This window comes from Fundulus heteroclitus, unplaced genomic scaffold (assembly GCF_011125445.2).
Source record: "Fundulus heteroclitus isolate FHET01 unplaced genomic scaffold, MU-UCD_Fhet_4.1 scaffold_48, whole genome shotgun sequence".
In the NCBI taxonomy this organism is placed as follows: Eukaryota; Metazoa; Chordata; class Actinopteri; order Cyprinodontiformes; family Fundulidae; genus Fundulus; species Fundulus heteroclitus.
Window position 1 is genome coordinate 1100295 of NW_023396901.1, and position 72089 is coordinate 1172383.

A 72089-nucleotide genomic window follows, 5' to 3' on the forward strand; every position below is an offset into this window, starting at 1 on the left:
TCAGGAACCTGAGGGCGATCAAATACATCAAGAAACAAAAGAAAATCTAAACGCCAGGAACCAGAGGGCATCCTAACACGCCAGGGACACAAGAACTCCAAACACCAGGAGACAGGGGGCGCTCCAACACGCCGGGGACACAAGAGTTCTAAATACCAAGGAACGGAGAGCGTCCTAACACGCTGGGGAACCGAGAAATCTAAAACACCAGAGAAACAGGAACTAAGGGCGTCCTAACACGCCAGGAAACCTAGAAAACTAAAACGCCAGGAGACAAAGGGCGTCCTAACACGCCAGGGACACACGAAATCTAAATATTTGGGAACGGAGAGTGCACTGGGCAGCAACAGGCTGACGCACCAGAGGGCTCAGCCGGCGACATATGAGCGCCGGAGGGCTCTGGCGGCGGCCTGCGTGCGCTGGGCAGCGACAGTCTGGCGCACCAGAGGGCTCAGCCGGCGAAATATGAGCGCCGGAGGGCTCTGGCGGCGGCCTGCGTGCGCTGGGCAGCGACTGGCCGGGCGCGCCAGAGGGCTCAGCCGGCGACATTGGAACGCCGGAGGGCTCTGGCGGCGCCTAATCACAGAGAAAAACAAGAACTAAGAGGACTAGGTGAAAAAAAACAGAGACACCAGGGGAAGTCAAAGCAAAATAAAAACTACTGAAGGCTAGAGGGGACTAGACAAACCTAAACAGGGCTAAAAAACATGGCTAAACTACAGGGACAAGGAATAACAGGGGAACTAGGAGGCAAACAAAAACTAAGGAAACTCAAACCAACCAAAGCAAAGAGCATGAAACAGCTCAGAACCAGGGATCTGAAGCCTTAATGAACGCAAGGACCAAGGAGCGCTGAGATTAAAAAGTGCCGGGCCAAGGAATCAAACCAAGAACTGGAAAACAAAAGGCAAAACTAGAAAACCCAAACAGAAACTAAAAAAATAAATAAGTAGAGCAAAACTAGAAACTAGGGCTGGGGTAACCCAAGGAAAGACTAAAGCTAAAACTAGAAAATCAAAACAAGGAAACTAGGACAGGTACAGGTAAACTAATGTAAAACTAGATAACTTAAAGCTAGAATATGTACACAAAAGCAATAACTGGAAGACTAAGGTAAAAAAAACTAGAATTCTAAAGCAAAACCCAGAAGACTAAAGGCAAACCTAGAACAGAGTTGGAAAAAACAAAGCAAAATAGAAACTCAAGTACTCTAAGGAAAACAATAAAAACCCTAAATAACTCTAAAACTGAGGAATTCTACATTACTCAAAACTAAGGCAGAGCTCGAACAAAAAAAAACAAACAAGCACAGGCCTTAAGGGCGCAGGCAAAAACGGCTACTAAGCAAAAAAAAGAAAAGTCTTCGTGGAGGTCGTCCTGGACGAGGCAGGCGGCGGAGCAGCATCGCCCGACTAAACCCTCGAGGAGGACGGCCCCGACGAGGCAAAGTCGAGCGGCTCGGAGCCCGCAGTCTGCAGCTCCGGCCGAACAGGAAGGTCAGAGGTGGGCGCCGTGGTGGACGGCCCCGACGAGGCAAAGTCGAGCGGCTTGGAGCCCACAGTCTGCGGTTCCGGCCAAACAGGAAGGTCAGAGGTGGGCACCGTGGTGGACGGCCCCGACGAGGCAAAGTCGAGTAGCTAGGAGTCCGCAGTCTGCGGCGCCGGCCAAACAGAAAAGTCTGAGGCGGTGCCAGGCTACAGGTCTCGGCAGAAACCAAGGCTAGAGGCGGATCCTCCTGGACCCCCTCACGAGGCTTGGACGGAGGCAGGTCCTCCTGGACCTCCTCGTGGGACTTGGACGGAGGCAGGTCCTCCTGGACCTCCTCGTGGGACTTGGACGGAGGCAGGTCCTCCTGGACCTCCTCGTGGGACTTGGACGGAGGCAGGTCCTCCTGGACCTCCTCGTGGGACTTGGACGGAGGCAGGTCCTCCTGGACCTCCTCGTGGGACTTGGACGGAGGCAGGTCCTCCTGGACCGCCTCGTGAGACTTGCACGGAGGCAGGTCCTCCTGGACCGCCTCGTGAGACTTGCACGGAGGCAGGTCCTCCTGGACCGCCTCGTGAGACTTGCACGGAGGCAGGTCCTCCTGGACCGCCTCGTGAGACACGGGCTGAGGCAGAGCAGCACATACGGAGGCCTCGGGCTGAGGCAGAGCAGCACATACGGAGGCCTCGGGCTGAGGCAGAGCAGCACATACGGAGGCCTCGGGCTGAGGCAGAGCAGCACATACGGAGGCCTCGGGCTGAGGCAGAGCAGCACCCACGGAGGCCTCGGGCTGAGGCAGAGCAGCACCCACGGAGGCCTCGGGCTGAGGCAGAGCAGCACCCACGGAGGCCTCGGGCTGAGGCAGAGCAGCACCCACGGAGGCCTCGGGCTGAGGCAGAGCAGCACCCACGGAGGCCTCGGGCTGATCAGGGACGTGCACACCCACGCTGGCTAGGGCCGTGGCGTGTGCAGCAGTCATCTCTGAGATCGCTGGCGAGGCTGAACTCCCTGATGAGGCCAGTGGCGGAGGAGCTGCAGTCGGCCAGCAGGGGAGGAGATTGTCCCGGTCACCATAAAAGAAATCCCACAGCTGTGTCTCCTCGATGTGCGGAGCCCTGACCGGCGGGACTGCCGACCACCGTTCCTTTGCTTGGGCCCGCACCCGAGGGACCAACTGCGTATCCAGGAGATGGTGACCGAGATGTCTGGGAACCGGGAAGCCTCCTACCTGTCCCACCGAAGCGACAACGCCAGTCTGACACACCAGGAAGGAGGAGGTGATGTTGGCCTCAGTCGTCGGAGCTGGCACAGTGGGATCCGGCCGGGCTTCAGGCAGAACGGCGGCTGCACTGTTGCTCTGGCGAACCCGGCGTCTACGCCGGGAGGAGCGGGGCAGCGAGGGAGGGGCTGAGGTCGGAGCTGTGGCGGGAGCAGCGGAAAGGCTGGTGGCAAGGGGAGAGCCGATTGGCGGAGGTGTTCCCGACCAGAAGTCCCAATCTATCTCCCGGGAAAGGTACGCCAGTTCCGGAAACGCAGAACACTGTCGTGCCAAGGTCAGAATATGTTCCCCCAAACTAGCTCGAACCATGGCCGCTGCCTCTGCTTGCAGGTGCGGCGAGTCCAAACCAGCGACCACAGCCTGGCTGCGCTTCAGTTCCTGAAAGCAGAGCTTCACAGAATCAACCAGGGAGGGAGGTACCAGACCGGCTCCAACATGCGGACTCTGTGTGTGTTTCGGGTTCATTTTGGCCGGTCCGTACTGTCAGGATTTGTCTTCTGAACCCGGGTTGAGCACACACACACAGAGAGCACGTTTAGACAGTTTATTGAAGGTAACGAGTGCTGGAAGGGGAAACCAAAGTCTGTTATTGGACTGGAGGAGGTGGTACTGGAGTCAGTGCGGCTAGTCAGGTTAGCGGACCACTGGAGACACCATGGCACGGAGCAGAGCTTCTCCAGAGCATCTTGTCAGGTTAGAAGTTCACACGAGACACCTGGACAAAAAGCAAAGCTTCTCCAGGAACAAGCAAGAAAGAAAATACAAAGACTTACTGAGGGACTGGCATGGAGAGGGTGCAGAATGATGACGGACCGGCAAAGGAGTGACAGCAGAGTGAGGCTTAAGTAGGGAAGCTGGCAGGTGAAGTGAGTCTGGCTAATTAGTGGCTGGCAGGTGTGACTAACTGCAGTAGAAGGCTGAGTGGGAGTGGTAGGAGGAAACTGAACTAACCAAAACAAACACCAGAACCTAACTAAATCCAGACAGGAGTAAATAAAAACCCAAATCAAAACTGAACCCTGACACACCTTCTGTCTTGGTTTTCATCACCATCACCATGTACTTAATGGTTGGCGGATGCAATTATTTGTGTCTTTGCCCAGCCTTTTAGTCACAGTTCTAGTATTAAACTTTTTAATGGTTGCTTTGAGTGTATATGGGAGCAAGTTTATAGCCAAGCATCTATTTTCTTAGCCTCGTGAGACCATCCTGATCTCGCGAGCTTTCAAGGTTTCACTCGCAGATCAGTCTGGATACTCTCCGTTAAAGAAAATTTGGAGCCGTTCACCAAACGAATGTCCAATCAGCGTTGGCTTTGAGGCGGGTTGAGGTGTGACGCAACCGGAAGCACGACAGTTCAGTCTAAAGAACATGGCGGCTTCAGCCGATGAAACTAGCGTTAGCGTGGCTATCGAGCAAGTTTTATCGGAATTACAGAGTATTTCTTTGCTGAGTTAACGAGCCTTTACCTGCAGCAGCAAGAGTAGCTTGGCTTGTGGTTGTGTTTTCGTCGTCGCTCTGTTACGAGCGACGACGAATCTGATTGGTTCATTTGGCCCGTCTATCACCAACATAGGCCAATCAGCTAACCAGTATTTTCGCCCCTTCCCAAAATTACTTCAACGGAAGGTTTCCAGATGGATATGCGGAGCAAATCCATCTGGCGGAGTCAGGTAACTATTTTCTTGCACCCTTTACTGACTTTAGAATGTTAACAAATGTCTGCCTCCCTTTTGTTTTGCAAATTTTCTCTTGTCTTTCCTACTTTGAAGAACAGGTACAACATTTTGCCTCAGTGTAAAGGCATTTTACTGTGACAGACGGGGGGACCTGTCCAGGGTGTACTCCGACTCTCGCCCATTGACAGCTGAGATAGGCACCAGCACCCGTGGCGGCACCACAAGGGCTTGTTAGAAAAATGTAATGCCATTTTATACAGCTGGAAACTGCAAGCTCTGGAAAAGTAATTAAAAGTTCCTCGACAATATGAATAATGTCAAAATTATTTAATTAAAAAAACTGAAAAACCCCTAAAACCTGCATTTGTTTTTATATCTATATTAAAAAAACTAGCTTGTTCTTTATCATTTTAAGCAAAGAGCTATTGTGACAGGTCCAATCACCCCCGTTTTTAAGTAAATGACTAAAACTACATTAACATTAACTCTGGCTTTTTTTTTTTTTTTTTGTTGCATCCAATTTCTTCCACTGCACTAAATCCCTATATTCAAATTAAAGATCATATTTTTCATAATTTTTCCATGGGCAATTGGACAGATCCGATGAAGGATTGATTCACTTTTAATGCATTTTTATCTTCATATCTCTACAAGGAGTGCTAATAAATGTGGAGGGTACTATCTATCTTGTTTAATCAGATATGTCGGGGGAAAAAAAATCCTAATTTTCACATGCGGTACATGGTACAAAAGTAAAACACTAGTACTTTAAAAGGTTTTCTTCGCACAGAACCGTTTTAACATGCTGGTATCAAAGCGCTCTCCTCACACAGTAAAGCGCGGCCGATAAGATTGACCCAGTGAGCTTCCGTAGTTCTCAAATGTGGATAGCTGTCAGGTTACCATGCAACCTGATAGAGCATAGGCTGGATCAATTGTCTTTCCGCGAGTAATGCATGCTGTTAGACACGCTAACTTATCTGTATTAATCTCCCTGCTATGTTTAGTCAAGTTTCTGGCCCACACTAAGCCCTCTTTGCGAATAAATTAGCTTACTTTCTGGAGGCTAGTGTGCGGCAGGTAGCGGGGCAGTTAGCTAACCGACAACAGCGTCGTTAAAAAAAAAAGAAAAAGAAAGCTAAACGCTCCTGACTTGTTAGCTTAAAAGTAAAGTGGCGCTGCTGACAGTCAGTTTCTGCGTTATAGAAACAGCGAACCTTCAGAATGAATGTGGCAAAAACCGGTTACCGAGTGTTTTCCGCCAACTCCTCCGCTGCTTGCACAGAGTTGGCTAAGAAGATCACAGAGTGAGTACACTCCAGAGCACTACTAGTTAATGTTTAGCTGCACTCGCGTATGTCCAAACTTTTCAGTGTGCTAGGGTGTAACTGCTGAATGAATGTCACAAACATGTGGTTGTGTACTAGGAGGCGCAGCACGGTCGGGGCATTTGTCCTGGACTATATGTGCAGATATTGACGTATAAACGATGTTAGAAATGCCTCATAATCCCGAGATTACGCCGCTTGTTTAAAAAGGTGCATGCTTGTTTTACAGGAGGTTGGGGGTTGAACTGGGAAAGTCTGTAGTCTTTCAAGAATCTAACAGAGGTAAGACAAAATATGTGTATATATATTATATATGTATTAAAAAAAAACAACTTCCTGTGTCAGGTAAGCGATTACCGATTTTATATCTGTGCAAATTATGCCCCCTCCCTCGTTGCTCCAAACTTCACCACCCTCTTAAGTTTGCTGCAAAGCCAACAAAGGGAATAAAAGGATGCTCATATACAAAATAGGAAAATTTTTACTCGATTGCTCATAAATCATGTGCTTAAAACACTGCACACGTTTATGGGGTGTTTTCCTTTGAGTCTCAGCAGCCAGGATGTGGTCATTGCTTCTCTTTTGAAATGCAAATATGAGCATATGCAAAGGTCTAGGAACCTATTTTGATTTGACATGTTTACTAAATAGACAGATTGATTTATTTTTTTATATATATGTCTTTTCATCACTTCCTAACAACAAGCACTCCTATTGGTTATAAGTACCAAAGTTGAATGGAGTTTAAAGCTGCTCCTGTGTGTATGTTGGTATGAATAAATAATAAACGTGCCCTTTGGAAGCAGATTTTGCTGACCTTGTGTCATTTGCCTTGTTCAACAACCAAAACATTGTGCCTATCTGAAATCTGTAAAAATAGCTATGGTTCCCATATACATGGCAAATGCAAAGCCCTAACTTTAAACATTTTAGTTGTAAGCCTTTAACCTTTTTAAGGCCCAATAAGTTTAGTCCAAACATAGGCTTTTACATACTTAAAAATAGGCTGAAAAGGATCAGTTTCTTTTCAAACATATATGTTACATATGATTGATCAGTTGACAAGCTCATTTACAAATTTATCAGGAGAAAGCAAAATATACGTTTCAAGATAAACATGTAATTGAACATGTAAATGTTTAGACTACAGTTGTCGCGTCTTAACTGGTTAAATCTGCTAAATATGCTTTTAACCTCTCAATGTATGTGTATTTAACCTCACATTTAATGCACCCAATTCATATAGTTTTAGTTAATTGGCCATCAATTGAAATCTGGAGTGCCGAAGCAGGGAACCATCTAGAACTGGGGTCACCAACATAGAGCCCACAAGCCTGTTAAAAAACTGGCAGTGAGCCGCATCTAAAATGTTATTTTATTTAGTTGCTCTTCCTTTTTAATCATGCTTGTACTTAGATTTCAAATGATAAATGCATTAAAAACATGTTTATATTGCATAAAGTTAAGGTGAGCTCTGACTCCTCCCCTTCAAATGACACGGTAGCAATGAAGCAGCTCTCAACTTCTAAAAGGTTGGCGACCCCTGATCTAGAACATCTACAAATCTCATGATGAAAATGAACAAAAATACTTACGTTTCAATTGTTATATGGGATTGTTTAGTCATATTTGTCAAAAACAAATATGTCGTAAAGTAGACACCCCCACCCCATCTTATTCAATTCCCTCAAAGGTTATATGTTTTCTAAAGTTATCAGTGGGGCATTATCACTCTGCAATGAACAATTCAAGTATTTTAGGACATTTTGCACACCCTTAGCCAAAATATCAGTGTTTTGTTGTGACTACGCTGCTCCCATATTGTAGATTACAGCTCAGAATGTGTTGCAGGCTTTTAAAGTTGATTAAAGCTTCTTAAAAATTGTTGTACATTAGAAAAGTCCCCTTTTCATTTCTTATAATGAATAAATCCTTTCATTTACATTATGTAAATATTCAAACATGAAATACTAATTATTTATATATAGTATTTTTTTTGTTTTCCTCAATTCTTGAAACTTTTAGCCTCTAATCGTATAAAATGTGTATGCTATGAAGTCCAGAATTTCATGACGTAAGAACTGTCTAGACTTTATCAGCAAATTATGATTTGTTTTTTTCTTTTGAGTAGAGACAAGAGTGGATGTGAAAGAATCTGTTCGTGGGCAGAACATCTTCATTATCCAAACCATACCTAGGTGAGTCCATCTTCATTGCAGCTGGACCTTTTGTCCCAATTCGAGACTTTAACTCCATCTCTGTTTTGTTTTTGCCACAACCAGAGATGTCAACACAGCCATCATGGAGCTCCTCATCATGGCTTATGCTCTTAAGACTTCCTGTGCGAAGAACATTATTGGAGTAATTCCTTACTTCCCCTACAGCAAGCAGTGCAAAATGAGAAAGAGAGGCTCCATAGTGTGCAAACTGTTGGCTTCAATGTTGGCTAAAGCTGGTAAAGGCAACAAAACAAAACTGAACAGCAGAATTTCTCAAAAGTCTCTGGATTCAGATTTTGATTTCTTTGCCCTGAAGGACTGACGCACATCATCACCATGGACTTGCACCAGAAGGAGATCCAGGGCTTTTTCAGCTTTCCAGTGGATAATCTGCGTGCCTCGCCATTCCTGATTCAGTACATACAAGAGGAGGTGATTGTCCTGCTGTGTTGTGTTTGCGTCGTTATCTAATAACTGAAGCAATCAGAGTTTGAAATAATAATAACACAAACTTTTATTCTGGTAGATTCCTGATTACAGAAATGCCATAATCGTGGCAAAGTCCCCCGCTGCAGCTAAAAGGTAACGGATGTCAGGCAACATAACTTGATTTTTACATTGAATCCACAGTAAAAGGCTACAATATTTTACCGTTTATTTTGAAGTGTTCACAGTTTGTTTTTCCTCTGTCTTTTCAGGGCTCAGTCCTACGCAGAACGTCTACGTTTGGGTCTGGCTGTGATCCACGGCGAGGCGCAATGTGCAGAGTCGGACATGGCCGACGGGAGACACTCCCCACCATGTGTGCGCAACACCACAGGCCACACTGGACTGGAGCTGCCTTGTAAGACTCCTCTCCCTCTTTCTTCAGCACTGTCCTTTTGGGGGAGTCTTGGTCTTCTTCTGGCTTTTTGTTGTTGTTGTTGGTCCAAGCATTTACCAATTTGTCACAGGTTACTGTTTCCTGCAGTTACATTCCTTTTAAGCTGTTAGGATTATTGGTACACTCATCAGTTTTCCAAAGTTTAATGTCTAAACACAGGTTTTGACTAGGTTGGTTGAGAAGACTGTATTTCCAATATCAGAAATAATCACAGACAGATTGAACAATACTTGAATTCAATTCAGTTTATTTATATAGGACCGATTCACAGCACACATCATCTCCAGGCGCTTTACAAAGTCAGGTCCATCAACTCGTACAGACAGATTGGTTTAAAAGTTGTCTATATAAGGGCATGTAGCCATCATTAATACGCCCTTGTTTACCTTTCCGTGACACATTGAAATGTCTGCATTAAGAACCATAGCTCCTCCCAACAGTCTAATACAACTTCTACATGTGCTAACCTCTTTTGAGCTGATGATTGTGCTGTTTCTCACTCATACCATCACTCATGCTCAAAGAAATTGATTTTTACGTCATTGCATGATTTACTACACAGATACACTACTTCTACTCACAATGCATCCATAATAAGCTACAGTATCAGACTTAGAACTGGGACGCCCCCCCTCACACCAAAATAACATTGTAAAATGATGGTCTCTGTAGGGTCTCAGAGTGGTCTTTTTCGGTGAGCTAAGAATGCCGCGTGCTTCCTGTTACATGTGGTGCGGTGTGATAAATGGTGTGTTTTTTTTTTTTTTGTTTTGTTTCTTTTTGGAGGTTGGTTGGTAGCTGTAGTTATAGCTACGCACTGGGCTCCTCATGCTTTTAAGCTGAGAAGAGGGACACCCACATCTCCAAATTGTGCATATAGCTGACCTGCTGTTGGTCTGAGGGAAGCTATGAGTTTTTTGGTTTGTAGTTTAAACATAAAACGTATTCGTAACACTTTCAAAGCCTTTCATTTTATTTAGTGGTGAGGAGGAGGCGTAAAAGGGTTAAGATGCCCGTAGGGGTTTAAAATCCAGTTCTAAAATAGTTACAGTGTCACTCATAAAGGTTTAGCGTAAGCAGAAATAACCAAACATGCATCATTGCAAGCAACTGAAAACTGGATGAAAACCTGGTGCTGTTCTCTGTTCCTTCGAGGAGGAAACTGCTGCCGGAGAAGCAGAAACCCTCCGTGTGTGTTGAGAGAGAACAGAGCGGTACAGAACAAGCCTGTGCAGGTGTGAGGTCTCCGGTGCGATCCATCAGCGTTCTAACGGTCGTTAAGGTCCTGGAGAACGCTGGGTGGTCATAATCAGGTGTGAAGGGGATCTAAAAAAAACAAAACATGTCTCCGTTGTTTTCCCGCCACATACTGGATGATCAAGCGTTAGGGAGCTAACTAGTGTCTCGAGCTGTTGTCAGAAAACTGAAATCACATGAGTGTGTCTTTGGCAAATGACTCTGACAGAATAACCTTTACACTTCTTTATTCTTTCATGCTAAACCTATAGAAATGGATTTTATGACCCCTATTTTCACTAAAGAAAAGAAGACTCTGTTTTACACTTGGATTCAGTCAGTCTGCTTTATAAATGTTACTTTTCAATTGCTTTCAACCTAATTTTTATTTTTTTATGTTTTAAATTTTTTTTTTTACATCTTGGCATAAAATGTGTTTGGTGTGTTTCTACTTGTGCATTTGTGTTAATGTGGTGTTTATCTGTCGACAATAGCAGGCAAACAACAAGCTCCGTTCCCTGGCATAGAGCTTCCAAGTACGACTTAAAGTTAATTTCCATCTGACCATGAAATGATTCCTCCTCAAATTCTTCCTCAATTTGATTGATTTATTTGTTTTTTTTTTTGCATGCGTAGAAAAAGAAAAGGGGTTTTGCGATTGCCTCTTGAGAAACAGCCAGTCTGGACTCACGAGGGGGAGTTGGTGGATTCTAAACGCTCCGACTAATTGAGCTGACGACGTAGTTTTTTTTGTTGTTGTCGTCGTTTGTTGTCCGATTGGCTGTGTGATCTCCGCTTTGCTCCCAGCAGCAGTTTGCTTGACGCGTTCGGCTCGAGGTGAGCCCCATGTCACGTTTACTGCGCCTTCCCGCGATTCCAGACAGCTACTTCTGCAAGATGGCCAAAACCCTCTTTGTTTTGTTGTGCTCTGATTTTAGTTTGGAATCCCTCCAATCAAACCAGAACTGCGTCAGTTTTTAATTATTTTTTTAATTTTCTTTTATGTTTTGGTTTCCCCCGTTGGACTCATCTTGCCAATCAACACATGCTGCCATTTGAAATCTCACTCTTAACCCGATTAACCTTTTTGTCATGACTGCATGTGAGGAAACGACGAAGCATGCGTTACGGAGCTGTTATGAGAGCGTCAGTAGGAATGTGACGGTCGACAGATTCCAGCGCTGAATCTGGACCCGTCAGCCGATGACGTACATTGGCAGCTTCTGTCCATCGTCCCTTAAAACAGTTAAAGTTTACCCAGACTTTTTGCAGGTTGTTACATGAGGCAGCAAAGCTGTATATATATATATATATATATTTTTTAGAGAACTGTATAACAATCACAATGTGGATTCTGCTGTTCTCGGTGTACAAAAGTAATTCCAGGTTTTCTGATTTAATGAGGGGATCATGAAAGCCACCGTTCTGCAAGGCATGCTTTTCCTTCCTTCTGCTTTTCAAAACTGTTCCTTCACAATCAGCTTGGCTTGCTGATTGTTTACCAGCTGATTGTTTCCTAAAAACCCTCTGATTGTCTGCATTTACATGCACACCGGTATTCAGAAATGATCTTATGCATTTATTTTTAGTTTTGTCTAAAAGTTTTTTTTTTGTTGGAAGCGTAGTAAATTGCTAGCTATTAAACGGCACGTCCTCAAACGCAAACCTTGCATAATTTCTAACGCTTTATTCTGCCGTTAGAACTGGGTGTCTCATATTTTAGGACGTCTGTGAGGTATATATGTACAGTTTAGTTCAGGAAGTTTACATACGCTCATCAGTGTGGACGTCACAATTGTTTAGACAACACAAGTAATAAAAAATAATAAGTTGGTGCGAAGGTTTGAATATATTTTATATTTTTTACAAAGCACATAGGGTCTAGATCAGGGGTCTGCAACCTGTTGCTCTGGAGCCGCAAGTGGCTCTCTGGACCTTCCACAGTGGCTCTTAATAACTTACCAAAATAAAAATTATATTTTTATTATGGTATTTAAATGTAGTAATGATAATAAATACAGGTTTTAGCAACTTTTTCTTGGACTAATTGCTTTTAATTTTCACAACAGAATGATGCTAAAAGTGCCAGTAATATTTAATTTTAAATCAATATTTTTTTTATTATGTTGCAAACTATGATTTTTTTTTTTACATCATTATCCACAAATATCAACATCCCATCCATCCTATTTTTTCAAACCTCAAAATAGACTTAGAATAGCGTTTCTTTAACGATGACAACATATTTCCTACAGTAGATCTTTATCACAAATTATAACTTATCTTTTTTTTTTCCAAAACCCACGCAAATTTTGCGGCTCTGAACGAGTTTAATTCAAGTGGACTGTAGGCAAAACGGCTCTTAAGACTGTAAACGTTGCAGACCCCTGGTCTAGATTATAGTTGTATCACCAAAAAATATGTCTGATTAGATTTGGATAAGTGTCTCACTTTAACAAGTTGGATAATAGGCACATGCTTTTTTTTTTTTTTTTTAGCTGTTTAGAGCTTTTGGCATAATTCTGACTGGACATTTGACCAATTTTCTCCAACGTTTTTCTAGTGAACTTTGTTTTAATTAGTAGGCTTCTTGGCACTGCCATTTTGTTTTTCCATCAAAGTCAACAAACTTTCAGTGGAGCTGAAGTTGGAGCCTTTCCAGATGGACCTTTTTTTTTATCCAGTCTCCCGCTGTCCGTGTGGGAGACGCAGGTTACACCCTAAACAGGCTGCCATTCCATCAAAAACAGATCAGACACCAACACACACACACACCTAAGTGCAAGTTAAAATATCTAATAACCCCACAACCTACAGGGTTTTGGGCTGAGGGAGGAAGCGGCCATACTTGGTTATAAAACAAACAAAAAACACAGAGCAAACTCACCACAGAAAGGCCTTGGCTTTGGGAATTTGAACCCAAGACCTCCCTGCTGCGGCAGCCCACGGTTCCCTAAGGGAAGAGCTAAATGCACATTATATGGGAATGTACAAAATAAAGAATATTACCATTATTTCCGATGAGAAGAGTTATTAAACGTCCTGTCAGAACTACGCCAGAAGCTTGCTAATGGCTGCAACTTGTTTAGGAACGTTTAACCAGTGATGTATGAGTGTATGTAAACTGCACCTGTGTATATTAAAGCACCGTAAAGCTTTGTATTCAGCAGACAGACGTACATGAGGCCACAATGTAGTCAGAAGCTAAACCTTTGCATGAGTGTATTGTTACTAAAACAATGTTGAACCTCTCTGCTATGGAGGCTGATAAATCCAGACCAGCAGGAGCATCAATACGGAGGGTTTAAATGTATTAAAACAATAATGTGGCTCATCGGTGGTGTGCATGGAGATGCAGGCTGATCGCTGGCAGCGCTCAGATTTCACCGAGTGGTCCCAGAACATTGGCAAGTGTGTGTGAGAATCTGTCATCGGTGCTTGCCACTGTCGGTGCGTGTTAAACTGTCCGTCTGCAGAGTGCTACCAGACCCTGGGCCTGAAGGTTGTGCGTGTGTGTCTATACAGGCAGTGTTTTTTTTTTTTTTTTTTGATTGGGTATCCTGGGCTGAAACTCCTTTTTGTCATTTGACCCTTGCATGGCATGCTTTGCATCAGGCATTAGGTTTAGTCTTTCAGCTTCATCTCCTCAGAGGTAGGAGGGGTAGAATGGAGGGGAGGGGGTCCATGAACCACTGGCTTTGATCGATCGGTCGTCATTGAAGTCAATCAATGTAACTATTTAGAAAACAAAAAAAGGAAACATGATTTGGTGAGCTAGATTGCTCAAAAACCCTTTTCTCAACCCATTTTACCCAATCTACTTAGATTTAGTCTTTGATTCTGAGAGAAAATCAGTGACTCTCAACCATGGCGGGAGATGAGGTTGCCTGATTTGCTTTTCGTTTCAGTGATGATGGCCAAGGAGAAACCCCCGATTACTGTAGTTGGAGATGTTGGTGGAAGAATTGCCATAATAGTGGTAAGATCTACTGTATAGCTGTCATTGCTCCATGATGCTTCATGTTTTTTTATTTATTTTTTTATTTAGATGAATTAACAGTTACCACCTGGTGGGAATGCACCGATTGGGTCTTTTAAGTGCTTTTTAAGGCGCTTTGTTGTCATCTATATTTTTTTGTGCCAATACGCCACATGATATGATGCACACCCAATAATGATGGTACATAAAAGGAAGCTTTTCAATATTTAAAACCAATTTTGAACACTACATGCTGTAGAAAAACAGTATTGTAGGCCGAATGAATCGGTAATAGAGAGACTGTGTTGGCTGCTGCAGCTTCCTTTCTCTCTGTGATTAAAAATCTTGTAGAATGGGTTTTGATCCGGACTGCGGTGCGCCATTGGGGACACCTCTGATATTCAGGGAGTTGGGGTTGGCGAAGGCATGAGGGGGGATTTGTAGAAGAGCTGCATGTCGAAATGTTTTTCACCTTGTTCACCTAGGTTATCATTTGGAATATTCTGTCGTCTTTCCTTTCAGGATGATATTATAGACGATGTTGGAGACTTTGTTGCTGCTGCAGAGATCCTGAAAGAGAGGGGGGCCTATAAAATCTACATCATGGCCACCCATGGTTTGCTTTCCGCAGACGCCCCTCGTCTCATAGAGGAATCAGCCATCGACGTGGTGAGAATGCTAGGACCTTTTCAGCAGTGGGCATCTTGAGTTTTAGATGTTTTCCTTTTATTGAAATGTTCTCTTTTGAACATGGTCAAATAAGCCTAAACTGAAAACTGCATTTATAAAAGAACGCTTAAGCTTTTGTTCGTTAGTCCTCGTTTGCTCTTTAGGAGAACAGGAAAGAAATTCATACTTCCTTTTAAGGCAAACTGGATCTGAACGGTGCCACGGGGTGCAGTGTGGTCAGAACAAAGAGTCATTGTTTTCAGCGACTTCATTTTAATAAGGCATCGGTTTCTGTTCCTAAAAGCTTGTCAGGTGTTCAGAAAACAATGGGAACATTTCTTGTTAACCTGACATTTCCCCATCGTCTGTATTTACTGTGCCTCTAAAGTAAAGCATTCAGACCGCTTGGAGTTTTCTCCACATTCTTTCATTTCACAGCTACAAACAGCGGTTTATTTCACGGGCTTTTATCTGATGAAACCGTCACAGAGTTGCACAGGACTGTGAACGGGTAGAAAAATTAATTGATGTGTTTTAAAAAATATTTTACAAATAAATATGTGGTACAATCACTAAAGTTTCAGTCAACTCACAACACGCCACTTGGGTACCTAGAGACCCTTTTTCCGATGCAGTAAATTAGATTTTTATCAATTTATTTTAAAGTTGGTATGTAATCAACCTGTTGAGTTGCTGTAAAGAACAAAAAAAAAGCCTAAAATCTCTTCCTGCGTCTTCAGGTGGTCGTGACGAACACGGTGCCCCACGAGGTGCAGAAGCTCCAGTGTCCAAAAATCAAGACCGTGGACGTCAGCATGATATTAGCCGAGGCGATCCGCCGCATCCACAACGGGGAGTCCATGGCCTACTTGTTCCGCAATATTACCGTGGACGACTAAAGGAGCGCCAGCGACCGACGCCTCTGCACCTTCGCTAACAAAACGCTGTTCCATGTGCCGTTTCTGAATGACATGCAAAACGTGTATCCTGATTAATTTAAAGAACTTCTCAAAATCGACCAAACAATTTTGTCCTCTTTGTAAAAGTGATTAGAATGTGTATTTTTTTTTTCTTCTCCTGGTTCCGTTCATAAAATTGTTTGATGGCACACCGAGAGAACCCGCTTGACCTTCTTCCCAACATAAATCAGAGGCACAGCACCTCTGACGGCTCATTTAATGTCATCGATTAAAAGCAGAGGGTTATATTTAGACGGTTGGCTGCCGTCGCTAGCAGCTGTTTTAAAAAAAAAAAAAACACTTTTGCGTATGATTAGATTTCATGGGAGAAGTGATTACAAGATGCGGACATCCCACAGGTAGTGAAACCGAAGACAGGACGGCACCGTCTGTTTCAACAGATGAGCTGGGGGGAGACGCACTTAACCTGTTTCGGCCCCACGAGCCTCGCGCTCGGTGGGAGTCCGGTCCGTGCCAAATATGGAAAGCCGTACGGTGGTGAAAGTAAATGCATGCGAGAGACGGATGCTGCTGCTGGTTCCAGCGTGGCGCTTCACCGCGCCGTAGTTTATCGGTGTGAGCCCTACCACAGATCAGTGTTTGCACGCATATACGTCAGTGTATTGGAAAAAACCAAAGGGGGTGGTGTTTACCTTGAGCAAAAGAATACATAGTTTCACAGAAGTCAAAAAATATTTATATTTATAATTGTAAGGGTTACAGTCAATTTTTAAATTTTTTTTTTGCCTCCAACTTTTTTTTTCTCACACACTACAAGAAGTTCATATAGAGGGAGCATAAGCTGTGAAGAATAAGTGAACAACTGCCTGCTTCTTCTGAATTTAACGAAGCATGTTGCTTTTAAGGACAAAAAGCCAAATAAGACACTACAAATCTGCTTTTTTTTTTTTTTAAATGACTGCTTTATTCAGCTTTTTTTCTCAAATAGTTAGGAATGTTTGATAACGCTGGCACACACAAAAAAAAAATCGCAGCAATCCACAGCCCAATGCTGGTAAATTGTATTTGCACGATCTGCTTAACTAAATTGCTATGCTAGATTTAATTTCTTATAATTGTCGCCTGTTTCACCCAGCGTTAGTGAAATCCGGTACTAGGAGGCTGGTCAGTATTTTTCTGTGCCGAGGTTTGCGCTGAACTGGCAGAAATGTGAAAATGATCCGTCGTATTTCTATTTTCTTATAATCATCTTTACCCTATTACCCTAGTCGTTTTTATTTCTGTATTTTTACAGAATTCTATGTGTTAGGGATGAACCACATTCATTACAGATAAAAAAGTGAATTGAGGTAACAAAGTGGGTATTATAGGCGTCCTAGTGATGCTGGAGGGTTTATTTTGCTTTTGCTTATTTTCTGCTCAGGGAAAAATACTTTAGATGCCAATGCACATTTATTTGCTCCTGAGTCTTTCAGGGTGAGAACCTGCTACACATGTTTAAAAAATTATAAAAAGTAATTTAGTGAAAATGTCTTCCATGCAGCGATTGATGCCTACATCTTCTAACCAGCAGTTGCTTTGGTTAAAAAGAAGAAAAAAAAAGGCTAGATTATTATTTTTCCTATGAAATATTAACAGCGACATTTGAGTGTTGACAAGCTGCTGTTGTGTTAGCATGAACCTAAGAAGTGTGCATCAGAATGATGTTCCCATTTAAGCTCTACTTGCACCTGTCTTTAATGCATTTAGTAATGTCTCGTCTGTATTCACGCTGCCAGAGTCCCTCTCCTTAGCCTTCTGTGTCTGTAACTATATGGAAATAAAATAGTTGCCTCTTTTTTTTCAGCCTCCTTTCATATAATTATTTTTTGTTTTTTGTTTTTTGTCAGGTCAGAAATTTAAATGCACTCATAATGCACTTTACTTTCCTGTTAACTTGTACCTTTTAAAGATTTATGCGAACCATTATTTCCCATGGTGGACTTCCATACAACTTAATACTTCGTAATAATAAAAAAGTGAGAAAATGTTGTGGATTTTCTCTAGTACACACGTTGTCAGATGTATTACAACGTGCACACTTGGCTAATATTTGGTTAGATATCCCTTAGGAACTAATAATAGTTGATCCTGACTGGTTGGTTTCCTGGTATGGACCTGTTTTTTTTTTTTTTTGTTTTTTTTAATTGACATGCTTCACACATTTGGCCGTTGCAGAAACGTAATACTGAGCGGCTTTATTTGGGAACCAGTTTTTATGTTTGTTTGAGATGATTGTTTTAGTGACCCAAGCAGCCGTCATCCAGTGAAACAGGATTATCTCCGGGACGTTCGAGATCAAATTGTCACCCAGGGAAAAAGGCCCTGCTCCAAATTTGACATTTTTAAGCTTGACTTGCTGGCCATGTGGACAAACCAAGCATCTGATGGAGGAAGGTTCGATGGTCAGACAAGACAAAGGATGAACTGTTTGATCTCAGACTAGGGGAGTCAGGGTGAAGCTCTTAAGCCTGAAACCCTCTTCCGCACTGCAAAAAGAGAACTAAAAATAAGTAAAACTTTCTTGAAATGAATGTAATTGCCCTTGATTTGAGCAGGTAAATGAGATTATTTGCCAATGGAATGGGTATTTCTACCCCTAAAATAAGATAATTAGATATACTGCACTTGAAATAAGATGATGGAGATGATTTTTTCCTATTTTCAGTGCAAAAATCTCATTCCATTGGCAAATAATTGAATTTACCTGCTCAAATCAAGGGCAAATACACTCATTTCAAGAAGGTTTTACTTATTTTTAGTTTTATTTTCGCAGTGCGATAGCCAACATGGAAGTGGTGGCATCATGCTGAGGGCCTTTTCACTGCCAGCCATACTTTAGTGTTGCGTGTCTTCTCAAATCAGCAGCTGGCTGGTCGATGCTTTGACACAGCCACAAAGCTCCAACAGGACAATGATCCTAAACGGAACAAAACCGGTCATTTGAAGCAGATGAAGCAGGCTCCTATGTAGCTTCTGCTATTACCCAGACATGAACCTTACTGAAAACTTAAAAAGCCAGGTCCAGGGCAGAACAAACAAATTACCAGCCTGGATTATACTGCTTTAATGACTTAAAAAAGATATAAGATACATTTCATCTACTATATCATAATTGTGTAGTTTTCTTTTTAAAGGAATCTACTGGTATATTTTTGTTTAAATATATTTATTTGACAGCTTGATGGATACTTTTTTTCTAAAAAAAAAAGGACAGCGAAGAGAAGATCTATGAATTTGAACTGATTGAAATGACTGAAATGACAATCGCAGTTTTCGACTGAATGCTGAGCCACGCCTATCTCCCTCCTGCTATGTGGGTCTCAGTCGACCTTCTCACACTGCTGACGTCTGAGGAAGATCAGTGGGCAAAATGCTACTTTCAAAGAAAAGGCAACTTAGAAAAGATAATGAAGAAAAAATAATATTGAATGAGTCCCACACTCACCTTAAATACCTGAAGACCTTTAAACCAAAAAGCTTTTGATGCAGAAAAGGTCAGAGATCCCATACTTGCTCTAAACTTCTCAGGTAACCATGCAGCTCTGAGGAGCTTGGACCAAGTGCAGGAGCAGACCTCTCACCGATGTCCGTCTAAAAGAGGTCGCCTGGCTCTGCCGTCGTGACCTTCGTTCAGACCTGAAATTGCACCCCGGCTCCACAAAGAAGGCTCTGCCTCCGCGTCTCCAGTCATGTAGCGAAAAGAGAGGAGCAGCCGTGAGTTTAAAGAGCGCAAAGAGGAAGCAAAGGTTTGATTGTTGCAGGCCGCTTCCTCGTTTCGTTCTGGCGAAACAATTCACCTGCTGCTGCGAGCTTTTAGAAAGAGGAAGCGTGCCGGGCCTTTTGGCCCGAGCGGAAACGTTACCCCTGCCTGTGCAGAACTTGTTGAGACCATAAAGGTGTCAGCGAAAAAGAGAAACAGCAGTCAGAACCTCGTCGGGAGCGGGAATCCCATGGGTAGGTCGAGGAGGGCACATTGACACTGTAAGTGGACGGAAATATCCAAGCACAGGCCCAAAACTTTCTGGTAGTTTTTTATGTCAGGCGGCCACATGAGAAGTTGAAACTTACTTAATCCTATCAAAGTGAAAAAATCATAACTATTAATGCAGAATACTGGAGCAGATTTGTTGGCCATACACAACCTCAGATGATAGCATTTGCGAAAGCTGAGCCCAAACACAAAATGTCCATCCTTTCTGCTTCCACTACAGTCAGGCTACAATTAAATACAATCTTGGGCACACTTTGCTTTGTTTGTCTGAAGCATTCAAATGTGCATTTAGGAGAAGCAGCTTGCCGTTTTTGAAAGTGGTCTAAGGTAGTTTGGAGCCCTTTGTCGGGGGGGTTGAAAAAGGATTATTTACGAGAAAAACACTTTAACGTTAGTTGGAGTGTGAAGAAGGGAATGGGTAGACAGCATTAGCAGATGTTCTGCTGGATTTTATTCACAGATATCATAATTTCTGACAAATTTGTTGTAAAATAAATTTATGCAAACTTGTCTGTCACAATTTTCCACCTTAAAAGCCCCATGTTGCCAAAAATCTTACTGGTTTTAAGCAGTTAGGTTAAACCAAACAATACATTACATACAAAGACCCAGGAATGCAGCTCAAATGCTCCTTTAAAGACAATAAATAATCCTATACAAAAAAAGAAAACTCTTAAACTATAGATACAGGAAGTGCTCCGCTGGCCCCTCCCATCCACCTGCCCTGGATGAAGGATCAGAAGATAGAGACAAACAATGGTGAGTTTATATCAGAATCATCAACCGAAGCTATTTTCCCCAAAATTGGTCTTTAACAGAAGAAAATTCAAATGGTGTTTAGTCCAAACACATATGCTTGGATCCAAGAATATAATCCAGCAATAAATTATGAATGTGTCAAGGGACCGGTGGTGAATAAATACAAACTTAACTGCTCACATGGAGGTGTCGCGAGAATAAAAGTATCTCTTTCATTAATATTCACACCACTTCTTACACTTCCTTTAGGTCTGAACCTGGACTGGCTGAGTCTAGCATCTGTGTAGGTTGTGGTATCCATCTTTTCATCAACTCTAACCAGCTCCCCTGTCTCTGCTGTAGGAAAACATCCCCTCAGCATGATGCTCCCACTACTGTGTCACTATGGAGGCAGGGTGACCAGGTTTGCTCTTATCTGTGGTTTTCATCCGACCACTCTTAAAGATTTATGTTATTATGGCTAATAGTTGCCCTGTTGGCAGAATCTTCCACCTGAGCTATGGATCTCTGCAAAGAAAGGCGGCTTAATGACATTGGACCATCCAATCAGGTGGCTCCTGAACGCAATAGGTCTCTCTGGATTTTATTTAGAGGTGTTAGACTGGCTCTTAGCAGCTGGATTAAGCAGGAAGCTTGAGACTGAGATAAGATGCCAACTAGGTTCATTCATTCGTTCATTCATTGAACAGAAACACAAAAGAGCAAAAATCCCTATTCAGTAAGTCAAATGAGGTCCCAGCAGCAGCTCACAAGGATCTTAACAGGCAGCATTTTTTTTTTTTAGTCTATCACACCTACCATGAAACACAGCAATGCAATAACAAGCATCTACAAAATGAATAAAACTTCCAAATCCTAAAAAAACAAAACAAATTATATAATTTTATTATCTTCCAGAAGCTTCAACATGGTCTCAGGCCCCAGGGGAACCTTTTAGGCTGAACACGCCGCAGAGGAGGAGATAGCAGTGAGTTGTCTGCACAACAAATACTACAATACATTCTAAAACATCGATCTTTCAGAACTCATTTCAAAGATTGTTAGTTTGAGCGTTGCTTGTTCTTCATCTAATTGTTTTTGTTCACAGGACATGTCTTCGTCTTTGCCAGCTGAGAAGAAGCTGTCAAAGAGCACAACCACTAATGGTAACAATGAAATACATCAATCTTTTTTCTCATTGTGTCATTATTTTATTTAATATAAGATATAAACATTTTAAATATGTTTCATTGCAAGTAATCAGGACATTCATTACAAGAGGCATCACAGTAAGGGGATTGAATGCAAATGCATGAGACATATATTTACATTTTATTTTTGTAAAAACAAAACTTTTTCTGTTTTTCTTTTACTCGTTGTTTACTACTTTGTGTCAAATGCATGGAAATCTGTGGATGTAAAATATGAAAAAGCTTCCAGGAGTAAGGATGATTTTGAAAGGAACTGTATGTTTTGTCCCATTACCATGATGACAACCTTATCATGGCACTTAGACACCCTGTCTGCAAAAAGGAGCGCTACCGCAGGTCATTCATTCCTGCTGCTATCATACTTTACAATGCTGCACTATAACTGTAATAACTAATGTGCAATAACTGCTGTGCAATTCTATTTATTACACTGTGCAATAACCTGTGCAATACTATTGTTAAATAATCCTGTTAAATAAGCGACTACAGCTATCTCACTACCTCACTGTTGCTCTTACCTGGTACCACTTTAATGTACAACGTCATTCCATATGTATATAAGTAACCTGAGTGTACATAAGTCATCCTAATTATCTGCTTTATTTCCCTTGTACCTTTATTTTATTTTATTTATTTTTTTTGTTTTTTAGATACACTGTATATATGTGGACACACTGTATATACCTTATACCTTATGTACCTTTTCCTCCTTTTGGCATCTTCTTTTGTTTATTAAGCCAATGTGTGACAAGTGAATTTATCTACTGTGAGATTAATAAAGCCTATCTTATCTTATCTTATCTTATCTTATCTTATCTTAAAAAGTCCAATGGTTATGTTCTATCCTCCTCAGCTGTTCGGTAGGGTGGGAACCTTTTTTTTTCCATTAAAACATAAAAACGGACATTAATGGGGAGCTGTTTTAATTTGTGGATCAGATGATTTATTATTTAACAGGTCTGCATGCAGATTAGTTTGCCTCAGCAACTAATGATGTGGTTCACCACCAGAGGGCAGTAAAGCGCCAAACAGAGGTCACAAAACGGTCCCCCCCACTAAAACTAAAAACTGCTTAACTTCTGGAAACGAATCTGCATGGTACCGTCGTTGCTTCTGGGGACTTTGCACTATAAGACGCACATGAAACCAGCAAAGACGAGTTGTTTTTTCTTTCCAGTTTTATTTTAACTCTCATCTGGTTAGAACAGATCTGCTCTCAAGAAGGAGGAACAAGGTGTAAACACATCATTACAACACACAACTGTTTGTACAGACTACAAAATAATTCAAGCTCTTACATTCACAAGTAGGTTTATGTCAATAATTTATTAATTATTTTTAGTTAATTCTGCAAGATTAATAAATAAATACCTAAAGATGTTTAATGAAAGTAATTTTCAAATGTGATGTTAAAACATTGCAAATTCTTCTCTATGGCTGCAAAAGCCTCCTCTTTTCAAATGACATAGTTCAACGAACACTTTTTCTTTTCACATGAAGTCTGCATTAGAAACGATAAGACAGGCTGCAGTTAAGCTTTGACAACTTATCTGAATGTCCTTAATATAAAGCGACTATAGAAAACCTTAGACTGAATGCTGAAACTATGAAAAAATGTGCACAGATCTTCCTTTGCTTCCAAGCAATTTTGTCAGACAAAATAAAACCTGTTTCTTAAGATCTGTGAGGATTTGCAAACAAATAGGGGTTGTTAAACAGACTATGCGTGTGTTTCCAACCGACATATCATTCAAATATAAAGTGCACAGCTTATTTTCTTCATATGTTGACTTCAAATACAAAACGATCACATTCAGAGATATAAAAACACTATTTCTTCTGACTGACCACATTTCCCCCCCCCACCAAATGATCACAGTTACTGACTGAAACATCAATAGTTTTAGCACAAACCAAACATGACACACAGTGTTTTGACATTCACAGCAGGTACATTCGAGTTCATCGAGTTCAACCACGTTCATCCTGTCCACAGCTTCATCTTTGTTTTCATCTGGTTATGTTTGTCTTAGCAGGAGTATGTTGGAGCTGCGAGTAAAAGGAAATATTTGAATATCTCGCCAAACATCGTCTGTTAGTTTGCTTTTGTCTCGTCAGCATGAATCTTCTGGTCTGGTCTGCACAGTCTTCTCTCTCTGGGTCCAGCTCTAAGAAAGGAGGCAGCTGTTGGTCTTGCACATGGGGGGGCGCTTGTTTTCCTTGGGGAAGGTCTCCCTTCTCTTGTAGAGCACCGGACTCAGTTGGGTGGGCAGGTTGGCCCGGTGCAGCAGCTCCCTGAAGGCCTCCATCACGTTAACGTTGTCCTTGGCCGAGGACTCCATGAAGATGTGGTTCCAGTCCACTTCCACCGTGGACAGCACGTCCTCGCTGGACACCCGCCGCTCTTTTTGCCGGTCTATCTTGTTGCCGATCACCACGATCGGGGTGTACTTGTCCTCCTTGACCTCCAGGATCTCCTCTCGCAGCCTCTTGACCGCATCCAGGGAGTCTGGATCATCCACGGCGTAAACCAGCGCAAAGGCATCGCTGTTCTGGATGGAGAGTTTGCGCATGGCAGGGAAGGAGTAGCTCCCGCTGGTGTCCATAATGCTGATAGTTACTTTCATCCCCCCCACCTCATACTCCTTCCTGTGGAGCTCCTCCACTGTGCGCCGGTGCTTCGTCTCAAACGTGTCCTTGAGGAACCGCTGGATGAGGGCTGTCTTCCCAACTCCACCTGCACCTAGAAACACCAGACGGACTTCAGTCTTGTCTTTTGCCTCAAAAGACATAACGATATTCTTCTTCTTTTTTTTCTTGCAAAGACTAAAGTTCCTGTTGCAGTCGATACGGTTCGCTGGTAAAGACTTTTAAATGGGCTGAAAGAGGTGAAAGGTGTTGATGGTAAAAGCCTGCGTGTGAATGTGCGCTCCTCTGTCTGCACTCTGTATTTACTTACTCTCATCACCTGCCAACTGGACTCCCAGCCAATCAGGACGAGGAAAAAAGGTTGAATTCTCAGCGGCCAATCAGAAAACAATTGAAGAAGGGACAAGGAAAAAAAAAAAGGAACATGCCCAAGGTGTTCTTTGTGTGCGATGCAGAACATAATATCTGAGTGTTTCTGTCGACAGACGCAACACAGCCGAAAAGGGGACTCAATTAAGAGGGAATCTCTTTTCCTGCAGAGGAAATAACTTTTTTTTTGTATTATTTGTAAAACTATCTCAGATGCGCACACTTAGCCTTTAAAAAAGTAACCACACCCCTTGAACTATTATGTAAGAATCATATGCGGTAGACAATAATGAGGTGCTGCAGATCTGTTCAGTGGAAGGAAAATAATAGAGGTGCTGTGTGCAGTTGTTTCCTGCTCCCTTTTCTCGCATGCCACTGGATAAAATGCAGTTTGAGTTATAGCACCCCTTGCAACATGGTGTTGGCAACATCATATCGTGGGTTTGAATTATTATTATTAGTATTTTATTTGTTGTTTTAAATGTAGTGGACCAACACAAACTAGCATATGATTTTGAAGTTGAAGTAAATGTTGCATGATTTCTCAAATGTTCTACAGTTTGTGCACGGCCACCCTGAGTCAATAGTTTGCAGACCTAACTTTCCCTGGAATTATAAAATCTTTAGTGTCTTGACACTTCCACAGAAGGACTCTGACTATTGTCAGCAAAATAGCTCAGGCTCATTCAGACTGGATGAAAACCTCTACCCCACGCTCAACTGTTTTTACAACCAATTTTCAGGATTTCTTTAAGCACTGCCAAGTGTTTTGGAAAGAGCCTGCTGCATGCTGCAGGAAAGCAGAGTCATACTACCATGGTCTGACTGGACTCCAAAGATAAAAGCTTACAAAGCTGAAGAACAAAAGAATGAAAGGAAACCTGGCTAAAAGAACCAGGCGAATCCAGAAGTGGTTATACATCCATACACATGGAGAAAAGCACACGTGTGTGTACATGCATATACCTACACACACATAGGTATGCATGCTCCCATATACAGCATATTTGGTAACCTCATGATATACAACTGAAAAACTCAGGGTTCAAACCATCTTGATTCTTGAACAGGTTTCTTTTTTCCAGGGTAGCCCTGTTTTGAGTTTCATTCGTCTTCCCACCAGCTCAGAATAGCTTCCCTGTGTACCTACGGAAGAAAAGTATCATTCCTCCACCACCATCATTCACAGGCAGCCACTGACTGTACTGCATTTTATTCAGAGGAGTCAGAGTAAAAGGGGGTCTGAACATAAATACAGGGCATACTTTTAAATTTGCTTCCATTGAAAAATGATGCGCTACATTGCGTTTTGTCTGAAATAAAATCCCAATAAAGCTCATTGACCCGAACATTGAATCAAATGTGATAAAGTCTAAGGGGTACTTTTGCACGCCACTGTGGTTGCTCCTGAAAATGGGAAGGCCTCGTGTTTTTTTAATTTTTTTATTTATTTCCATTCACTGCTCTGTGTAATTAGAAAAAGAAAGAGAAAATTATGACTGCTCTTTCTGCTGTGTTGTCCAACTCGTACCCTGCTCAGACACCCAAGGACCAATTAGCTGGTCTCCAAGGGTTTCTATGAATCCCCGACATAAGTAAATGGACATATATAGCGCTTTCCCAGTCATGCTGACCACCCAAAGCGCTGTACACTATAGCCACATTCACCCAGTCGCTCTCACTAACGCGCACACATTTATACACCGAGACGCAGCTCGGTAGGCAACTTGGGGTTAAGTGCCTTGCCCAAGGCCACATTAACATGTGGCAAGGGGAAGCTGGAATTTAACCCACAACCTTCTGGTTGCCAGACAACTACTCAACCCATCAAGACACAGTCACCCTAAGCTCCTCAGGAGTTATCTTTCATGTAAAAATCCGTTATAGTAATGAATAATAAAATGACAAAGCAAAATAACAGTTTATGCTAACATATGTGCAATGCTAAAAAAAAAAAAGAATAATAGTGTTAGCAGTGATAAAAATGAAGACCTTCCTATTGGCATTTTTGTTTTAGATTATAGATAGTTTCTTAGATAAATTATTGCCCCCAAGGGGCAATAAAGTGCTTCAATTGAAAATACATTTTCTCAAGTCGGTGCCTTTTATCGTAGTCTATCACCAACGGCTGATCTGGGTTTGTTAATATGTTAAGGTGTGTAAAAATCAAACTTTTGGTTGAAATCACTCATATAGCTTAGGATGTGTTCATGCTTCTGATAAATGGCTGCTCAATCATTTCTAAATGATTTTCTAACTCTGTCATTCCTCAATGGCGGTGTGAACATTTTAACCACAATCTTCAAGCTTTCAGCACCTACAAGTCATTTCGGATGAAACCTGTCTGAAACCAAAGCTCAAGACCCCCCCCCCCCTCGCTCCCAGCAATTCAACTCCGTCTCGCTAGTTCCACACCTCACTGAACGCTGGAGCAAGTTAGTTCCCGTCTGGTTGCTTACATAACTCATTTATCTTACAGCTGACATGTCAGGACGGTCTGCTGAATGATAAAACAGATTGAAAGGTTGAGGAGACACAGTTCTGGGCAGAGGTTTACATACCCTCATCACCTGTGAGAATGTCATAATAGTTTGGGACTTTTAACCGTTCTTTTGCAATGAGTGCACTGATAATACACACATTCTCAATGTTTGTTTTTTTAAATGAGAACTGCGTGACAGTTTTTGGTTTGTGGCCCAAACGGTTGAGACGGGAGTGGGAAGAGAACAGTTTCTTCCCATCCGCTACCAGCCTTATCAACAAGGCCCAAAGCCCCCAGAGATGCTACACCAACGTAGCATCTCCAGACCTTCTGCGTTACATTAACGCACAGTCTACTGTGTATATAGCTCTAGACTCTGTTTAAATATCTATTTTGTCTGCACCATCAACACAAAGTCAAATTCCTTGTAAGTGCAAACCTACTTGGCAATAAACTTGTTTCTGATTCTAAAGATGGATTCCTGTGTGTTTGTGAACCTATAAATACCGTGAGAATTCACCTTGCAGGCAAGGTTAGCTCGTCCTGGTTCAGCAGCTCTATGTCATTCTTCCTCCTGTCTGCAGAGGACTTGGCTGCGGAGGTCAGAATGCTTGCGTACACATGTAGAATCTGGGACTTTACCAGTAGTCGTTTGTGGAAAAGTGACCCGCTGCAAAAACAGTGCTTCAAAATTTATAGCAGTTGGGAGGCCACTAAAAGCATACAAAGCAGCTGCTTCAGCCTAATGCTGCACTCATGTAATTTCTCTCTCTCTCTCTCTATATATATATATGTATTTGAAATTAAATCTGAAAGATTTTATGTGTATTTACAGTATATGCATCCCTCCTGCGAAAGAAAAGCACAGCAACAGCACATTTTGACAACGCTAATAGTTAGAGTGGCTTAGGTTACCCTGAGCTACCTCTATAGTTATGCTGCTATAGGCTTAGACTGCTGGAGGACATCAGGTTCTACTTTTCTCACTCTGCTGAGGTCTCCTACTGTTCTCCAATTTGCATTGTTTGTTGTTATTTCAACTTTTAACGTTATGCTCTCGCTGTCTTTTTTTCTTTTCCTAGTAGGTACACCTGGTCTGGCATTCTGTTAGCTGTGACATCATCCAGGGGAGCAGATCATCTGCCATCACCATATAACATAGAAAGGATTCCTGGATCATTGTCTGTCTTGTTGTGTCTCTGCTCTGTCTTCTGTAACCCCAGTCAGTCAAGGCAGATGACCGTTCATACTGAGCCTGGTTCTGCTGGAGGTTTTCCTCCCTGTTAAAGGAGAGTTTTCCTCCCCACTGTCTCTTCATGCATGCTCTGTATGAGGGATTGCTGCAAAGCCATGAACAATGCAGACGACTGTCCCTGTGGCTCTACGCTCTTTCAGGAGGAGTGAATGCTGCTAAGTTATTTTCTATTAGATTTGAAATTTTAACATATAATCTGCATATGGTCCCACAGTCGTGTTAGTCTGTGATGGCTGGTAGTGCTAAAGAGGAAGACAATATGGACCTGGAACATGTTGTCTTTCACCTAATAACACTGGCTCCAATCTCTGAATCTGGTGCTCAATTAAAAAGAAAAGAAACCCTCAGCCAAAATGTACTAACTGATGGTAGAAAGCAGTGTTTGATGAAGTATTTACTTAACAGTTGTAAAGTTTATAACAAAACTACAATGGATTCCAGAGAAAGGGGTGTTTGCTTGGTGAGCAACGACTGGTTATGTGTATGTTCATTCCATAAGGTATTTTTAATTGTAGCCGCCCAGCCCATTAAGTCAAGTCAAGCAGTCACGCTGTGTGAAATGTGATAGTGGCTTGTAACTTCATACACGAACCTGCTTGCCAAAGCAAATATTTTTAAGGTAAAGCTAACAAGGGGTTGAAAGTTACCTGGAGAGAGATGTTATATTTTTTATGGATGTAATATTGGATGATATGCTTCATTGTGCTGTACATACTTTTGGCAGAACTAAAGCTTCTTCTGAAGTCTATGTGGCTTTTCTTGGTAACAAAGCATATGTAATACCACTTTGTTCTTAAATGCCCAAACAGTTTTTATGTCAGTTCAAGTGTCCTAACTTTAGAGAGATGAAGAAATACAATGCTAATCCCTGAAACAGCTCCAATGACATCTATTTCTGCGAACTTTTCACTCATCTGACAAGCCAAGAAACACCATGACACGAAAATGATGACCTTAGCAAGAATGTTTTCTGGCTACATATTTACGGATCATTGCCTATAGAGACTGAAGCAGAATCCTTTTAATGAAATAAAATATTTTCCATACCTACTGTGCTACTTGTTGATACAAATCGCACTGCAAAAGTGAGTTAAAAGTTAGTAAAATCTTCTTGAACTGAGAGGTAAACAAGATTATCTGCCAAAGGAATCACTATTTTGACACCTAAAAACGATAATTAGATCTACTGCACTAGAAATACGATGATGGAGATGAGTTGTTCCTATTTTCAGTGCAAAAATCGTATTCAATTGGCAGATGCCTGCTCAAATCAAGGACAAATACACTCATTTCAAGAAATGTTATTTACTTTTAGTACCCTTTTTGCATGGAACTTCTTAGCACTGTTTCAAGATTTTGGCCGCAAGTAAAACCTTAGACATTTTAGCATCACTGTCGCAAACAAGATGGGCAATACGACAACAAATTCCCTTTTTTACCCCCTTGAGCAGTTTTTGAAGTTCACGATGAACACACACACTTTCGCACAAGTCCACAAACACCCACCCCTTGAATTCCTACCTTTTCTCTTAATCCACCCTCTTTATTCAGCGGCTTTGCAGTTTCGAACAGAGCAGCTAAAATGTGTGTCGTGTATTTGAACTCCTCTCTTCAGAATCTGGCAACGGCTCAAACTGAGATCGCTGTCTGGGTCTGGAACATCATGTTCTGGGAAACGACAGGTGGAGTGATGGAGGGTGGAAGAAACAGCATGTCCAGTGACAACTGATCTCATTACATCTCAATGCAGAATGTACCTGTCTTTCTGCATTTAGGGAAAAAATTTGTTTGATGCTAATTATAGTTTATTTTTGTTTTTTTCTAAGAAGACATTATTATTAGTTGCCAAGCTGAGACAATTTCCTTGAGTCTAAAATATTCTTGGCGCGCATAAAAGAGTTTTCTTTTACACTACACCATTGTTCCTCTCAAAGCAGCTGGTTCAAAAGGTCAGCTCTGTTCTATTTACATTCTGGATAAACATCTACACCAGGAACACCAATGAAAATTACTTGGGTAAGTTAAATCTAACTCATCTAATTGCTTAATAATGTATTTAAAAAAAAAAAAAAAACCTTTTAAGCATTCTGTGGCATAAGCATCGGAACTAAAAACACCATATGCACCATAGAAATGGATTGCTGCTACAGAAGTTACACTTAAGAGTCACAGATATAACCCATTGATAACTTAAATATTCTAAATACTTTGCTATGCAAACATCTATCTGCATTAGTTAAGATCTACTCACCCTTGATGTTTGAAGTGGCTCCAGCAAGACAGTCCAAGCTATTTTCCTATTATTTAGCTGCCTTAGAGAAAGAGGTCACACTTCAAATTGTGCATGGACTGAATATTGGGAGACTGTGGAAAGTTGGGAGTTCTCCAAACTGTAGTTCATGGGAGTGCCAATTTGCCAAGACATTGAAATTAACTAAAAGGGTTAATAGGAGAAACAACAACATACAAAACGATACATTTTGTGGTACACTGGGTCTCTACTCATAAAACCCTTGCTGCTGGTTAGCTAATCAAAAGTCCTCCTCCATGGTAACAATGAAAGTGATGGGGATGGTGTAGTAAACTCAAACCTCTTTCACATTATATTTGTTGCATCATGAGCAAGGAAAGAAATATGGTGAGTAATAACAGGGTCATGTCTACCATCACAATTAAGTACTTGTTTCTATACTTGTGGAAATCCAGTGGCAGACTTTAGGGTTGTCTTAATCCAATGTGGAGGATGCCATAAACCATGCAGATAGTTCATAAAAGCACATTATTTATAATAATATAAATGTGAACTTCAGTAATATGACAACAGAATCATTTCCCTTAAAGCCATCACAATTTCAGGACAGAAAACCATCAAAGTGGAGAAACGAACACGTTCCAACAACAAATATGTTTTTTTTTTTTTTTTGTTTTTTTTCCAAAATAACATACATTTGGTTAGAAGAGCAAAGGTATTTGTCCAACATTAAGTATGTCATATTTTTTTTTGAAAGGTGAAAAACACAGGGGCAACTTATAACTGAATATCAAGAAATTGTGACTCTGGGTCAATCATATGTAAACACACTGTACGGATGTGTTTCTTTACAAATTGCTCATGATATTTACAGTATTTATTCCACAGCTACTTCAACCAATTTTCTCAATGGAAATGTTTCCACAACTGTGAGATAGCCTGGCCAAAATGGCTAAAGAAAGGCAGTAGACAGATGATGTCCAGTGTAGCAAGTGGTTTATTTACAACACAAATGGTGAAAAAAATATTTACAAAAATTCAAAAAATAACTCAGAGGTTAACGTGGCTCAAGAGATCATAACTGAACGTAAAACAACCAAAATTAACATCAAGTGCACTCAGCTACACTGACCTGGTTCTCTGCTCCCTCCTGAACATTTCAAATTTGCCTAAATACTCTGATTTCCAGGCAGATAAAATGGCCCCCAATGGACTCCTCCATAAACAGGCACCCCCAAAACAGGTTCTGCTTGAACTCACCATTGTTTCCTTCAATGCGCCTCATCAACATCTCTTTGAGTACGGACACAACAATGTAAAATTAAATCCACACAGAATGACCCTACCCAATGCCTCCCTCTTCACCTGGTCCCTTCCTGTGACCTCAGCTCCAACAGGAAGCTATAATTACAGGAAGTGAGGTGACACTTCCTCCTGAAACACAGATAAGTAAGGTAAGTTCACCAAAACAAAATGCGCAAGTTAAATAATCAAACAATAAATACAAAGTGGAACTGAATTGATTTAAACCAAGATGTTATAGTAAATAATCTGTAGAAATGCAACACATAAACAAACCCGGGATAGTATACGATTGCAGACTATAGACTAAATAGAATTTGGCTAAATCAAGCAAACAAGAATGTTACCTAAAAATCTATAAAGTGAGGCAAATGGTGTTCTCACCCACTTTGTCACAACAACGCTTAACTCAGAGGTGCAAATGAGTTTTTTTCTGCCCTGTGGTCTGAAGTATGACTTGGTAGCTCTGCTGATTTACTATCCCCATGGTAACGCCCCTAACTGTGAAGCAAAACATAAGTTATTTCATATCAACACGTGGTACTCATGGAGTGAAGCATGCAAAACCCAGATTATTTACCTGAGTGCTTACAGTGTGCTTGTGTTTCAATTGTTAAATTTCTTTCATTTAAATTCCTGTATGATAAACTTTTTTTTAAGATTCTATTTTTGTTATTAACACATCTTGAAATGAGATCAAATGAACTTTTGCTGCTCCTATGATGCAACACGTGGCTGCTGGTCCCACTGTGGTGTTAGTCTAGGATGGATGTTGTGATAATGAGAACAAGATGTGCTTAGTTCATGCTGTCTTTCATCCTGATCACACAGAGTTGACACTCTGTGCTTGGCTGTCCAATAAGACTTTCTTTTTCTCCAAGATTATTTATGAAACAAAACAGCCGGGCTGTGTTCCAAGTTAACCTTCTCTTGTTTTCAAGTGTATCCGATGAGACAGAACAGTATAAACCATATAGTCGGTAGTTTTAGTGCTAATAATAACAACAGGATCCCAGAGAAACCTGTGTGTTTGCTCAGCAGAGTGTGTTGTTTTATGCCAACCCAGGGCATTTAACAAGTAGTCATACTGTATCATATTTAAACGATTACCATGTAGAAAAAATGTCCCTGTTCAAATTAATAACCATTATTTCACTAATAAAGCCCTAAAGCCTGAACCAGGAACTGGAAATTTTGCCCTTGTGAGATAAAAAAAAAAAAAAAATTGATTCATATATTTTATGAAGGTCCTTTCACCGTGCTATAGACTGGCGACCTGTCCAGGGTGTAACCCGCCTCTCACCCATTGACAGCTGGATTTAGGCACCAGCAACCCTCATGACCCCACAAGGGATAGACGTGTTCAAAAATGGATGGATGGCTATATGAAGAGGACATGTCTGACCGATCTGGAGACTGAATTTTCTGAAACCATGCGTAAAACATATCAACAAGAGGAATCGATAGATGTGTTGTAAGGAAGAGATTGACAAAGGAAGTTTTTATGTTTATTCTAGCCTGTCAGTCTTAGTGATACACACCATGTGATGCCCACATGGCTGTGTGTGTGTGTGAATGCCTTAACTTCTCTGATTGGAGTGTTGACTGTAAGGTGTGTCCTTCTCTCTCTCTCTCTCTTTTAAAAAGGCCTTCTTTTATTTCATTGCGTTGTGCTCCAAGTTCCATATGTAACCAAATCCGTGGTACCACAGTGGATCACGGTGTAATAAGAGTGTAGACTGGCAGTAAGATGTAGGGCTAGTAGCAGAGTGCAGGAAAGAGACTTGATTTGTAAGAGCAAAGGGGTCAAGCAGCAATAGGTCAAACACAGAAACTAAAGATGAGTTTATTGTGACACTGCATAAAATAAAATTGCCATGGTCCATGGTGTTCCTTTTAACACCAAAAAAATAATAAAATGTGTGCACACAAAAGAAATAAAAGTTGGGGCCGGCGTTAAACAGAAAGGTGTTGCAGGTGCAGCTGATTTCTAATGTTTTTCTAACGTTTGTCTAAGTAGAATATGCATGTATGTGTCTATCTCCTTCTCGTTGCTTATTTCCTTTCTTTCAGCTCACCATCTGACTCAAAGCTGAGCGTGTCAGCTTCAGCGCCTTTACGTCTCCCAAGAAGGACAGCAAGGGGCTTTGCCAATGTAACGTACTTCCCACTCTCAAAGAATCTACGCTGACAATGCAGCCATTTCCCTCCTAGCCCCCTTCACTGCGTCATGAATAGGTCTGTCTGTTCAACTCACCGTGAAGGAGATGAATTTTATAGAGCGAGTCAGGTGCTTCATATACCGTGGAAAGATCCTCCAGAAACACCTCATTCGCCGAGTACCACCACCTGTAGCTGTGTCTGGATGACTGCCGCTTCCAGCGGTACTTCCGTCTTTCCTGGGCCCAGTATGAGGCGCTGCTGTCCCACGTCGGGGGGCAGTTCTCCCTCCGGGACACGAACTACAGGTGTCTTCGTTGAGTAAATCATCATTGCTCAATAGAAATATAGCCTGATTGGACTGTCTAAATATGCAACACATAAAAATCTTTTGCGCTTAAATAAATGGATGAGGAGAACGCAAGATTTTTGTTCTATCCGCAGTTTTGCTTGGCTCTATTTGCCCAATTTGTGCCATTCTTACTGCTCTACACGTGTCCTTTGCATCACAGACCGTTAATCCATTCCTGAAAGTGCCTTCACATAGGCAAGGCAAGGCAAGGCAAATTTATTTATATAGCACAATTCAGTACAAAGACAATGCAAAGTGCTTTACATGATTAAAACATAGCAAAATAAAACAGAATAAGAGCAAGTAGGAATAAAATATAGATAGAAAATAGAACAAAAAAGTGGTGATTCAGTTAACTAGGACAGTTGAAGGCAATTTTAAACAAATGTGTTTTTAATCTTGATTTAAAAGAACTCAGGCTTTCCGCACTTTTACAGTTTTCTGGAAGTTTGTTCCAGATAATTGGAGCATAGGAACTAAAAGCTGCTTCTCCATGTTTGGTTCTGGTTCTAGGTATGCAGAGCAGGCTGGAGTCAGAAGACCTGAGTGGTCTGGATGGTTTATACGCTGATAACAAGTCTGTGATGTATTTAGGAGCTAAGCCATTTAAGGATTTATAGACTAACAGAAGTATTTTAAAGTCTATTCTCTGAGATACAGGGAGCCAGTGTAAGGACTTTAGAACTGGGGTGATGTGCTCTACTTTCTTAGTCTTAGTGAGGACGCGGGCAGCAGCGTTCTGGATCAGCTGCAGCTGTCTGATCCACTTTTTAGGCAGACCTGTGAAAACACCGTTGCAGTAATCAATTCGACTAAAAATAAACGCATGGATTAGTTTTTCTAGATCCTGCTGAGACATCAGTCCTTTAATCCTAGAAATGTTCCTCAGGTGATAGAAAGCCGACCTTGTAACTGTCTTTAGATGCTTTTGAAGGTTCAGGTCTGAGTCCATCACTACACCCAGGTTTCGGGCCTGATTTGTGGTTTTTAGCTGAAGCGACTGAAGCTGTGTGCTAACTTTTGATCTTTCCTCTATTGGTCCAAATATTATTACTTTAGTTTTGTTTTTATTCAATTGGAGAAAATTTTGGCACATCCACGTATTGATTTCTTCTAGGCATTTACTGAGTGCCTGAATTGGTTCATAGTTACCTGGTGACATGGTGATGTAGAGCTGTGTGTCGTCTGCATAGTTATGGTAGCTGATGTTGTTATTTTTTATTATCTGGGCTAGAGGGAGCATGTAGATATTGAATAGGAGGGGACCCAGAATGGACCCTTGGGGAACCCCAAATGGGATTTTTGTCATCTCTGATGTAAAGTTACCTACTGATACAAAAAAAAAAAAAAAAAAAAAAAAAAAAAAAAAAAAAAAAAGGGATGGGGATGGGGATAGCATGTAAATCACTCGCTCCGAAGAGCTTGTTCGCGTTCGGTGAGATGCGTGGCTCAGCTCCTCTCAGTCCCCATTACACATTATCAAACATCTTTTCATATAATAATCCTCTTACCTCTTCTGCTCAGTGTCGTTCTGGAACCGGCATGTGAACTTAGAAGAAACATTTGCTTAGTCTGTTGAATCATTTAATCATTTACCTCCTCCCCTGTTATCTGTAGTTGTTGCCTGTGCAAGGTTTTCCCCAACAAACGCCATGACACACCGCAACACAATGGCTGTGTCTCATTCCGCCTACTTCTACACTTCGAACACTTAGTTTTAAGTAGGTAGTGTAGATTACACAAAAAGTCAGTGCACTGAAACTACCCGGATGACCCCCTAAAAACGGGCACAAAATGCAGTGTGTAATGATGGACCCTACTCGCACTAAACGGACGCCATCTTGACTACAAAGCGGAAAGGGAGGGACTAGGGACGCCGGGAAGATGTTCCCATTTTAAAAATAATGGCGGACAATTCAGCCGAGACAGCCGGAGCTGTGACACCGCAATCATATAAATGTAAGTAATGGTGGTAATACGAGGCATTGTACTCGATAGGTGTTTGTAAAATACACGAACATACCTCATGTTCAGCCAATATTTGGAGGATCCTGCGTTGACATCGGAGGCGATGTAATTTCAACATGCTGTGAATGTAAACGATTGTTGTTTTTATAAAAAATAAAAAAAAACGGCGGCATATATTTTTTGGCGGTCTGAAAAATTTGCGGTCATGTGTGTTGCGTTCGTCACGTCATCCCACCATTTCCGGTAAGTGTTTTAACATAAGTGTTCCTTTTGGAACACTACTAACGGTCGAAAGTGGGCCCTACGGCAGTAAGTGGTCAGTGCACATCAGCAGTGCACTGACGGAAGTAGGCGGAATGAGACACAGCCAATAGCTTCCCTGATGCAGCACTTTATTTGTTAATGAATATTTGCAAACTATCGTGAATATAAATTTCTTCAGAGGCATAATTACAAGATAAGGCACTGGGTGTTTTATATTTAGAGAATATACTCACATTCAGAGTCAATTTTAATTATTGTGACAGTGTTTAGTAGAACTAGAAGTGAGATTTTCCTGCCACAAAAAAAAAAAAAAATTATTCTTTGAACAATGAATCTACAAAAATTCACTCTTTGATCTGAATTTAAATTAACTCTATTTTATTAAGACAATAGAGGGCAAGATAAAGTTAGTGAACTCAACTTTGTGGCATAAAGATGAGTGAGCATAAAAAAAAAAGAAAAAAAAAAAAGAAACAGTTTACATAAGAAATGCTCGGTTACCAAAATATTGTCCCTTTTCTATAAACCACGCTCAAAGATATTTGTATTTGGAGGTCACTGTTATGAAACCAAGTGAACTGTATGAACCCAGGCATTTAAAACTTTGGACAGTATTTCAAAGAAGCCTCTTGGGTCCAAATTGAAATGTTGCTTTAAGTAGCAGGCAGTGACCGACCTTCCTCTCTGCACTTGAAGCGATGTGCAATTGCCTTTGAAATGGTCTGTTTATGAAAAAGCATATGCTGAGTGACTCAGCTAATGCCGGTACCAGCTCTGGTTACTGCCCTTGACTCCTCTGTGGATGCTGACTGAATGCTGAAATAAAGCAGCCATTCCTGAGCTTCAGGCTTCTCTGATTCATTGACAGACTCAGACCTCCAGTTCTGTGGCAAATAACGATTCTCCATTTTATTGAGAACCTTCTAAAATATTTAACATTTGATTTAATATCTTGTTTCTCTTCAAAAAATAAAGGAACCAGTTTTTTTTTTTTTATAGATATATATACGTATAAATTTACCACAACTGACATGTTTTTAAAGAATGTTGTGGCTTTTTATGCTCAAAGGTGAAATGAAAATAAAATTATTTTATAGTTTACCAATTTTGACACAATAATTTGTCTTGGTATGAATAATTTAGCCGGTTACCTAGGGCACCACCATAAATAAACTACTGAATTTAAGAAGGTAATAATCATTCCTTGTGCTTGATCTTGAACATAAAAGATAGAAAGTGGTCTCAAACTCAAATCCTCCTTATCGATGTGTCACTTGCCCTCCACACCTGAATCAATTGGCTAAACTACCTCACTAGTATGCAGTCAAGCTCTGCAGAGCTCTGCTAATGAGCTCATATTGGAGTCAGGTGTGCTGAAGCAGAGACACATCTAAAAGTTGCAGGACACCGGCCCTTGAGTACTGGCCTTTGAAAAACAGCCTTTTTTTGTTTCCAACAAACCAATTTGTGGGCCTACGTAAGAGCTTAGAGCTTTGGGATAATGCATAATGTTTATGAGGTTTGAATACATATAATACTCCTGCGATGCTATCAGTTGTATCCAAATGTATTTTCATTTCTGCAGTTTTTTTATTCAGAAATGTCTGTGTCCTGCTGTCATTCCTGGCCAGGTCTCTCTAGAAATAGATTTTTAACCTCAATGAGATCTACCTGGATAAATAAAAGGTTACATACAAACACACAGTTGGATCTATAAAGTGATTGAGATGGTCTGTATTATTTATCTACAGCAACATACATTCCAATGAAACGTGTCCCCTGCATTAACCCCATTGCTTAGGAAGCAGTGGCTGCCACTGTGTGATGCCTGGGGAGCATTCTGGGGTGAAGGGTCTTTCTCAGGGACCCGGGGCGGTAGTCTACGGGATGGTGGTGTCTTGCCTCACAAGTAGACTAAGGTGTTCTTCCAGTGGGATCAGGTGAGAAAAAGGACCAGGTGTGAATGGAGTTGCCTCTTTTGGTCTAGGAAGGTCTGCGGGTGCCGCCAGTAGAATATTAAGGTGGTTCAACAGTAACGGTCTGGTTTCAGAAAACCTTCTACAAGGATTTCTAGTCTATGAATTCACATGACAATTACTTCATACCTGGCATTGTATTGATATTAAACTATTTCACAATCATTACATAACAAAGATTCATTTAATTTAAAAGAAACAACCACAATCCCTATAAAAGTCTTACATTATAATTTCTATTAATTAAAGCCACACAGAGTCCAACTCTTGATTTGAATCTTCTAGATCAGGGGTCACCAACCTTTTTGAGATTGAGCGCTTCTTCATGGGTGTTGTGTCTTACAAAGGGATACCTTTGAACTAGAAGAGTCAGAGTTCACCTTAACTTTATGTTAAATAACATACTTTTTTCATGCTTTGTTTTATATATATTGTCATTTTTAAATCTATAAAAATGCAAGTGTTACAAAGAGGAAGAGTAACAGAATAAAATAACGTTTTAGATGCAGCTCACTGGTGGATTATGCTGTTTTTTAGAACAGGCTCATGGGTGCCACATGTGGTCCTTGGGGGCTACATGGTGGGTACCATGTTGGTGACCCCTGTTCTAGATTTATCGAGTACATATAACTTTTCTGCATTCTAACTGTGTCATGATCCTGGAGTGTGAATGTGTGACGTTTTTCCTGAACACAGGATTTCTACTGCCACCTGCCTGACCACTCCCCAATAGTCTGCACCATCTCTGTTAGGATCACAAACCTTCAACATCTCAACTAATTAAAATTCTTCCAGAACACGACCCTTGCTCCAGTGTCTCGTTTCACTATCCAACAGGATCTCCTTCCCTCAACTCCCACCGCCATCTCCCAAACAGTAAGCCGTTCTCTTCGCGTCCTTGTTTATGTGATTTCCTGTTCTGATCCACCGCTCCATCGAACTGTTTCTCTCTTCCGTTAGCCACCTGAGTTGTATAGTCTTATTATCTACCTTTTGCAAACCTTTCATTGGATACATTCTGAGTTTTCAGTTCAACTCTGCATGCGGGTCAGGAAACTTCATTATAACGCAACATACAGTCGCATCTTGGGCCTGGTCAAACACTCAAATTCTTGTGGTTTTACAATCAGAAGAAAAAGAGACACCACCACCTGCATGAATAGGAGATAGCTTTGGTCAGAGCTGGTGCAATACTGGAGACTTTTTGTAAATAATCAGAGGGAGTAAGAAAAGATGAAAGTTACATAAGGGTTTCTACATTCACTCTATAAGTTAACAAAATTTTTCTTTCAATTAGAGACCGAGCACAGAGACTAAGAGATGGCGTTGAGATCTAAAATGTTCAGACTGATGTAACTCTGGTACTGGGCCAAATATCTTATATATCTTAAGCTGTTTTACTGAAAACTGTGGCCACGCATTTAAAGTGACCTCAGTTATCCACTCACCCATTAACAGTGTAGGCTTCAAGCTATCTTTCTGTTCAAGGTTGAATAATGTATCCCACTGGAAACATCAATAAATCGTTGCATAAGTATCAAAAAGCATGTTTTTTTTTTCTGTGTGTCTCAGAGAATATTCTTTCTGACAAGATCAACTTCCTCAAATCTGTTGTTTTGGGGGCCCGATATTTGCAATGTGCCCCACATAACTCTCAAGGTAGACTCTTTGTTTAAATTTCTCGCACTTAAGGCACAAAATAACCTTGGTGAACCTTAAATCAGTGCAGTTGAAAAAAACAAGGAGGCTGCTGATCCTTTTTCCCAGCCTTACATGTATATGTTGTAGTTTCAGGTATTTATTGCACTAGTAGCATTGATATATTCCATTAGTGAATAGTTCAGTGCAGTGGAGGGTTGGCTGGTGCATACTGTTTACGCTTTTTATAGCGAGTACTCTGGATTTCTGAACCCGTTCACACTGCAATCTGTCACCAAGGCAGAAGTGTGAAAACCTTTGAGTACGGTGAATCTCATTGAGAAGGTGTTCTGGTTGGTGTCTGTGTTTGGGCTTCAGGGCACATGATGTGAGGCTTTGTTTAACTGTGTAATGCAGCGAGATAATGGATAGTAACGCAGGCAGTTACTATTGGACTAATTCACCTGGAATCAAAAGAGGAGTGGACCCCAGGGGACTGTGGACATCTGTCTTTTTCTGTGGTTTTCTCTAATTTTGGTGTACACATTTTTTATTTATTGTTTTTCTATACAGTTTATTTTTAGCATTTACTCCTAGGACCTATTGCCTTTTTTCATTATGAAAGATGTTACTCAGACTGCTGACCTGTCCAGAAAAGTTTAAGAATTGTCTATCATCACACTTGACCGTTATTGGTGTACTTTTAAAATTAGTTTTAAAAAAAAGAATGGTTATAGAAATTGCTTATGACCATTCAACAAGTTAGCAACAGTTGCTATACCATTTAGTGCCTTAGTGTTACAACCCAAGTGGGGATGTTTGTTGTTTTTGTATTGAAGTTATACCTTGTTTGGTGCTAGGCTCCGCCTCCTCCAAGATTGGGTGCTGCTTCCTGGGTCCTAATCCAATCAGCAATTACCCGGACACTACTTAATGGCTGTGAAGCTTGACTGCCATACACCCCAGCTTGTTGTGTAGGCTTGAATGCCTCTTTTTACATTTGATCTAATGTGAAGTTTTTTTCCATTTTTTTTTTCCCGTTTATGTGCTTGTTAGGTAGGTTAGGTAGGTTGATAGAACTTGCTTTAATGCCAGCTTTCAATGTATAATCAAGACAAAAGCAGATTTCGCTCATCAAATAATTAAAAAGGTAAAACAAAACGTCATAGCAATTTTACCAATGCAATTTCATAAACCATAAAACTCTCAGTAATGTAACAATTAAATGGTTACTTAGAACCCTATACCTGTAACTTCAAGAAAGTTGGTTTAATGTCTTGGTCTATCACAAACCACCCATGATAAAAATCTGCAAAAAATGGTTAAGGATATAGAACCAGAATATCTACATTTTACAAAAGTAATGTAAAAAAAAAAAAAAAAAAAAAAAACAAGCAGTCACTTTTAGCTCCTGCTGCACCAGTACATTTTTCAAACCCCTTTATTTAGGCAACAGATCTCGGATCCTGGTCTAGGAGGCTAAAACTATCGAACAAGACCAACGAGGACATCTTCCATCTCAAAAGTACTCTAGTCTCAAAAACATTTTACCGGATTCTGAGAAAGCCATTTTGTGAGCCTGTTAACCATGGAAAACTTTTTTTATGATGATTATTTTCTCAGCAAATGTGAATAGGATTCACATCTCCACCAGTGATCTTCCTGCGTGAAGCACACAAACTGATCATGTGAACGTTTTCTGGTCAAATCAACTATCTGATATAGACGAAAGCAGAATAAAGGGAAAAAATACTTTTATAGTAGACTGGATGAAAGCTGTTTTATTTTACACAGTCCTAATTTTCTTAATCTGACCGATAATTCAATGAACTGTACAACCTTAATGAGACTGTAGTTGTTTTAGGCTGGTGAGCAAACTTTGTTTTTGGGTTGCTCTTGGATAGCCATTAGCTTGAGCCTCCAGGACTAGTTAGTTTATATTTCTGAATAATAAAGATGCCAAGAGAGTTAACTAATGAAGGTGTTAAGTCCTTGTAGACTTTTATCAGAACCTCTAAGATCCTGAACTAATTCTTCACTACATTTTGATTTATGGTGAGTTTCTAACCAGGAGGGTTGCAACTTATACCCAACTACCTTGTAAATAATTATAACATTTATGTAAACAACAGTATAATACCGCTACAATTTAAGTGAAAACCTCTCAAGAGAACCAGAAAACTGAGCCATCTATTAAAATTTACCACAACTTTGACTGTCTGATCAGAAAACCAAATCATTTCTTCCAAGGCGTCTAAGTGACACCAATTAAAACAAAAAACAAAAACTAGATTACAAATCAAAAACATTGTTCCACTCTATTAAGAGTATAAATAATTTTTGCCTCTTTCAGCTGTAATCTAGCCACAGTAATTCAAACGTCACAAAATGCTCAATAAAGTCTGCATAGTGACAGCTAAAATAAATTACAACAGCATGGATCAATAAAAGACATTTAACAGCATATTTTTAAATTAAGAGGGATGTTTTAAAATGATTAGTGCATGCTCTGAGAGTTTATGTCAGAAGTGGAAGAATGATTTTGTGTTGCACCTATAGCTAAGCTTGTTATCCAACACCCAAAAGGGGACCAGAACATTCTGGTGTTTCTGTAAGGAGGCAATGCAATTTAATTCAGTCTTTTTCCTATACTGGTCTGTGCCTGGACTACATGCACAGCAGGTTTTTAACTAGAAATCGCCTCCTTTGCGTTTATTGCTACTACTGCCTCCTACACGCGGCTTTCTTGCAGACCTGTAAATTGCCTTTCCTGTGTGATGGATACAATGTGTGTGCGATGAGAGCACAAAGAGGAGCCCTGACACCTTTTGTCATATAAAATAATTGGAAGATTACATAAGTGTATTTTTTTATTGTTTTTCATTTCACAATTTTATATGTAGGCTTCTTATTGATCTAATATTACACTTTATTTTTATGATGTTCATGTAAATATGTGCACTGTCTTTGGATTTACTGCATGTCTAAGCTGTATCCTGCCTTTTGCCCATAGGTTACTGAGATAGACTTGAGAACTCCAGTGACCCTGAACAGAAATAAACATGCATTAAGGACTTGGTGAATGGATTGATGGATGGTATCTTAACCTAGTGTAGCATAAACAGTATTTATGATTGGTCCGTTATTTCTTTGTTGTGACAAAGCTTCTTTGAAATAAACTGTATACAGTTCCACAGCCTATTAATTTTTTATTTTGTATTATTTTTTTTGTAAATGTTTCCACATTCGTTAGGAACATTTATGTGAAGGTTAAGTGTTAGGAACAAGTACGTTCAGTACATTGGTTCCAACCATGGATAAGTTGCCACATCCCAGTCCCAAACAGATTTTGGTGGAAGCAGTGTGATGGGGACGGGGGGCACCTACCTCACTGGAAAAAAGCTTGACGTCATCAGTGGGGACTCTATATCTCCAACTCTCAAGGACCAAACTACAGTCCAAGAAGTCCATGCTTACCTCTACAGTGGAGAGGAGGAAATTACATAGTTGCAATCCTAACCTCAACCCTATTATTGAACACTTGTTGGATCAGTCAGGGTGAGCTGTTTATAGTAGGGGAACCAACACAACTACATTGGATGATTTACAACAAACTGAATTTCAGTCGAGGGATGAGACGCCATTCCACAGCCCTGTGGAACCAAGCTGATGAGCAGCATGAGGAGGATGAGGCAGGAATCGGTGGTTGTGTGCAGCACTTCCATGTAGTACTGGGGCCCTATATGTGTTTAATAAACAAGTAGTCCATGGGCCAGAATCTGTAGGACGTCTCCTTAAGAAGTTTCGTATGAACTGTCAGGGGGCAACTTTCTTCCACCGGGATAAGTTGCTACACACAGCAGTGATCTCAAAACACCAATGTTCCCAAGTTTTCACTTGCACAATCATAAGTTATAGCCGATAAAAAATCTAAACTGTGGCGCTCCGGTCCAAGAGGTCACGTGATCCGATTCGATTTTTGCTGCTCGGCCAATCAGATCGCTGTATTGTCAGCTGAGCGAGTTCAACCAGTACATCATGGCTGCACCCGTAAAGGGTTGTAAACATTTGTTTCCAGATGAAGAAAGCCCAATAATAGCTTTTTCTGGCGCCAGTTGGCAGAGATCTTGATAGCAAGGAAAAAGAAATAGCCCAGACCATCCATCATTCATTTTCTAACACGCTTATCCCTGCTGGGTTCGTGAGGGGTGCCGGTGTCTGTCTCCAGCTGTCAATGGGCGAGAGGCGGGGTACAACCCTGGACAGGTCGCCAGTCTATCGCAGGGCAGAAATAGCCCAGAATTTTATTGTGATATCACCAAGACCTGCTGCGCTAAGATAGCACACTAGCGCAGCAGGTCTTGGTGATATCACAGTAAACTGGGCAAAGGTCTGGGCTATTTCCCCGCTTGCTCTTGCCCCGACAACATGTTTGGATCAGTCACAAAGTGATTCAGATCATCCAGATGGAGCTGTCAGGATCAATCCCCAGAGCCACTGCAACCTCCTGGTCTGAGAAGGCTAGTGGTGCTTATTCAGAGTGTTGTCACCCTCACTGAGTTATTCCTGGCCGCTAACCTTATTCTCTTCTCCGCGGAGATCCTGATACGTGTTCCAGTCGTTTTCTGTTCCAGCTGCAGCAGTTTATTGAAAATAAACTCTTTAAAATGTTTACTCCTTGTGTCGGTTGAATTATTGGGTCTCCAGATTCTGAGGGTGCATCACAAATATATTAACGGCTTCAGTGTTATGTAAAAAAAACTTCTGTAAATCTTGTTTTAGCAACTCCATGGGGAAATGTTTAGCAATAATCATATTTAAAAAAAATGAAGGTGAAAAACAGAATGAAAGGAAAGCAAAGTCAGTGTCAGTGGAACATGTTTTAAAAATAAGTATTTTCCTGAGCCCCTACATGAGCTGAAATCTCCTGAAACACTAAATTGTCCCTGACCATCAAATTAGTTTTAAACTGGACAAAATAACATAACATTTACCCACTGCATTAGCATCAAGCATGGCTAAAATTGTTATCTGCATCTCTGGGTAAAGGCTGCGCCCGGCTAACATACCACAGAAAATAACAGTTTTATTTACTTGTAAATGACTTGTACACCATCCAATAGACAAGAATTGAAGACTCAAAATTTCCAGGTTGCTGAACATTCAAGAAGAATGGCAAATGTTTTAACTTTCTCCTAATTCCCTTTTTGAGGATGTCCCCCAGGAGCTAGTGACCCGTGCTGTGAATGGGAGACAATGATCTGTGTTTGCTGAAGACAGGGAGAGAAAAACAAATTAATTACATTTTTCAGTTCATAAGAGAAAAGTACAAACTTTTCATTCCATACAGCTTTTCACAGCTTAGGTTTTGTTTTCCCTTGGACTTTGTACAGTCAGGTTATTATCAGGGCGACTGATCCTCAGATGAATTTTAATGAGACTTGAGCCTGACCTTTTGTTTGATAAAGGTCTGGATTCCCCCTTGAATGTGGTTGTCTTTCACTGGTGTTCCCTCCCATCTAATTTCTGATCTCCACAAAGACTCATATGCACTAAGAAATGAGAAGCAGAGATTTTCATCTAAGATCATGTAAGACCTAGTGGTGCGCTTTTTAAATTACAAACAACTTTGTGTTAAAAGCATAGTAATACAGAAGCTGTAGAGTGTCAAAATGGGGCAATGTCAACATGTCCTCCATGTATTTGGTACCATGCTACTGCTAATAGCTAATAGCAATGATCACCGTGTGAAATGTTATTTGCCACTGTAACCAAGATGCTTGTTGTTTTCCCTCTTGAGTCTCAGTTTTTCGGCTCGTTTCTGAAGGTGCAATCACTTATTTGGACTCTAAAATAAGCGACTATTAACACGAGAAAAAGAGACCCGCTGGCGCTGCTGCGCAATAGACTCTTTGTACTGGCTGATATCAGCGTACACACATACTCCCTGAGAGGGAGACAAGATGAACAAAGTAGCAATCTCTGCTGGGAGGACAGAGTAGTTGCTGGATCACACTGATCTGTTGCTAACGTAACACCAAAAATAAACTGAATTAACTTACCTGTCCAGCAGAAAACCTGCAACCTCCACATCGGTTTTGAATCCCCCCTCCTCATGAATTGTCCCCGCCTGGTAATATTAGCTGTGCGGATATAGACTCTCTAATTTTCCCGGTTATTATTTCGTTTTGTTTTTTTGGTTACTTCCTCTTCCCTCTCCCTGGGAAAGAGTAAAGATGGGCCTCTTTTTCACCAGAAAACACCAAGGCAGTACTTGGTTTTTGCAAATTAAAAGCAAAATTAGTTACACTCTGTCGATTTGAGGAGTCCCAAATAGAATCCAATTATATTTTGTTCGCAATAATTTGGAGATGATCTCAATTTTGTTAGAAGAGAAAATTAAGATGTTATTTGGTTCTGCTGATGTCCGTGTTGACAGGGTTTGCTCCTTTCTCAATTTCCAGTGTATTTAATTCAATGTCTTTTAAATAAGTGAGCATCATTGTATTTCAAACATAGCTGTTTATTTCAAAAGCTCACCTGAACGCAAACCTTTGAGCTCTCAATTTCAACTTAGCCGACATAGGAAATAGTCAGCAAAGAGGTGCTGTTTTTATCATCCCCCAGAATCAAGTTTGTGTGTAGTTAGCTGCTACCAAAAGGTCAAAAAATTGTCACGTCAAAGAGGGGGGGAAGCAAATACTTTTTTCCAAGTGTGATTAAAATTCCCATCAGTAAAAAACAAAAGACACAAAAAGCAAATGTGTATGGGATGCAGGGAGGTTTCAGTGTATTTGTTCAGCATTTTTAGCAGAGAATATCTTCTTACCCTGCTCAGATGTTGACACAGCTGAACTGAATATTAACCTTGACATCTGCAAAGCGCGCCGACAAGCCACAGTGTTAGGTTTTATTTGCTTTCTTTGTGTCTGCTGTAATTAAAAGGTTAAACTCCTCCTAATTTCTAAGACGGTTCCTGCTTTGCTGCCGCTGGTAGAATATGGACAAAATTGGAGGCAACGAATGTTGGAAGTTGGAACTCTCAGCAAAAATGCCCCTTTATAGTTGTGTCATGGTTATAATACAGATATATGAATCAAATATTACATATAACAAGATCTAGCTGCTATTCAGTAACAGAATGCACTTTATTGCCACCGTCACCAAATTATCATAACAAATAATTTTATTATCAGTTGATATGACCATAATGCAGTACGTTCTTGATTTTGATCCATATACAGTGGAAATTGACTTCTCATACAAATTCAGCTCTGTCAACAATTCATTTATGGGACTGAGTTTAGAACTTTCTAATGGCAAATCCAAAACAACGACCTTGTTTACCTTAAGCTGTTTTGAAAGTCATTTTACTGTATGTTCAGAGTCATTGTCCATTTGGAAGACCTATTTCATTTCTTATTTTTCACCAAGCTTCAATTTCCTAACATTTTCACATAATTTTCTTTCTACTTAATATGATCTGTTTTGACAGGTGCATCAGTCCCTATACTTGCAGCAAAACCCATAACTCAACACAATTCTAGCAACTACATACAGTGTGGAAAATAAGTTTTTGAACTCCCCGCAACTTTGCAAGTTCTCCCACTTAGAAATCATGGCGGGGTCTGAAATGTTCATGTTACTTTTTCATGATACTGTAATTTAAGGTTGTACTGGTCCACTAAGATCTTTATCTTTTTCCTCCAAATCTATCAATAGTCACAATGGCCTAAGATTTTAATTTATTTTTTCATCACACTGCAGGACGCCTCTCAGAAAAATTACCATCAGTCTGTAGCTTCTGCAAACTGCATCTGGAATAAAAGTCATGAGCGGGTTCCCAGCCTTCCCTGGATGATGAGAAAGAAAATCTCCTGGAGGAGAAAGTTGAATATCTTCCAAATGGGATCCTCTACCAGACATTCCCGGTTCACCCTCACCTCTCGTTTGGTATTCCCGGGTCAGCCTCCTGTTACCGGATCAACTCGGTACCAGGTGCTTATCAGATGATAATCCTGTTGCTTTCTGTACTAGAAATGTGATGTCTGTGTCTGGGTTGCAAATAAATTTGTTTTATTGCTGACAATGAATCACAAATTACTACTGTATGTTTTAGGTTACACATAATCTGCTTTTTTTTTTTTTGTTAATTCAGTCACAGGTTTTTGTCTTTAAATGAAATAAAGTGATGAATCATGTGATTTTATACAATCTGCAGCGAGGAATTTAAAGCATCTACGTCATTTATTTATAAAAAAAAAAACATTTACAACTGATTTAGTCAGAAGTTGTTATCAAAGTTATGAGGGAGTGCTTCATCAGTTGAAGAGCTGGAGCTTTCTGGTGTGGAAGCATTTTTATAATTTCAGTAACATCTCCTCCTAGCTGACTTTGTGCAGTAACTGCTAAAATCTGCTGCATTGGCACATGTTTTGCACAGTGTTTGCCGTGAATCTAGTGTGCATACTAGTTGTATGAACATGTCGAGTATTTCCTGATCATTTTTTTTCCCCCTCATATTATTAGCTCTTTTTGTACTTCCAAGGTATCAGTAAATTTGAGCAGTTTTGTTTAATACATCCAGCCCTGTGAATAATCCTTTTTGCTATCTTTTGCGTTGCACTTTTATATTTATTCCCCCAAAGCACTGCAGTTATTTAAATACGGAAGAACGTTTGTCTTAATTTGTCTTGTAATGTTGTCATGTTAGATTTCCAACATACAGTGTTTGTTCATTGGTTATTACACTCTACCTACCTAAATAAACTTGTAATTGTGGTGTAGCTCTGCCATACCCATAACCAGTAACTTTATTTCATTCAAAAAATGTATAAGTTATTTCTGCCAAACCAGATTTTTTTCTTTTAGCTCTGTATTAATCATGTGTACGAACAGCTACCACCTGAGCAAACAGTTCAGTTACGATCAATGTAGTGAGATGGTTACAGACCAAAATGATCCGATTCAGTGATCCTCTGGGTTACGTTTTCTCCAGCAGGTGACATGCTGTGGTGCCGGGAATGTTCGCAGAGTTGTTACCTTGCAGTCCAGTTCTTCCTAATTATTGCTATTTGTCCAGTTCTCCAAAACCACTCACCACCAGTACTTGGGCCTCCTTCGGTGCCCCATTACATTTGAATATTTCAGTTTGTAGTCTAGGCGTGACGGTTCAGGTTATGGGCGTCTTTGGAGATGTCTGAGTTGTGCTTTGTCAGGAGCTCATTGATGAAGGTGTTTCTTCACTTTGTTTTGTTTTGCTTTTAGCTGTGTAATATGGTTCCGTTGACAAACCTAGTGAAAGCTGCAGGTTTGTTACTGGTGTTTGTTCCTGGGCAGGCTATGGCAGGTTTTGTTCTTGGTACAGTACAGAGCTATCCCTTGGGACTATATATGGGTAGCTACCTCTGTGCCGTTGGCACCCATCTGGATGGGGGCTTAATATGGAGCCCAGTGATAAGGATGTCATTCATCCAGATCACAGGTGTCAAAGTCCAGTCCTCAAGGGCCGGTGTCCTGCAACTTTTAAATGTGTCCCTGGTCCGATATGCCTGAGTCAAATAATCAAGTAATTAGCAGGACTCTGGAGAACCTGACTGCATACTGAGGAGCTAATCGTGCCATTTGATTCAGGCGTGTGGGACCAGGGAAACCTCTAAAAGTTTCAGGACATCGTCCCTCGAGGACTGGAGCTTGACACCCCTGAAGATGTATTGCCTCAAATCAGCAACTCAGCACTAGCACTTTGGAGACAGAGAACTTTCCCTTTATTATTTCTTCAATGAAAAAGTTGAAGGATGTTTTCATGTCTTCGGCCTCTTTAGCAGACGCCGCTTTCTTTGAACCCATATGTCCCAATGCAGGAATGGGTCTAAAAGTCATTAGCTGTTAGCTTAGCAGCTAAGCGCCAATCAACATAAATCCCAAACAGAAAGAAATGGACATGCCAAAAAACTTGGAGAAGGACTCCTTTATTTTGCAAAACAGAATGTTTAGTTCTTTAATTTCACAAAATATTACTGTTTTATTAGAGACAAAGACTAATTTATAGAAGGTTCAGTGACAGAATTTAAACAACATGTAATTTTTTTATATATATATTTTTAAAAAAAAGGTCATTTTTGGACATTACTTATATGTGTAAGTCACATATATCTTATCAAGGTTTTATGCAACACAGAGACAACACGAGCTCTATTTTTACATCAGTGTCACATATATTGTGCTGAACATTGCTAACAAAATTTAAAAAAAACTCACAGCTGTGACCTTTCACAACACATGAAAACAACAAAGGTTGTTAACACTTAAACATTGATAAATACTAGAATGACAACATTGGGAAGAAATCTATTTGACCATATTCAGTGATCTGGAATTAATCATGTATTTATGTAATTTAACCAAATAATGTTTTATGAAAAAACATTGCCTCCATGCGACTACAAGACACATTGCTATTATTATTATTATTATTATTATTATTATTATTATTATTATTATTATTATTATTATTATTAGTAGTAGTAGTAGTAGTAGTAGTAGTAGTAGTAGTAGTAGTAGTAGTAGTAGTCCCTTACAGATTTTGTTCCGGCCTTTTTCCACACTCCATCTTTAACATAAAACAAATTTTAACACCAATGGACCAAATTAAAAAGTCAATTTAAGATTTAACATGGGGGAATTACATAGAAAGACAACTCCTATTCTGATCTGACCATTTTTGAGCAAGGTAACAGAGCTGACCGCACCTGAGCAGGTACTTTGGCATTCAGTTATGACATTCATACTCCCTCATCAGTGTGCAACAGACCATACTATACCCCCAAAACCTTTGAAAAATCTAATTTGTAGTCATGGCCCCTTTAACAAAATAAGGAAAAAATCTGTAAAGGAGCTATTACTGTTTCACATTAATACACATTGTTTAGAAAAACTATTTTTGCACATGGTGAGCAAATTATTAATACAACAATAAAAGAAAATCCAGAAGATATCTAAACAGTGACCATTCTTATCAGGCAAGGCATATTTGCGTCTTCTTTAATATACTGTACATCAATGCGTTGCTGCCATCAAGTGGAGAGCCATGTTTTAAAAAAAAGTGTCAGTGTTGTAATGGAGTTTAAAGTGCAAATAGTATTTCAGGCTGTCATAAAACATATCTGTTTAGTTTTGTTTACTTGTTAGTTCCCATAACAGATTAGTAAGTTAAAACCTTGCCAAGAAAAATGCTAATAAGATATTTTCTCCCACCACCTACCCAACATTTACAGCAATCCCAAACAAAATGCACACTAACAAAAAAAAAAAGACATAAATCCCAAGGCCTTAACAACTGCTTATCTCTATCAGTGACTCGCTTTTATGTCAATCAATATTCCAAACAGCTACTTTCTTCACATGATTAGGCTCCTCATGAAGATCCCCACCATCATGCAGATCCACTGGAGGTGGCTGATGCTGCCCGAAGAGGTAACCAGCCGACTGGCGACGTAAATGTTGGTAGAAGGCATCCACAGCGAGCAGTTTAATGATTGGCTGGCTTCCTTCGCGGGAATTTCGCTAACAACTTTGAAAAAGTCTTCCGCGGCAGGAATGTTTTCTGTTTTGGAGGTCTTTGTTAGGTTTGCATCTCCCTGGTACCAGTGGACCACGCCCGCGGGGAAAACTCTGTCAAAGGAGCATCTGGCTGTGTTGTTATCCATGGAGTCATCAGAACTTCCAACACAGTCTGTGAAGAAGAATAAAGTTCAGAGAGATAGAAAAACACACGCAATGGGATATGTTTCAAACTGACTGACCTTCAACTTTAACGTGACTCTGCCCGTTTGCTGCTGCACCCGTTGTGTGGAGTTTGCAGAGGTAGACTCCCTCATCTTTCGGGATTATGTTGAGGATGGTCATAGAGAGAGTGAGTCCTCCAGATGTCGTGTTTGTGCTTTTGCACCGGATCTTATCGGAATTGACGTCCTTCGACTCGTATTGGCACAAGGTCGTATTTTTGAATTGCCAGTTAAATTTCACCACGTTTACATCCTTCAGCAGTGATGCGCTGGCATTGCACGTCAGGGTCACTTGTTCCCCGCAGCTCGCAGTCACCTTTGGCAGGGTGTCCAGCTGCTTACCCTCAGCCACTGATCGATGACAGAAAAACCGAGTTTAGAAAGCATGACAGAAAATTCCTCAAAGACTTGCATGACAGGAAAGTAATTTAATTTCAAATTTTCTGTTCATACCTGCATCACCGATGCCAACAAGTAGATAGAAATCACAAATGAAGATGGCAGTTTAACAAACGTTTGAAAGCCTGTTAAAGTTTGCTTTTTTGTCCAGTGTAGCCCAATTTGAATCTAATAAGCTAGTTTTCTAAAAGTCTTATCATTTTCATATCTAAACATTTTCATATTTAAATTTATACATGTTTTCCAGCAGGTTTTATAACAATCTGCTTGACCACAAACATTTCTACTGGTAGATACTGTGCTATGCTAGCAATTGAGCAGTGTGGTAAAGTTATGGTTAAAAAAAATATTGTCTGATCTACTTTAGGATTCAGCCCTCTCCACAAATCTGGACAAGTTGATGAGAATTTGTATTTGTTAAGTACAGTTCATGATCGTTGTAACATTTTAACTTGTGTATAAAAGTTGGGCAAAGTCTTAAAGGCTTGTTCACCATCCAAATCAGGACCAGCTTAAGAACCCTGATCCAAGAGAAAAGAAAATTCTGTGAATGGCCCTTTCTAAAATGTATTAATACGTTGCCATTAAACTGCTGCTTTTTTGTGATTGACTAAATGTGTTGGAGAAAAACTTAAATTTTTATGTGAAAAACTTTATTTAAAAATTATTTAAAAAATTCTTAGAAGTCAAATTACTGATGTAAATACATCTCAACCCACCAGAAGGCTTTGGTGTATGAGAACAATAAATCACTGATAGCTATTGATGTAAATTCTACGCATGCCAAGGATCCTATTGAAAGCATATTACTGCCAACCAGGGGTCAGAGTTGTGCTCAATCATGCCTACTTTCCCTAATTTTCATATTAATTATATGAAATTATGTGTTTGTGTTGTATTAAATTCAGCAATATTGTAAACCATAAATAATGTGGAACTAAATAAGAAATAAGATAATTTTTAATAACATAATAAGGAATCAAGAATGAACTCCAAACCTATATGGAAAATAAAAGCATCAACTAGATAATTAGGACTATGTAAATTAAGATCTACAGCAGACAGTTAAGTTTGAGAGTATTGTGGAAAAACCTTGATTGCCCCTCCCCAGAGAATCAAGCTAACGGTGGGAATGGCTCCAAAAGCAGATTTGTTCCCCTGAGGTCCCTTGTCAATAACAGTACATGTAGGCCGTGGGCCAGAATCTGTAGGACGCTTCCTTAAGAAGTTTCGTATGAACTGTCAGGGGGCAACTTTCTTCCACCAGGATAAGTTGCTACACATAGCAGTGATCTCAAAACACCAATGTTCCCACGTTTTCGCTTGCACATTAATAAGTTATAGCCGATAAAAAATCTAAACTGTGGCGCTCCGGTCCAAGAGGTCACGTGATTCGATTTTTGCTGCTCAGCCAATCAGATCGCTGTATTGTCAGCTGTGCGCTTTCATCAGTTCATCATGGCTGCGCTCGTAAGATGTTTGTATGCATTTGTTTCCAGATGAAGAAAGCCCAATAATAGCATTTTCTGGCGCCAGCTGGCAGAGATCTTGATGGCAAGAAAAAAATAAATAGCCCAGACCATCTGTCCATCCATCCATCCATCCATCCATTTTCTAACAGGCTTATCCCCGCTGGGTTTGCGAGGTGCTGGTGCCGAGCTCCAGCTGTCAATGGGTGAGACGCGTTGTATAAACTCGTTGTGCCAAACGAGTTATCCCCTTCGGAATTTGTAGAATTTTGTATTGTATTTTTGAAATCAATAAAAGTTTTAACCTCCAGCTTTGTGAAGTCTAAATATTTTAAACATCACATTCTAGTAAAATGAAATTTATTTTTTTTAAACTCCTAATACGTTGTTCTATTTTTAAAAGAGACATATCTCGTTTTCTTAATACGGTTAATATCTCGATAAGGTTCTTGGTTGAATTAAAATCTTATTAAATCTGATAATTTTGGCTGTGCCTTTATTCAGTGTTCATTTGATCACACGTGAAATCCGCTTTATATAATCTATTCATGCGGGTTTAGCTACCAAAAAAGAAAAAAAGAGAACCAGCAGACAGCTGTGATGGACTTAGGAAGGTGGATTTTGGTTTCAGCAGACAGACATTCGACAATCTAATAACATAAAGCTAATATTTTCGTGACACATCTGGAAATGACCGTTTTCTTTCTCATAACGTATTATACTGGATGGATGGATGAACGATAATGTAACGACACCATTGCTATATTTCGTTAAGAAAAGTAAAACATCCTCATTTCCACGCCTAATAGGTTGGAAATGAGGCGGAGTTGACTAGATTCATTCTTCCAGCTGAATGCGCTCTTGGCGCAGGGAATACAAATTCTGGCGGGGATAAGTCGTTTGGCACAACGACACCTGTGCTATCCTAGCGCAGCAGGTCTTGGTGATATCACAGTAAATTGGGCAAAAGTCTGGACTATTTCTGCCCTGCGATGGACTGGTGACCTGTCCAGTTTATACAACGCCTCTCGCCCATTGACAGCTGGAGATAGGGACCGGCACCTCGCGAACGCAGGGATAAGCGTGTTAGAAAATGAATGGATGGATGGATGGATGAATGGATGGATGAATGGATGGATGGTCTGGGCTATTTATTTTTTTCTTGCCATCAAGATCTCTGCCAGGTGGCGCCACAAAATGCTATTATTGGGCTTTCTTCGTCTGGAAACAGACACAACAGAAACAACCATCTTACGGGCGCAGCCATGATGACGTGGTAAACTCGCTCAGCTGACAATACAGCGATCGGATTGGCTGAGCAGCAAAAATCGAATCACGTGACTTATTGGACTGGAGCGCCACAGTTTAGATTTTTTATCGGCTATAACTTCTTAATGTGCAAGTGAAAACGTGGGAACATTGGTGTTTTGAGATCACTGCTATGTGTAGCAACTTATCCCGGTGCAAGAAAGTTGCCCCCTGACAGTTCATACGAAAAGTCACCATACAGATTCTGGCCCACGGCCTAATGTGTAGAACAGAAATGGATAAAGCTAACCAGGAAAAAAAATTATTTAAAAAAAATCTGATTTTACCTTAATATGCTTTTAGAAATGCAACAGTGTGTTAGCACAGCAGAAATAAATCAATAAAAAAAATCAGGTTAAAACTTTTTTAAGTTGTTTTCAAGGCAAAATGTCTGTTCCCTAAACTGAGGTATTTCATTGTGCTAATCTAAAGAAGGTAGTTGGCCGATTTCTGACTTTTTTTAAATCCAGGGAACTGCGATTCAAAATAAACACATACTATCTTTGTAAGTTTAACAATAAAATAAAAGTCCACGTAACCAGTTAAAGGTACAATTGGGTTGCACAAGTTGTGCTCAAGGAGACTAGCTGTCATTTTCTATCACTTCCTTAAAGGGAAGAGAGTAGACACTTTGTGGTAAGGGTGTGACACGTCTCTGTCAACGCTACCTGCGTGCTCCAGGGTGCTGATAGGTGATATCCGTTGTAATATTTTTTTTATTTAACAAAGTAGTCTGTTTTTTCCCCCCAAACAAACTTTCTGTGCACTCAAAGCAGCCCAGATAAAATCAGTCCAAGGTGAGCTAATGAATGCTTTTAGAAACCTACAGAAATCCTTTTCCCCTGCTTCATGTTTTTCTCGTAATTGATTGACTTGGCTTAACTGATGAAGTACTGGAAAGCTAAGATGAAGACAGTGTTGGCGGGTGTTGTGGTGGGTGTGTGTACACGGGCTCTGAGAGCCATAAAAAACACATTCACAACATGCAAATACGTGTAATAAAAACAACCCTGCAGATCTAAGCATGTAATCTTGTTTTTATGCAATTTCTCAAGATGGCCAAATGACTGTCAGCTGGAGACATCCCTTGAAGCTCTCATACAGTTAGCAAACACACACATACTCACACATTTCTTTGTAGGCCCTCACAATATGAGTTAAACATCTCACTTTGATATGCATATAAGAACTAAACTAGTCTTTTTTTCATGCACTTTAAAAAACAAATACTCACCAGGAATGAGGACTGCTAATAAGACCCAGAAAATGGAAGCCCGGACAAAACCAAGACGAATCCATGAAGCGCCGCAGGATCTTTTTGCCTTGATTTACAATCAAATCAACAGTTATCACATTTAGAAAAGCAAATAATACAAAACTATACCTGGATATTGAACAGAACCATTTTGTGTGTACCTACCATGATACTCTCCATAATTCAGTGTTTTTTTAATTCGTTTTTTTTGTTGTTGCTGTGTTTAAATCAGCCTCCTTTACGGTATCGAAGCTCAACAGGAGTTGTTAAAGTGAGGATGATCCAGCATCAAGCGTTTTGTATTTTTTTAAAGAAACTCCCAGTCTGGGTGGTGCTTTACCAGCTCTGTGACTGAACATGAGCAGGCTTGCCCTGGAATGGATGAGCGCAGACATGAGAGGGAATGTTTCTTTCCACTTTTTGCTGAATGAAGGACTCTCAGGTAAGTCCTCTGCTGAGATCCTCATATTATCCAGCAAATTGTTGTAATGCCTGCTTAAACATTATTTTTGCAACATAATTCTACAATAATCCCTAAAATATTTAGTTTGTTTCTACTCTTGCTTCTGTTTTAGTGAGAGATCACTTTATAACAAGAGATGTGTGTGCGTTTAGTGTGGAATGGTGTTGCCAGGTTACATGACTTAAAGTGTCTAGAACAAACTTAATATGCATAAAAATCATAAAATATTTACATATTTACTTGCTCTTCTACCAAACTTCCTTAAAATACATTAAAAAACACCCGCACCCTTTTAAACTTTCATATTTTCTCACAGTAAAAGCTCTAAATTCAATATTACAATAGGATTTGGAACATTTTACAACCTTAAAAAATGGAAATTGTGGGGTGCATAGATGAGCCTTTTACTCTGCAAACTATAAATAAACAGTACAATAAATGGTTTTCTGGAGTCTCCAAATGTGTAAATAGTGTCTGATTGTGTGTAGTTCCATCTCGGTACACATACAGCTGTCCAATGAAGGCCACAGAGGTTTGTTTGATGACATTAATGAACAAACAGCATCATGAAGACCAAGAAACACACTGGACAGATCAGGAAAAAGCGTATGAAGCAGTTTAATAGAGCAGGATTACATTATTAAATAATTTTACATGCGTTAAACATTAGAGAGCTCTTCAATTTATTTATTTTAAATGTAAATTACATTTTTTTTTTAAATCCATTCCATGAAAGCGAATAGAGTAAGGAACAAGTGCAAATATTTAATATCCAACTAAAATGACAGACTGAGTGAGGAATTACAACAACGTTTTAATCAGAGAAACAGTCAAGAGGGCCTATTGGGACTCTGGAGCATCTGCAGTGATCCAAAGTTCTGGTGGCCTGATAGTCGTGCTGTCCACAAATCTAGTCTTTACGAAGAAATGACAAGAAGAAAGCCAATGTTGAAAAAAAAAATCATTAGAAGTGAAGTTTGCAGTTTTCCACAAACCATGTAGGGGACACAGAGTCTTGATTTTGTGGTGGTGAGGACCCTAATGCAGTGAAGTCGGGGAGCCAAAGCCGAAGATTCATGTTCATTGTAAAAGGACACACAAAAGGAAGTCACGAGGGAGGGGAAACAAAATTGGAAGCAATGAAAGAGCTGGAGCGCATATAAAGCGGCATGGAGGATACTTAACACACGAGAAAAGGGGATTTATGTCCTGGGAAGGAGGCTAATTGACATGAGGACCAGGTGTGACTATCAGAAGAATGCAGAGCAGTTGGAGTAGAATCAGAGCAGAGAGGGAAGGTGACTAATAAACAGAGAAATGAAGAGCCAGGGATACAACGGGACACAAAGGAATCTCATCAAGTCAAAAACTAATGATGGGCTGTGAATGAGAACCTCAACCAATACACAAAGAATACAACTCTAAACACAAAAGAAATTAACAAAGGCCATTTTTAATTGTGATGACCGTTAGTCAAGATTCTGTACTACTTGCTCCGTTTTTTTCCTGTATTTTAATCATGTAAAGCACTTTGCATTGTCTCTGTACTGAAAAGTGCTATACAGATAAATTTGCCTTGCCTTGCCTTGCCTAGTATACAACAAATGAAAAAAAAGGAAACATCCTGAAAAACTGAAAATCATTTGGGGGAATGCGTCTTGGCTTACATGCCAAAGGCTATTTCTAGTGGAAATGAAACACTGCGGATCACTTTGGAAACATGATCTGCAAACATAGTGGTGTACGCGTCTCAGAGTGGTAAGAATTTCCTTCACCGGGGACAGGAAGCTGGTTAATAGAAGCTCCGGGGAGGCAAAAAAAAGGACTGTCTGGAGAGATTCTGTATGACTTGAGGCTGAGGTTCCCATTCCGGAAAAATGATGCCAATCACGCAGGAACACCTGACAGCAGATTCAAACTAAGCGAGCTTGAACCATTGTGTGAAGATGTGCAAAGACGTGCACCTGTGATTGTTACAAGTTAAAATGTGTGAAAGTTTAGGTTTAATTTTGACTGTTTTCTAAAGACCCCTACCTGTGAGAACACCATAAATACATTTTTACCAAGGCGCCTTTCTGCCATGATCATGCAGACTAGCGCCCTGACATGCATCCATTTATTTGCCTTAGTCATTGAAAAGTCATCTTAAATCATTTTTTATTTGTTTATTCTCTCTTGCTGTCTAAAAAGCACTGGCCCCTGGCCAAGAAGAGCCTGAAGGGCCTGCTGGAGCATGAAGCTTCCAGATTAGCCTGAAGGATCAACATGATGTGTTTCACAACGGTTTGACAGCTTTGACTATTGTTCACTGCTAAAGATTTTATGACCGTTTGCCAACTCATCTTTGTTGATCATGCAGTAATATTGTGGAACATTTTTTTGTTCTCTCTCTGATAAACTGTCACAACCTGAACTGGCACGTCCAAGCAGTGCCACAATCACAAGCCCTGTGAGTGGATCAGTATGTATACCAGAGCAAACTTGGAAAGCCGGATTTAAGATGCCGTGTGCTGCTCATCCTGCTCACAGCAATTCAGTTTCCTTGTTTAGAGTTTAATTTTAAACTAATTCGGTCCTTTTTCTAAAGTCCATGGAACCAGTTACAGAAAAATCTTTAACTTAAAAGTGCTGTTTTTCACTAAATGCCTTCAAGGCAGCACTTATTGGTTTTGAGGAGGAATCATTTATCTTTAATCTTTTCAAAAGAGGAAAACTTTACTCTTTTATTACCATTGAATTATTTTATTAGTGATGGAGTTGAACTTTTTCCTCTGTTATGTTTTTGTTTTGAATGTTACCTAAACTTTCTGGACTGCGCTGTGCTGCTGCCAGTCTTGGCCCGGATTCTCGGGATTCTTAATCTCAGTGCCATTTTCCTGGTGAAATAAAGGTTATACACTCTTCAGACCATCTTATAAGAAGCTTCAGTGCCTTGCAAAAAGTATTCCGACCCCATGAACTTTTCTTTAAAATTTGTCACATTGCAAAACTTACAAAACGTTGACTGACCAACATAAACTAGCACGTGATTGTGAACTGGAGAGAAAAGCATGCAGGATGTGGTTTGTAGACTTTGTACAAAGACAAATTGGAAAATGATGCATTGATGTTTGTGGTTAAAACACGACAAAAGGTTCCAAGGCTTTGAATGATCTAACGTGTATTGCAATGCACTTGTCACCGGTTCAGACACATGGAAGGCAATCAGTTGAGATCCAAGAAGACGTAGAGGTCTTCACCAACCACATCAACTTGGTGGGCAGCATCATAGGGCTGACCAGAGAGGATGCCGGGAACAACATGTTGATTTTTCTGGACTGCGCTGTGCACGCCGAGAGAGAATCATGTCTAAAAACATCCTGGAGGAGATCATTATCTGCATTTTGATTCACATCAACCACTGGAACAAAAGCTCTCTCTTATCAGAGCTCTGAGCTCTCGGGCAGACAACAGACTCCTGGATAGGTGGCAAAGAGTTTTCAGAATAACTGAGCGCAAGTCTGGTTGCCTCCGATTTAAGCCCGTTTGTGGCTAACCCGGCCGGATAACTGAGAATTTGCACAGACATATACAAGTAGGCCTACAGGTCATTTAAAATGTATAAAGTGATCCCAGATGTTCAGAGATTCTGCAAGAACAGGCAGACAAACATGTTGAAACAGGCCACACACTGAAGTAACTGTATCCCTTACACACGCTGTCAGAAGCTGTCTCTTTATCTTGAGATATTTTTACTGTTAGGAATTTGGATGGAGAGGCCAAGATTGAGACCTTCAAAAAAAGGGCAGCTGGGGTGGAAAATCTTGCCTTTTTAGGCCCACTAAAATCAGAACTTCAAATTAAAGGTGTCTTGGAAAAAGCTCAGAGGTATGAAAAAAGCTCCAATAAACAAGTACCGGCTGGGAAGGAACTCAACAACAGGTAGGGAAAACCACACGAAGAACAGGTTAGTCATAAACATAAAGCTGAACATAATGATAGACCCTGACTGGGTGGACTAAGAAAAAAAAAAAAAAAAAAAACAATCATAAAAAGGCTGAGAGCGCCCCCGCCCTCCTTCTGCGTCAAGTGCACACTGCGGACACCTAGTGGATGGAAGAGGAAGCGCACACACACTGGAGAAGCACAAATAGCAAAGAAAGGAGAAAAACAATGTTTTTATTTTACTTTTATCATTTCGCTTTAATATATGAAAAAAATTTTTTTTCCAAGGATCTAATAAGACAGATGCTATAGCTGAAAAAGTAACTGATCGTGCACTCTGATTAACTTCACATTTTCCTAGGTTTTCTTTTGTTTCCTGCTGTTGATCCACATCAAGTAACGTAAAAATAGGAGTGAAAATTCAGACATCAGCTGTTTTAAGTTTTTGCCCATCTGTTAACCTGAAGATTGACATACCCACGTCACTAGTGACTCATGTACATTTTCATGAGGATCACCGCTCCTCTCTTTAATTATCTTCCCTGATGAAGACACGGTCTTCTCTTTGTCTGTTTCTGTTTCCACATTAAAAGAGGGAAGACTGATATATGAGATCCACTTCTGATTCTTTCAGCCTTAACTGCACCAGATTAAGATTCTTGCTAATGGCAAACAAAATGAGAAAACATGTCTTAGTCTCTATAATGTGTGGCTTTGCCTGCAAAATTCTGGACAACTTGTCCATGTTTCCATACACAAATCAGAATTTGTTTTATACATTTATTTAGACTCATTTTAATCGAGAAAGACCATTATAGATTAAATCTAATTAATCGTCAAATAAATCAAACGATCATCACAAATCAAACTTTATTTGTAGAGCGCTTGTCATACAGATATGTACACCAACACGTGTTGGATAAAGGTTTAAGAACGATTGACAAGCACACAAAAAGACTAGAGATGATCAAACTAAGTGGAAAGATATAAGAAAATTAAATAATTATAAATGGTAACACTGATGAAACACAGTTGTATAGGGACGAACACCAACAGGTATCAAATCTTGTCAAACTTGAACCACTATCAAAGAAATATAAAATATACATTTAATATGTCATCAAAATATTTTTGATAAAATATCAAGCGATCGTAATTAGATATGTAACAATAAATACAAAAACTTGTCCAAATCATGAAATAATGAACAAAAATAAACAACGACTAATGAATGAATTTCAACTAAACCATCCTATCTATCTATCTATCTATCTATCTATCTATCTATCTATCTATCTATCTATCTATCTATCTATCTATCTATCTATCTATCTATCTATCTATCTATCTATCTATCTATCTATCTATCTATCTATCTATCTATCTATCTATCTATCTATCTATCTATCTATCTATCTAATCGGTCCTAATCTGTTCGTCTATCCAATCAAGACATGTACGATATATTTTAATTTAATGTCTAATTAGTTTAAACTTACTCAGTGAGACACTTTCCTTTAAACTCAGTTGATTCTGTAGCCGGTTCCAACTCTTGCCGTAGTCAATGGCAGCAAACAAAGTGGCTGGCTCTCCCTTTTTTTGAAGTTGGTAAGTAAGTAAAGTTTATTTATAAACCTCCCTGAAATGATGTCCTTGCAAGGGTCGCTGTCTGCCATGCTGGAGTACCTGATCAGAATCCACAAATATGTAGGGAGAGCTTGCAAACTCCACACAGAGAGCCCAAAAACCCAGGATTTTCTTGGTGCAAGGTATCATGGCTATAAACCGCTCTACAGCGGGGCGCATATGAAACAGCGCTTCATTGTTGTAAACCAATGAAGTAAAGATAAGGTAGCATAGACATACATATTTTCCTCAGATCTCAGACAAAGACAGAAAGTATCTGAGATGAAGTCTGTATGATTTTAAATATAAAGGGGTTACACTAATAATAACTATAAGTGGGAATTTGCCAGTTATTTTAACTTTGCACAAAGTAGATCATTCTGTGTGAAACTGTTACCTATAATAATGATCCAGAGTTGTAGCGCTTATGATGAATACCAAGGCTTTATGGTAGAGAGATTGTTTAAGTACATTGTCAGGCGACACTGTCATAGGGATTACATTTTTATAAAAAGCCAAGATTTACAAGTGACATTTCCTAGTCTTTTTTAGGCCATAAAAGAAAGACGAGACTTGATTTTGAAGAAGGTTGTTTGCTTTAGTTTTTTTTTTTTTTTTTGGCTAACTGCGGGATGTGAGCATCCAAGAGGAATCATACATCTAAGTTTCTCTGCCTGTTAAATTAGACACATCTAATCAATCTCAGAGCCATGAGGAGGACCGACAGATGGAATATTCAAAAACTTCAGGCTTTAGGTGGAGAACAAGCAAGAACATTATTAGACGATCCCCCTGGTCTTTGAAAGTTGTTTAAGAAAAGGAAAAACTAAAATCGCCTTTTTGGTTCATAGTATCAGTGAGACGCAGCAGATTATGTAAAGACCCTTTTGCTGCATGCTTTCAGAGGATCTAACAAAGGGAATCTGTGAAACCTTGACAGCTGACACACTTGTGATTTGCTGACTTGAACAGGATGTACATATTTTAAACGCCAAGCCACTGCAAGAGTCTCCTGTGAGTTTTATTGAGTTGTTATGAGGGTTTGACAGGCTGTACTTGCAGCTGCTGCGCAGTAAAAGGTGCTCCTTACAAGGAACCTCTGCAGAGAGCCAGCTAAGCTGTATGATTGATAGTCTCTTTGTGCATGCTCACATGGGTTTTATATTATTGCATTGCATTCATAATTCCATAAGGAAAACCTTCAGACCTTGATAGATCTTTACTTTATTGGAACAGCAAAGAAAGCTAATCTCTTATCAGCACCGATGGCCATTATAATAATAGATATTAGAGCATGTATGTCAAGCATTGGTTTAGAACCTTATAATATAAATTAATTTTATGTTAACTTCTCTCTCATTTTACTTCATTTTTGTTTCAAGTGTCTATTTTAACCTTTAATGTGCGCCTATGTAGGTTGCAATTAAATAAACATACTGTGCCTTTCAAACGCATTCATGCTCTTTATGTTTTTTTCACATTTTGCCACATTAAAACCTTAAACTTCAATATATTTCACTGGGATTTTTTTCATAATAGACCAACACAAGGTAATGCACAATACACATCACTTCAGAATATATAAATGATATGTGGTTTTCAAAAGGTGTTTACTAATTCAAATCAGAGAATCGTGCATTTGCATTCAGCTCTCTTTATTGGAAGTGTGCCTCTGGATGATTCAATCTGAGTATAGACACAGCTATTTTTTGAAGGCCTAATGGGTTTGTTAGAGAATACCAGTGAACAAACTGCATCATGAAGACCAAGCAACACAGCAGACAGGTCAAGGAGAAAGTTGTGGAGAGGTGTGTGAAGCGGGGTAAGGTTAGAGATCAATAGCTCAACTCTTCAACATCTTGCAGAGCACTGCATAATAAGCTCTCTCAACATGGGAACAAATGCGAAGAATGCGCTAAAACAGCAAACCTACCGAGACATGAACCTCCGCATAAACTGACAGAGCATGCAAGGAGCGCATTAATCGAAGAAGCCGGCAAAAGATTCATGGTAACTCTGGAGGAGCTCGAGAGAGTTACGTTTCAGGAGATTCTCAATTATTAATATATGCAATCCAGAAATATGTTGTTTATACAAGAGGAGCACAAACAGTGTTGAAATAAGGCAATATTAAAAAGTGCTTTTTTTTATTGAGACATGCACAGTTAACATGTGTAAGGAGCTACTCTGATCACACCAAATCTACAAGTGTTTGGCCAACATATGGCCACCAAATGTTATATGCAGCAGAAAAGTAACACTCGTCATCCCTACAGGTAAAACATGTTTTGTCCCACCTCAAACTGCTGTTTCAATAAAACCATTTTGACTGATATCTCTGATAAGTCATGGACGGTTCATTTGGGGAATGTTTTAGAGATTTATTTTAAACATTAATGTTATGCTGATTCAGAAGCTAAAAAAAATATTTCCTGGAGGAAAACGGTCAAAGGCAGTTAAAGTCTTTAAACATGTTTTAACTGTTCTGAGGCTGTTTCTACGTCCGCTGTGTTTGCATCGTCAAGTTTTAAGATCAACGGGTGCAAAAGTGTTTGTTCTTCACCGGCCACAGGGTGTCGCTGATGAGCTGCGGTCTGTTTTTAACGTAGAGCTGTCCATGGTGCTGAAATGTCTCGCAAAGTTTAACTGCACCTAATCCTCTATTGAGAAAAGAAAAAAAAAAAAAAAAAAAACATAGATGACTGACAAAAATGTAAGATTCATGGTTAAAGAACTTAAAATAGTGTAATTTAATTGCTGTTTTTGTTCATTTTACACGCAAAATAACATGTAAAAAGTGGCTTTTTTTTTTCAAAGACCAATATTTGTTTGCCATAGAACGATCATCTCGTTCAGCCTTCACCTGTGTCGTTGCAAACTACACCCCCGAGACATTCTAGTTGCTTCATTCACCAGCACCTGTTTCAGTGCCCAGTTTACAGTCAGGGTACATTAACCTCGATGGGAGCCTCTGGTTCTCTGTAAGGGTACCACAGTTTTCCCTCCACCTCCAACACTGCATCATGTAGGGCCTTGTTCAATAAAAGTGCACTCACTGTAGCATCATGTTGTGGGAACACCCAGTGGGCACTAATCTACTTTGTATTGAAAGGACATTCAATTCAACATTTAAGTGCGTTCGACCATTCCTGTCCATTACAAGGCCATCCAAACAAAACGCCCAGCTGATGTCCCTCCAGTGAGGCGCTTTCATTGAAAACCTCTTAATCGTGTTTTCCAGCTAGTGGGAGCGCCTCGCAGGGCAACATCACATTGTCCTCTGCTAAAAGGCCACTCAGAACGGGACGTTGTTTCACGCTGTTACACACACAGACGACTCTTTGGGCACTTTGTCTTAATGTACCGATAACTAAGGCAGCAATTACGGACCTTCGATATGATTTGCTCAGTTGTGTGGGCAATTTTAAAACTATTATACTGTGGTTAGTCTCCCTTGGCCTAATTTTTTTGTCTGTTTCCAGTGAGTGATGGGATCCTATGTGAGGAATTAATCTCTTGTATGATGAGCTATCAAGGAACCTAGTCAGTTCAGGACACAATGAACAATGGACTTATTTAATCTGGTTTTAGGAAATAATTTCAGTTCTTTGGAGGCTTAAATTTTTACTTAAATGTATTTTTTCCTCATTCTGTCATTGCTTATTATTTCAGATGTTTCATTGTTTCATCAAATACTTTTTGGGTTTGTGTTAGACCCGTTCTTCTCTCACTGAAGTACTGGTACCAGCAGTGGTCCCTGGGCTGCCATTAGCTGTACTCTGGGGAGGTTTAGCTACATGTAAGGTAGATGCAAATTAACTCTGATGTGAAACTAATAAACACAGCAGCCGACAAGATCAGTTATTCCTGCACACGGATGTTTGCTTCATCAGCAACTTCTCAAAAGAAGAGTGCAGCCGAAAACAGCATACACTTTTAAGTGCTCCCGGTACTTACTAAAACAGACACGATTGAATCAGAAACCAGTGCTGGTGTCTTTTCATGCTATGTTCCATTTATACAATGAAGTTGAAACTTGGAACTGGGAATGACATCAAACTTGACTTAAAATTGCCCCAGCTTCTTGATAAAAAAGATAATAAGATAAACTGAACTGGTTTTAGCAATGCCAGCTAATAATATTATACTGTAACATGTTCCCTAAAGGAGTGCTTAAAGATTTGATAAACTACAAATTGTCAGATCTCCAAATAAATAGTCATTTTTTTAAATGCAGCTATCACTACGTTTTAAATGCTTAGCAGCCATATTAGATTTTAAGCTTACCGTTGATGAAAAACCCAGAAATTTGCTATTTTGAATATCAACTTCTGAGTGACTGAGTGTAAATTAAATGCATAATTAAAGCATACTTTAACTAATCAAGATGTCAGGTCAGGGCCTGTTTTGATTTGGGCACCATGACTTTTTTCTAAGGGCGGCACCCGTTAAGGAGTGCCATAATGCGAAATAAAAAAAGAAAAAGAAAAAAAGAAAGCTACAGCATGCATAGATCATCCATCCATCCATCCATCCATCCATCCATCCATCCATCCATCCATCCATCCATCCATCCATCCATCCATCCATCCATCCATCCATCCATCCATCCATCCATCCAAATGTCTAAATAATTAGTTACTGCTTAAGTGTCCGCTAGTATATTTGCAGTTGGAGGACTAATTATCTCATGATGTGGTATTTATAATAGGAAGTTTTGAGAACTACGTGTTTAAGACTCCTACTGGAGAACTCCGCCCTTGGTCGCCAGCTGATCAATAGATGGCGCTATCAGTAAATGAGCTGAAGCGCTACTCTCACAAAGACAGTAAAGTCGGTGTTGTTCCATAATATTCACTGAACTCAGCAGCCTTGGCTTACTGCTCTCTGTGCCCGCTTTATTCCCTGGACATTTGGCTTCTGCCTCGTTAAAGGACGCGGAACATCTTGACCAGTCTGCGCGCTTTCTGGTGGAGGCAGCCGCAGGATCCGAGTTGAAGTTGCGCACGGACGGACAGCCGTGTCTCTCTGCGGGGTGAGGTGGGAAGTGTTTGAACGCACTCCCCGCAGATTCGTCAGGACGCGCGGTTGGAAACTCTTGCCTTTGACGCGACTCGAGGCGCAGATGAACGGGATGTCAGTCGGACCTGACGCTGTGTGCAGGGGTGGAAAATGACTGCGAGCATCGGCGAGCTTTCCATGATGCTGAGGAGATGCCCTGTCACTTTCAAACCATTCAGGTGAGAGCGCTCTCTGTTCCAGTTTCGGGGTCAAAACCAAACTACCATCAAACCAATGTTAGATATTACACAAGCATTGGTGATAGTCAGATTACTGGATGCCAGTGATATAAAACTTTGTCTCGGAGATGGTTATGTTTTTTCAACATAAAGACACATTGATCTCTAAATGTGAATAAAACGCGGTTTGGGGCGCACATCCGAAACCTATTAGCTCAGGAAATCTATTATTAACGTATTTTTCTTGGCTAAATAAAGAGGACATGACTGTTTAAAGTAACCATAAAAATATGCCCATGGATGAAGGGTTACATTTTTCACAAATAAAACTGTAAACACATTAGTTAACTCCGTGTTGTAGAAATCAGTTTAGACAACTGGCACACACTTTCTTAAATTACGCACGAATTACCTTTCGGTGTCCGTGGACTGGCTTAGTTTTGAGCAGAAACCGCAAGATATGACGTCAACGTTGCACGCTGCATTTTAAATAAGTGATGATTTATTCTTTTCAGCGGGGGGCAAATCTTGCAAGTTCACACCATTTGGATTAATTGGGACGACAGGGCACAGGCTACTTCACAATTAAGGTTTGCTTACTCAGCTCCAGTGTCTTCCACTCTCCCAGCAGCTGCATGAGGAGAGAGTGAGAGCCAAACAAGCAGATACATCATTAAAACTACGAGCTCAACAAGATGTCCCAAGTTTGTGCCTTGCAGCTTTGCATAATTAGCAATCCTGGGATAATGCCGGTGGGAATTCAACTTTTCCCGTATTTGAATTTTTTTTTTCCATTTATTTTTCTGTCCAAGATGGGACATTAAACATGCAACGAAAGGTATTCAGTAAGAGTCAGTAGCTTATACAGCTTAAATTTGGGGCAATAATGATACATTTAAAACAATTTCTGTGTGGTCACCCCACACAGAAATTGAAAGGCATAAGCAAAAAAGTTAAATGGACTTTAAAAACAAGAGTTGGTTGAACATTTTGTTTTGGATTTTCTCTTATCCACACAGGGTTAAAATTATGAATACCAACTGAAATCTACACAGTCAACCCCACTAATATTTGGGTAAATGTTCATTGCCAAGTTACAGAGAAACCACAAGCTTTTTGTAAGCGTGAACGAGGTCCCGCAATTTTTCTGGCTCCATGTTTGACCACTCTTCTTTTCAGAATTGGCAGAGCTCACATAAATTGGCTGGTTTACCGGCACAGACTCAACTTTATAGCACTGTCTGTGAACATGCAGTAGAGGCTGGGTTGGAGGCATTCCAGGGACTTAATGTAAGCCTGATTTATCTGTTCCAAAGCAGTTTTCCATGTGCGCTTGAGATCTCTGTTGATGAGAAACACCTAATTATGTTAATGTTTCAAACATCTACCTGCTAATTCAAGTTAATGCACTTGCAGCGAGTTGTCCTTCTTGGTTAAACCCTTTTTGTGCATTGCACCCAGTATAGATGGCAATGAAGCAGGCCGAAGGGATGATGCTACCACCATCGTGCTTGACAGTGCTGTTTAGTTTCACACTCTCACCCGGACTTCTTAGAAAAGTAATTTTGTTAGTGTTGTCATGTCTGTGTCCCCTCTGACCAGAACCCTTACCTCCAGAAGGCCATTGGCTAGTTTATGTCTGCAGCTGGAAACTCTAGTCAAGCTTGAAGGTGTCCATTTCGGAGCAGGTGTGTCTTTAAGTTGTCAGCAACCTCTAAAGTCCATGGTGACAATAAACTCTCTTTACTGTGGACCGTAACAGCGGTGTTGCTGGCTTGTTTTCTGAAAGTTCTTACTAATTTCCTTTGATACGAGGGGGTCAGAAAGTTGAAACATAGAGAAAGTTGGCCAGGATGTATATAGCAGGCATAAATGAAGGTTATCTGAAATTAGGATCTGACTTCAACCCCAGTTAAAATGGATGAACTATGCTTAAAGGTCAGATCCATGCTAGAGAAACAATTCATCTGACTTAGCTCTACCATATCTGATAAAGAAGACTGGCTAAATATCCAACCAGAAGAATATGCCACTTAAAGCCTATAGTTCTACCATTCCTTTCTAAGGGAGATTTAACCAACTATTAATGGGGGGTGTATGTATATATTTGAGTCTATATGTGTAACTTATACCCTGGGTGGAGAAGAAACCCACAACACCTAATTCCTGGTTTTAAAATTCACTTCACTTATCTTTTTTTCACAACCATGCCTGTCTTAAAAAAGAGAATAGTTGCATAAAAAGCTGAATATTAATATGAGGTTTATAATGAGGAAATATGTGTGTAAACATTTCTCCAGATCTGTGCATTTGATTTATCTGAATGCAACGTGATGTTGTCATATCCTAGAGTTCAGGGGAAGGTGCAAACAGATGTAGCTTTAATCGCTGATGTGAGTATTCATGTGTGTGCCTGAAAAAAGTTATTTTTTTCCTGCATTTTAATGCAGATATTAGTTATGCTCTGGTTGGCTGACTGTACCCTCTCTTGTGTCAGCTTCCTGCCATGTGAAAAAAAAAGAAGATTGTTAGAAGAATGAGGTCTGCAGCGGAAATGTGACAATCCATCCTGCAGCTTTGCCTCATGAAAGGTTTGCTTCCAGACCTCTTCCCAGCACGACTGCTGGAGAATTCCAGTGGACCAGTTCTTAGAGAAGTACTCCAAAGAGCTCGAGAAGTGGGCAAACGTTTGTTGCTTTCTATAAACACAGCACACGTTCGTCTTTTGATTAATGTTTTTTTATTTTATTTTTTTTGTTCTCTGTCGCCCACTGAGCACGGTGTGATGCTGGAAATCTGTCGATGTAATGGTTCATTTAAAACGAGGCAATCAGGCGAGTACACAATGCTTCTTTGCCTCGTGGTCGGCACAATATGAAGCTTGAGACATTTGTTCACGCTTTGCAAAGACAGACACATGTTATGGAGCTTATTCTATGCTCCACTTGAGCTTCCCAGCTGAGGATTACATCACCTGCCTCGGTTTGTTGTTTTCTTTTGCTGCTCTTTACCTTGTATATGGCTCTTTTTGTAAACTGATCAGCCTTTTTTTGGTCTGTTTCCGGCAGGATCTTTGTAGTTGGGGTCGGCTTCTTCAGCCTGTGCTTTCTAATGACCTCTCTCGGGGGCCAGTTCTTAGCCAAGCGACCCGCAGACTCCCCGTTCACCACGCGAGCTGAAGGTAAGTCACACATCAGTGATCCCTGGTAGCCCGGTGACTCCTGCCGAGCGGTGTCCTGGGCTGGTAATGAGCAGGCTGGAAACACGCTGACAGATCCGTGGAGTTGCCTTGATTGCGGCCAGCCGACTGACAGACCTGTTCACTTTTCTCATCAGGGGGGCACCGTGGGGGCACTTTGCCCCGAGAGGCCTTTTTCTTCCCTCATCAAACTCTTTATCTTTTTTATTTCACTTTCATGCCATGACCGGGCTTTTGCCCATTTGGAATTATTTTTAACCCTTAACACTTGGAGCTGAAGTTTGAATGGCTGTTCTGACATCTTTGATTTAATTTTATTGGCATTCTATGACATTAAGACACACACAGTAGCACATAATTCCCAAGTAGAAGGCGTGCATTCACATTAACCCTCCTTTACCGTTATATACGTAAATTAAATCCAGTGCAACCACTGGGGGGCAAAATACGTCAAATTGGGAAAAGGAGCTGCCTTTGGGGAAGAGTGGCAGAAAGAACACCGTTGTTTACAGAAAGCCTTGGGAAGTCAGTTTCAAGCTTGCCACATGTGAAAGAAGGTGCTCTAGTCAGATGGGATCAAAGTGTACCTTTTTGGCCTACAGGCAAACACATTTCTTTAAAAACCCGTCAAGCCCATCCCGGTACTAGCAGAGCCATGCCTATTTTTACCATGCTTTAAAAGTAGTCCAGAAACAGTCAAATTTGTTTTCTAAATCGCTCTAAGGAGAAGACTTTAATGTTTCTAAAACAAGTCTCCAATTTTATAACAAACTGTATACCAAGAGTTTTGCGTTTATGCTTTATAGCTGTGGAGCAGTGCTTTATTTGTATCAGGTATGTTTTTTGAGGCAGAAATAGCTTCTAAACCCATCTGGGCTTATGAAGGGGGAATCCTAGTAGAAAAACACTGTCAGAGGCTGCATTTTTAGGATGACACAAAGTCCAGACATCAATACAATTAAAAGTTTGACGGAAATTCCTGTTCACAGAGGCTCCCCATCCAAATTGTCTGAGTGATCAAACTATGTTGCAATAAAGAATTGAGAAAAATCTGTTTCTTGACAAGCAAAACTGGTTGAGACATGCCCCCAATAA

General features: G+C 40.3%; 4 protein-coding genes across 8 annotated transcripts in view; 2 read left to right on the forward strand and 2 right to left on the reverse strand.

The window, feature by feature from the left end:
- The first annotated feature begins 5293 nt into the window (after positions 1–5293).
- Positions 5294–15775, forward strand: LOC105936020 (phosphoribosyl pyrophosphate synthase-associated protein 1). 5 transcript variants are annotated; one of them, XM_036132166.1, is made up of 11 exons: positions 5297–5750; positions 6001–6053; positions 7900–7969; positions 8054–8226; positions 8307–8422; positions 8517–8572; positions 8689–8834; positions 10604–10645; positions 14018–14088; positions 14611–14757; positions 15498–15775. In XM_036132166.1, exons 1-11 carry the CDS (start codon positions 5668–5670, stop codon positions 15654–15656), a joined length of 1116 nt encoding a protein of 371 aa, XP_035988059.1. In that variant the 5' UTR covers positions 5297–5667; the 3' UTR covers positions 15657–15775. The 5 variants fall into 5 exon arrangements, with proteins under 5 accessions (XP_035988061.1, XP_035988059.1, XP_035988060.1 ...); XM_036132167.1 differs by having other exon boundaries at positions 7903–7969; XM_012876662.3 differs by lacking the exon at positions 10604–10645 and having other exon boundaries at positions 7903–7969.
- A 7047-nt stretch (positions 15776–22822) lies between these two features.
- Positions 22823–24592, reverse strand: rasd4 (rasd family member 4). The gene has a single exon (XM_021323627.2). The coding sequence runs from the start codon at positions 24449–24451 to the stop codon at positions 23828–23830; it is 624 nt and encodes a 207-aa protein (XP_021179302.2). The 5' UTR covers positions 24452–24592; the 3' UTR covers positions 22823–23827.
- Positions 24593–50279: 25687 nt separating this feature from the next.
- On the reverse strand, positions 50280–56845 carry LOC118560775. Its single transcript, XM_036132200.1, has 4 exons — positions 56708–56845; positions 56522–56609; positions 52130–52462; positions 50280–52059 (listed from the first exon to the last, which is right to left on the reverse strand). The coding sequence occupies exons 1-4, from the start codon at positions 56720–56722 to the stop codon at positions 51725–51727; spliced, it is 771 nt and encodes a 256-aa protein (XP_035988093.1). The 5' UTR covers positions 56723–56845; the 3' UTR covers positions 50280–51724.
- Positions 56846–67341: 10496 nt separating this feature from the next.
- LOC105936009 (alpha-1,6-mannosylglycoprotein 6-beta-N-acetylglucosaminyltransferase B) overlaps positions 67342–72089 on the forward strand; it is a 119637-nt gene continuing 114889 nt past the window's right edge. The window contains exons 1-2 of the mRNA XM_036132171.1: positions 67342–67795; positions 70864–70976. Of these exons, the coding sequence (XP_035988064.1) occupies positions 67728–67795; positions 70864–70976 (181 nt within the window). The 5' untranslated portion in view covers positions 67342–67727. The remainder of the gene's footprint in view (positions 67796–70863; positions 70977–72089) is intronic.

Excerpts from the sequence above, each read along its gene's own strand:
- rasd4 (XM_021323627.2), bottom strand. The coding sequence starts at position 24,451 with ATGTCTTTTGAGGCAAAAGACAAGACTGAAGTCCGTCTGGTGTTTCTA.
- LOC118560775 (XM_036132200.1), bottom strand. Across the intron at positions 52,463-56,521 it reads ATTAGCAGTCCTCATTCCTG|TGGCTGAGGGTAAGCAGCTG; the intron begins GTGAGTATTTGT and ends GTCATCGATCAG. Across the intron at positions 52,060-52,129 it reads GAGTCACGTTAAAGTTGAAG|ACTGTGTTGGAAGTTCTGAT; the intron begins GTCAGTCAGTTT and ends TCTTCTTCACAG.
- LOC105936020 (XM_036132166.1), top strand. The coding sequence starts at position 5,668 with ATGAATGTGGCAAAAACCGGTTACCGAGTGTTTTCCGCCAACTCCTCC. Across the intron at positions 5,751-6,000 it reads TTGGCTAAGAAGATCACAGA|GAGGTTGGGGGTTGAACTGG; the intron begins GTGAGTACACTC and ends CTTGTTTTACAG. Across the intron at positions 8,423-8,516 it reads TTCAGTACATACAAGAGGAG|ATTCCTGATTACAGAAATGC; the intron begins GTGATTGTCCTG and ends TTATTCTGGTAG.